Below are 72,089 nucleotides of genomic sequence, written 5' to 3'. Positions count from 1 at the left end.
GAAAAGTACATTTTTGCTATGACAAAATTCTTTTGTTGGTTTTCTTTAGTTTATAATTGCAATAAAAAATGAAATAAAAATTTTATGGTACGTTATTAAATTATAAAATAAATATTAAAAGAAAAATCAGTCTACTAACAAATAAAGATAGCAATTTTATGTTTATTAAAAAAATTAGCATATTTTTTATTTCATATATAAAATGAAAACATATCGTTTGTTGAATATCACACTTTTAAAATATTATAAAATATTGTTCTAGTCATATTTATAAAGCAAAGAGAAAATATTTTTCTTAGTCCTATTTATAAATTATCTTATTAAATTTTTAACAAATTTTGTGTTTCATTTATTATCGTCTAAATAATTATATATTAAAAATTGCATATATTAAATAAGAATAAAATTAAAAATTGTTATATTTTAAAGAGTTAATACCATTTAAATTTTTTTTAATTTTTGTAAAACATGTTGGAAATGTCGTACTTATAAATAAGATCATATGAGTAACAATAAGTATATAATATAGTTGGCAAAAAAAAAGTACATAATATAAATACTAATAAGTGACACACATGTGCGATGATAAAAAATAAATAAATAATAAGTTACACACATGTGAATGGTATTACTCATTTCGTATATTTCTTACAATAGTAGATTTTTTTAAAAAACAAAATTCCAAAGTGCAACTAGTTTTAGTGGCAACCATAGTGGCTACGTAAATAGAATTAAATTCATAAGAAATTATATTCTTATAATAATAATTTGGGAAAAGTAATGAATGGGTTAGGTTGGTGGGGTAGGTAATAATTTGTAGAAGCAATATAATAACATCGTTCTCTTGAAAAGGAGTTTGTGGACGGCATCCCATAGTCCCGTACACATTAAAATTTTAAACGTTTAATATAAATAATATATTATTATCAATCTCTCCCCATCACTCTCGTTTTGGCCAAAACTGACCTTTCCTTTAGTTTTTCCCCATTATTCAAATTCCATTAGTCTATTTGTTTTCTTGTGGACCCCTTTTTTTTTTTTTTAAAAAAAAACCTTTTTAGAAATTTTATCAAGAGAAAATTACAATCAGATCTTACAAAAAAGATTTAATTACTTTAAAATTTATTGACAATTGAAGAGCATATAACGAGAAGTTTCAATATAGAAAATGACTTATTTATTTGTTATTAAAACATTTTAGTAATTAAATTATTTTCTTAAACCTCATAATAATTCTTTTTTTATCAGTATTATCTTTATTAGTAGTATAAATTTACTGACGGCAACTCAATTTAATTTTAATATTTTATGAATTACAATGTATGATGTTGAATTCGTTTTTAAAGACAATATATTACAATTTATTTGAATTTTATCATAAATTTAATATTTTTTAAATATTTTTATTAATATATATTAATAATTTAAAAATGTGTTATATGTTCATGTTTAGTTTAATTTTAAATTACGTGCTCGTACTTCGAATTTTTTAAATCAAATTTTTACAGAGTTAATTGTTGAACGCATGGGTCCTTAATTAATAACACTTTTTAGATGATGTGGCTTGTAGGCGGCTGAATGACTTGTAAAAAATATATCATTAAATCCTTATATATATATATATATATATATATAGAGAGAGAGAGAGAGAGAGAGAGACCACGAAACAGCATAAAAACAATAAATTAATTTTCATTTTCGTAATCCAACAAGAGCTAAATAAGTGAAAAAAACTCTTGCATCAAATTAATGTTTGGAAGAAGATATCCTAAAAGTATATAATTTTCCCAAGTATATATTGTATTTAAGATTTTAATTTTTTTTTAAAAAACCTAAATTACTCAAAACTTCTCTAAACTTTGGCCCATACACAAATAACTCTCTTATCTTTAAAATCCAGTGATAAACTTTTCTAAAGTTTTAAGCCTCTGCAAATAACTTTCAATTATCAATTATACACACACCCCCCTTAAAAACTTTATCTTTGTATGCAGATAACTCCCTCACGATGACATATAAATAACATCTTAACCTTTAAATTTATTTGTGGATTTATAATCATATTAGAGTTATATATTACTTCCGGTTCTTAATATAAGATCCGTTTTGTAGTGTAAATAAAAAAACTCTATTTAGGTTGAATTTTTTTTGGTAAAAAAAAAAAGTCGGGTGAATTGGGTTCTGAAAACTTATTTGGATTAGGATACACTGAGATGCCTTATTCAAGTTGAAGTTGACCTGGTCTTCTTCATCAAAATATCAAAATCAAATGGAGCAAAATAGTCATCAATTTACAAATCCAATTTCAAAGAAAGAAATGGGGGAAGCATCTTTGAATCATTTTATAGGACCAAGTGGCATATTCCTTCTTCTGCCTTTTCGTGATGGCTGCATATCACACACATAACATATAAGCCACTCAATTCAACTTGCTTTTCCAAACAGATAAGCTGTGAAAGCCATCCTTTTTCAATCCCAATCAATTTCAATATTTTGATTTTTCATTGTATTTTTTTATAATTTTTAAGTCACATCCTAAAAGAATTTTATGATTGAAATTGTAAGTCATGTTGTAAAATTTTATAAGATATTAATTACTTTATTTTAAAAAGTCCCTCTTATCAATTTTTACCGAGAATATAAAAAGGTATGTATATATTTTTTAATTTATGATACAGTAATTATTGGGGGGAAAATATGAAAATCAAATAAATCTTGACCAACATTTTTTAATTGCATGTGAGGTAGTTGAAAAGAGTATTTATTAAAACTGAAAGGAGAAATTATAAAAGCCGATTAGTCCAGGAACGAAAGAACATAATTTTCCTGTAAATATGAAAGGCTTATTTTAGTTAACATTAAAAATAGCTTACTATTTAATCTCTACTTACATTAACCTCTAAGCAATGTTATGTTCATTTCTTCTATATTTATGCATATATTTCGATACAGCTTAAATTTTTTTTTTTAAAAAAGGTAAGTACAAGTGAACAAGTTTTGAGAAAATTTAATATTATGAGTTTTTGGAGAAAAACAATCCGTAAGTTCTTATTATTTTACTCATTTTTGAATCAAGTCTTTATAATTTATTTTATTTAGATTGGGTTTTTCTAATTTAATCCGTTAAATAAATCAATCAATGAAGATTAAAACTGTTATAATAGCATTAAGTGTGGATGCTACCCACAACTATGGTTTTGGAGAGAAGATCATGGTTTTATGTAATTTCATCCAAACACCAAAAAAAAAAAAAAATCAAAAAATGGTTATGCAACTAGAAACCACGATCTGGAGGAGTCAAACCATGATTTAAGGAAAAGCTAGATTGATACAATTCTGAGAAAAATCTATTCTCCAGAATCACACTTTGTGGGTACAAATTGATTAATTGAATTGGACAATGACTAAGCAGATGTGTAGGCAGATAAGCAAGTGATGTAAGCTGTGACCAGAGCGCTCTGTTTGTCTGGAGTATTTTTCAAGGCTAAGCGTAAATATCTTTCTGTTAGAGACAATTCTGTTTAAGACATCATTGAGTATTAAATATAAGACACCTTTCCTAACGAAAATTCAAATTATAATCCACCGTATTGTGAGGATATTTGTCTAGAGCTTTGAGTTAAAGGAAGAATTGGAAGTCCAAGTTGAAAAAGCAAATATATGGAGGAAATATACGGAAGAGTTTATTTCGATTTACGAAAAAAATACTTTTAAAAAGCTCTTCTCATGATATCCAAACACCCTCTAAAGCATTTGGAGAAAGCAACTCGTGCTCTATTATTTTTATTTTTTAAAAAAACATTTTCCCCTATTTTTTAGCACTAAAAATGTCAAAATAATTGTTTTTCCGATCAAGGACTTTAGCCCTTATTAAAAAAAATCTTAAAACTTACATTCCTTAATTATAACTAATATTCTTAAAAAGGGTATCCAAATGCCATTCCCCCAATTCTAAACTTGTAAGATATAAATATACATATATGGAGGGAGAATGATCTTTCTAAAAACTACATCGCTAATGTACTCCTTGATATTCTGTTTCATTTGCTTCTTCACTAGATTTTCTTTTCCACAAAATTATCAGTTTTTCATGAAATTTAGATTATCACAACCAAATACCACAATCACACTGTTGATCTTCGTCATATCAATCACTTTCACTTGTTTTAAATTCATCGGAAACAAAACTCTCCAACCCTCTCTATGATAACAAGTCTTCAAGTCAATTAAAAATGAGGCCAGAACAAAAACCAAAAGAAAAAAAACAAAAAACAAAGAACAAAAAGCAATCCTCTGAGTGGCATTTCCCACCACAAACATAATCACAGCGTATTCAATCAAAAGATGAATATGACCGTAGTAAGCTGGAAGGTCAAGAATGCCCTTCAGGCTTATTTTTTTAAGCTCTGGACTACTGAAATTCTCGAGCTTGAACATCTTTTAGGCCTTTTTTTCACAAGCACACATTCTCTAAAATAGATCAAGCGACATCTTCAGCTTGTTCTGTTTCCACTTGGGAAGCTTATAGAAGGCAGCTTTTGTCATCCCAAATTTCTCACGAAACTCTTCATCAGACAGATATGCCTATACCATTGAAAATAAGCAAATGCCTGTTAATATACTGTTTGATCCAAATGGTCAGAAGTCGAGTCATTCTTTGGGGAATATACCATCAGGTTAAAAAGGGGGGAGGTAAAAAAAAAGACAGTAACTGAAACCTCTTTATTGGGCCAGAAAGATTACAAAATCTTTATGTTCAGGGACTGAAAAGTGGAAATCCCCATTTACAAGTGGGTTTTCAGTAGCAGATTCGGCTAATCAGTAAAAAAAGAAACCAATTGTCATAATTAATAATTATTTAGTTGTTTTATTTATCAGAAATTTTGATACATTGGTCTTTGTTAATGACTCTTAACAGGAAGAAAAGTATGTTCCAGGGGTTAGTTAAGGATGTTGGATGTGAAGTCTTGGAAAAATGACTGACTAGGCCGAAACAGTTCAGGAAGTACCTCTCTTACAGTCACATTGATACCAACGACTGGGTTACTAGAAATCACTCTCAGCCGATCATATGGGTATACTGGTAAGTTTTCAATATCCTTGTTTCCGTTCTTCTGAAGAGATTCCGCAGTCCCAGATGATAAATTTGGTTCCGCTGGTGGAGAAGCTGAAAATGAAACTGATTCTTCAAGATGAGCAAGGAAAAAAAAAGGTTAAACTAAACAGAAACTCTGGTTAGATTAAATTGTGAGACTTGTCCTGCTTATATTAAAATTGTTGGGGAAAATACAGAAAATAATGCTCAATGCATGATGAAATCACGGTCTCGCCTATACAAGACATGTTCCTAGGATTCAGCGAGCCATTTTATCTTCTGCTAGGCCAATGAAATTAATAGATAAGAACCTGAAGATGGCCAGCACAAGAGGAGACAGCAGATAGTTGTTTTCATAGTATATACAGTCTAGTTGTTGTTTTGTCATGGCTAGCAATAGATAAACTATAGGAGCATGAAATTAATTAGATGGAGGGAAAACAGGAAAGGAAATATCTAGTGAAGAAAAAGTAGGAGACATTTTAGAATTTGACCAGGTCAAATATTTGGATTGGGTAGATGAATTACTTGGATTAATTTTAAATTCTAGAAACTAAATTAATCACAAAACAGAAGGCTGGTCTGAACTGAGCCTTTGAAATATTTCCTCATTTCTTACAACGAAAACAGAGATGCTATATCGAATTGCACGAACTTCTGGCTTGATAATTCCAAAGAAGTCGATACTACGTCAGCTGTTCTAAAAGGAAATTTCATTAAGATGTCTTGATGAAGACTTTTATTACCAGGGCTATTATAAGAAGGAGATCCGTGGAAGAGCTTTTTTGCAACTGAATCTGGTGTCAGCGACTTATAATCTGAGCGCATGCCAAGCGATGCAGGTGAACTACTTCTTCCTCGCCCATTGGAACTGACAGAAAGACTTCTCTGACCATTAGGGGTAGAGTTCCTGGAGCTTGCTTTCCGTGGGGTTCTATGGTGAGCCTGAATAATTGATTAAGATGATGATGCAAGGAAAAAAAAAAAGGAGCCAATAAATGAAATCATTCTACAATAACTTTTAATAAGTTAAACTAAACAAGACAATCCCCATCCCTCCATAGATTATAGCAATTGTTGATAATTAGAATAGATTTGTAGACCAGGTCTATTGGTTGGTTTTAAATTCAAAATAGTTTTATACGAGCCTTTCCCATTTCTTCTATGCTAATACCTAGGACCATGATAAACTAGAACACCTTGATGTTATTTTTCTGATGAACCCTAGCAGCATACAGTTAAGCATCATTTCCTTCGGTCCTAAATATAGGAGCTAGTTGAGGGGTTTGTCCTGGTCCTAAAGTGCTCTCCCAAACTAATTATTTTTTTCTACACTATCCCTATTGATTGCAATTATTAAGGGATGTTTCTATCATTAAGGGTAGTTTCCAATGCAAATGATTAAAAGATATATTTTAGGAAAACCAACACACATTTTTTTTTACAAATAACTAATTTTAAATAAGTTCCTTATTCTCTGTAAATTAATTATCTATCTCCTATATTTAGAACCAGAAGGAGTATGTATGCCAGGAGAAGCAGTGGAGTATAAATTTTACTGATACCGTGACTTGCGTATATTCAGAGATAAACTAAACAAGTTGGAAAAAGAGGAAGAAGTAAGTGCACGACAGAAAATGCATCTTCCTAGCAAATAATTAAGCAAATACAAATCTAGAGGAAGAAAATGAAAAGCATACCTAAGCTAAATCCTTAACAATTATTGAACTTCAAAATTACTTTTTAAGATTGATCATAGCTTCTAAGCCCAACAACTATATGAAGATACTTCATTCTCCATCAAGTGGTATATTGAGCAAACAACAAAAACTTGCTCCAAGAGCAGACGAAAATGAAAAGACTTCCATTCAATAATGTGATACTTATGCAAATCACTTACTTCTAGGGCGTGTTGCTTCCCTTTCAGAATTGCAAGCTTCCGCTCAAATGAATTACCATGCATCTGCAAATAAGCATTTTAGATTTTGTTTATAATCTTGCATAATATAACCCTTGCTAGAGTTTTGTATGCAATAAATTTGTAAGCACTCTACAATATGTGATACCAAAATGCGCAAAACTGATCCAAGCTACAAATAAATAAATATCCTACGCATGGAAGAAAGCATCACGCATATGTGACAAATAAGACAAGTAAAAGAAAATTAGTAAACATTTGCCTAAAACATCACAAAGCATTGCATGCCTAAACTAAGAAACTAAAACAAATTACATATTCAGAGATAAATCCGTATTATTTAAAAAAAAAAATTGCTAAATGAAGTTTTAGACACATGCACGTCCATGTCATATCTATGAACAACAAAACTGTAAGAACTAAATATGATATACTAATATGTCAAAGTCAGGATGCTAGGATGTATAATGCCGAGACACGGAATGTACTTACATTTGCCTTTGAGTAGTCCCACACAAAGAAACGAGTGAAAAGTGGCGGCTCATGGCCTTCAGTGACAACATAAATAGGGGTTTCTGGAGATAAATCCTCGACTAGAACGTCCATTTCAATAAATTTCTGCTCATTTCAGTGTCAATGTAAGAAGACAATTATACATATGTATACACGTGTGTGTGTTTGTGTGTGTAAGAATGAGTCACCTTTTGTCTTAGAATAGGGTTATTATTATCTATAGTATAGGTTATATATAGAGTACGCTAAAGGAAATAAATTTCTTCAAGGATAGGTCTTATAGGGTAGGCTATATTGATAGGCTCTCAATAAGCCATATTTACCTAGGCTCATCCTTTGCGTTTATCTATATCCTCTTAGATGAAAAATAGCATTCATTTGAGTCATTTCTTTCTAGATTAAGAAAGAGCACATTAAACCTTGATCACCTTTTAGGAATGAATTATGGATTTGCTCCTACAATGTGACCATCAAACAAGTTCTGAACATGCAAACACGAAAAAATCAAACTTATTCTCAATGATATGGTGAGAACTGTGAATAATAACTTTCATGTAAGGCTTGGCTTGCTGCTGTGTGTATGTATTGAAGTCAGGGGGTAGATGTCCAAAGGAAGAGATTCGAATGAAAGTATGGTCTGCCAATTAATGTTAGCATAATTGAATTAAAAAAAATAACGTTAGTATAAAGCCTTTCAATGCAGAAAAAGTAGGCAACTAAATAACAACAACGAACAAAAGCGGCCAATTTACCAAGCCAAGATTAAGAGCTTCTTGCTTTGATCTGACAACTGAATGTAAGCCCATCCAAACATAAATCTCCTTTTGGCAGTCAAGCAATAAAATGTCTTCAGTAACTAAGTCATCCTGTGTAAAATTGTAGATCTCCCTCACCTGAAATTTTATAAGGCCACTCTACCAGTGACTTTAGCAACAAAGAATGGAAATTTTGAAGTAAATGAAACCATAATACAAGAATTCACAGTATTATTGTAAAGGTGAGACTTAATGTTTTTAACCTTTGAAGCTCATTTTTTGCTTGACAAAATGGGCCACAGAAGACATAAACAAGATAGTAGGTTCAAAGAGCACAAAGGATTTCGGCCTCAAAAGAAGAGGGAAAAAAAACACTTGAGATATTTCCAACAACTTTGAATTTAGATTGCGAGCACATGATGGATCTTATATTGTTATTTTGGTAATGCTACTGTTATTGATCACAGAACACTTAATGGCCTAACAGAATCAACACGGATATTCAAATTTCACATACAAGTAAAAATAAAGAAAGAAAAATGGAAGTGTCAGCATAAATTATTGCATTCAAGATTTATGTAGTACACAAGCTTATATTTATACAAGCAACATACCTTGAAATCTCCTGAAATGACATTCCAATCAATTTGCGCAAGAAACAGAACCATCAATTAGACATGCTTTCCCTGTCATTTCAGCCGTGATAATTCTAAAACAGGCTAGAAAAAGATTATATTTATCATCAAGGGTGCTTTATTTACCTCCATTTATGTTTAATACAAACAAATGAGGATCCTCTGCATGTTTTTGAATTTCTTTCTCTCTTGGATACTCTGCCTTTCCTCCAAGAGTATCCCAGAAATCAGTAGGTTCATTCCCTTCCCTCACAGATATGGGTTGCAATGTTGGCTGCAAGTTACAACAAGCAAAAAAACTGAGGAAAGAAAAAGAGAGAAAACAGTAGAGTCCAGTCACATAATTAATACCAACATTTTTTTGGCAATAATTTAGCATCGATATTAATGCTAAACTTTTATAGTTACCATTTCATAATTCCACTGTAGTGAAATAACGAAGATAAATATTTCCAACACCAGGTTTATAATTACATACATTAAGCAGCTCCACCATTCGATCAAGAAGATTGTGGTCTTGAGCTGTAGATAGGCTCCCTATCCAAGTAAAGACAGATGCCCCAGTTTGCAAAATATAGCAATAGGATGAGTTGAGAGAGCCAGAAACCTATCAAATTTTAATACAGAGTCAATTAAAAGTGGCCTCAGTTATATGGCATCTGAAAAGCAGAAGCAAGCTTTTACAAGACAGCATCACCATAGTAACTGGAACAAACACTCCATACAAATCTCCCAAAAAATTACAAGCATCCAAGGACGGAGAACAGGACAATTCATGATATTATCTTTAATCCTAGATAGACTAAACAGTTGGATCATTGACATCAAAAAGTAAAATGGAGAAAAGAGACATGATGTGTCCACTATTATTAATAAAACTATTTATGGACCTCTCACTTTAAGGCTTACTGGGTTTGAACAATGACCTCATATTAACCTTATGCTTCAATCCCTTCGAGAACCACTTCAACTTAAGTTATTATCATAAAATCTAAGTCCAATAATTTTTAACAACTATTAACTAAGACTGGCAAGTAAAGAAGGCCATGAAGATATTAATTTGAGATTATCTAAATTGTGAGGTTATCACGATTCCAGCCAATAAATGAAAGGTTATTAAGAGATTTATCATATAGATGCTGTTACGGAAGATAGAGTTATAGCACAATATCCATACTCTTTAATTTTTCCATTCTACATGTTAGGTTGATCATTAATACTCGATCCGATTTTCATCAGAACATGGAATTAGCGGAAAAAGTTCTGCACCATAATCGCCTACTCCAGGAAGAGCGTTGGTACAAATCTTGTGCATCAATTTTCTAGTAATCAATGATAAAGTATGACACCACACAATACAATAGGATTCTGTTTGGGTTACAGCGTCAGAAGAACCACTGGAACATACATGATCAACTTGGATGGCCTGCATATTATCTGGACTTGTACCTTGGACTCGAATAAGAGCTACCTTCTTTTCACCATAAGTTTCATCCATCATACCACTTTCTTCTATAAAATTCTTATATCCCGAACTGATTCCCCCCTACCACGAGAAAATTTATTAGTTTAACGTTACGTGCTAAAATAACCTCAAATGTTGATTTGCTGTAGTAAGACAACATTATTGTGCACACCTACCTTAAATATAAACAGTCTCTGGAAAATTTCAAAAAACTGAGTTGGCTCCTTACCCTCATGAATCTGAGCCTAAACACATGTGATTTGATTTAGAGACTGCTAGAGTAAGTAAATTGGCAAAGTCAAGAATCGGATGAATCTGCAGCTGCTCAGAAAGCAGAATGCAGCAACAGGAAGACAGGATTTGTAGCAAAAATCATTATCATTTAAACATTTCCCAAAAATATTGGTTTTGGATTGTTTCACAAATTTATTCAACTCAAGCGTCAGCACATTTCAGAAGGGTCATGGAGAAAAAGCACAAACCACAACTGGATTAGTTCTGACCGAATCAACCATAGCATTGATGTGGGAAATGGCTGATGTTTTGTCCACCTGCAAGCCAATAATCATTGAACCAGAGGAAATCTTGAGTTATGAAAGTTTTCAGCTGCGAGTCTTTTACAAATTGAAGAACTGACTAAAACAATGAAGACAATAGTTATAATGATTCTAGTTAAAAAATATATAATTTCTTACTTTTATTTATTTATTTATTTTGTTTCAATCCCAACCGAGACGTCATAGGTAGCAACAATCTAGTGAAAGCAAAAGTTTTCCAATATAACCAGGTGAAAATTCCACCAGCCTGCGTACAGAAAACTTTGCCTACCTTGGTACATCTGTGACCAAGCCAAGCATAAATTAGAGTCTCATCTCTCTCATTTCCAGGGAATGTAAACTGTGCTATATAGCAATCCCCACTAAAAAGTTTTGTCTGTTCTTCATCTGAAAGAAGTGATAATTTATCACCATCCACCCTCCAAACCTGAAATTGCAGTATTGCATTAGTACAGGGAAAGAAATTACCATAAAAAGGCAACAATGTTTTAAGAAAGAAGCTACTTTTAGCATGCCCCTGCAATTTATAAGCGGTTCACTGTGCTCTTCAGGCAGCTCTTTTACATCATAACCCTGATACTTAAAAATTGCTGTGGCAAAGAAAGTAACAAATTAGAGGACGCATACTGGCTACAGTCTTTATAAGCACAAATACACTGTGTCAAGGTACTAAACCTGCCACTTTTTCTCGACCTTCCTCATAAAGGGTAGTCTCCACCATTTTGGGCCAATTACCAAAGTATGATCGAAATATGGCACTTTCTAATCCCTCAGATAAAAATGTCAAATGGGTACCATTTGATCTGCCTTCATTTCTGAGGAAATTCTGGTAAAATGGAGATGTGGTGAGAATAGGCAAAACATTAATTCAATGCTTATGGAAAAAATTATCGACTGCAAGTAATTAAAAAAAAAAAAAGGCCTTTCATTTGGACATGTTTGCTTAGATCCAAACTTCGTTATTGAATGAAGAATTATAATTATCAGTGCTATTATTTATTCAGCATCATTGTATTGATCACTCAGTTTCAGAAGTTGAAAAAATGTTATGTATGGACAACGTATAATTTTAAAAATGAGAAATTCAGTCTGACATAATATTCAAAACCTTAGCAAAGAAGAGTAAAAATGTCATGCAGTATTTTGGTTTCTCTTCTGCAGAAAGATTGGTGCTTCAGGTGGGGGCCTCTTCTGGAAGTTAAGATTTAGAATGTTTGGTAGGAAGCAAGATGGTGGCAAATTTATGAGAAGTGACAAGACTTATGTCAGAACTGTCAGTCTCTTACTTATTAGTAGACTGATGTGTGACTTGAGCTTACGAGTTTCATAAATGCAGGAGAATAGCCAGTAAATGGCAGAGATCACTGCAACTGGAAGGAGGCATGTGGGCGGAAGACAGTATGCCAAAAGAAGGGGCAAGTTTGCGCTACAAAATGGGATATGCCTTATTTTGAAATAGAATGGAGGTAAAAGGATTTCTTGCATGATTATACCAAAGATTGGGGGAAGCAAAGATCTTTCTGAAGGCCTACTTCCAAGGCCGAAGTATACTACTAGGTGATCAAACAATTATTAGCCATTAAATCATGAATTTTACCCCACTTTTAAGTGGCATTTTGACATCGTCATCTCATGTCTTTTCAATTATTTCACCATTTGCAGTTCATTCTTAAGTGTCTGAACATTAAGTGAGGAAAGAAGAGAAAGGCATCTGGAGAAAACAAGATATCCTTACTTCTACAGCTGAAATTGATGTTTTTCTTTCTGTCAATAGGGTTTGCCTTCCCATCCACACATAAATCTCAGTACCACAGTCCAACATATAACACTTGTCTGTCTCAAGCATTTCTTTGCTCAAAGCATCTTTTCCAGCTTGACAAAGCTTTCCCTGTAAATTTATCCTGTTTAAAAAAAAAAAAAAAAAGACAGTTCCTAAGTTTGCAGTCACAAAATTATTTCTTGAAGGAAGTTATTTTCACTTCTTATTTCTCTCAAGCACATTGCCTTAAGCAATGTACTTTAAATTTTGCTAAAAGTCCGTTTTGGCCTATAGAAGACGATGATAAGCTTACCTAGTAATAGGCTCATTTAAAGTTAAATTTGCCAACCAATTAGTTAGAGTTTCTTCTTAGGTCGAATGCAGATTTGTTGGGTGTTTACAGAAAGAAAAGGTCGGACCATGATTGACTCTCAACAAATCCACTAATGCATTTGCACAAGCATTAAACGTACATAGTCAGATGTTTAAATAATTTTTTTTGGGACAACTTGAATCGTTTTGAACCTAAGAAAAGCTCACCAGAACAGTTTTATAGATGAATCAACGGGTTGTTCCTGAGCAGAAGGCAATTCACGAGGAATGGGAGCATAACCACCAAATAAATTCCAGAATTCTCCCACATCAGAGTCACCAACAAATTTTCCATCCTCTGCAGCAGATTGATCAATTAAGATTTGCAACAACTTTCCATTAAGATAAAAGCGTATAAAAAAATTGTATATCCCAACCTATTGTTGCCACTTCACAGTTTCCATTATGCTTATTCTCTTTAATATACTGAATGACCTCCAAAGCTTTTGCTCTTTCTTGTATGGTAGAGTTGCACCCACTGAAGAGGAAAATTTTTGATGCAGTGTCAAGTATGAACACGTCATCATGATTCAATGATGACCGTAGGAAAGGCACCTGATGAATTCATAAGCTCATCAAGCAGACTAGACAAGCCAATTTCCGATAAAACCATAAAGAAAAACTGATCAAGGATAATTAGAAAATACATCTGAGAAATTAAATTTGAAAGAGAAGACTGAGAAAACAAAATTTTGAAATTTGTCAGGATAAGACCCAAAAAAACGCCAGGAATCTAACAAACTAATGCAATGGTAAGAGTTGAAAAATTAAAAAATTTTCATCAATACTCCCTTATGACAAAAAGAGCTGGAAAAGGAGAGAGGCAAAAACATACAAATCTTATCCTTTCTGATAAGTGAAATTGAATTCTTATCAGAGACAGAAAGATTTGGCAGGAACTAGAAAGCGAATCAGGGAGGGCTGACTGAGCAGAGAAATCTATCATTAATCTACTATTCTCTGTTTTTGAGGAGTAAATTAGAATATTCCTGGAATATGTAAATAATCGCTGCTAACCTTCTAACATAAATATGGGTCAAGGCTAAGTTATAATGCACTGAAGCCAACAACTATTCCTTTCTCTCCAATGTGCACTCTGTTCTCAACTTTTCCCTCTACCACGTCTATATATTTTTCAACAGTGATCATAAAAACTATAAGGTTTGCAATAATTCTTTCATACGTGAATTCCACATAATATGGAGATAAAAATTCATTACAAGCCTAAGAGAAAACTCACTTCTTTCACACGAACAACATGGTCTCCCTTGCATGAGTACAGACTGACTTGGTATTCACCACTTAAGTTCCCTTCCTTTGAAGTAAATACGCCTTCAATAGGTATAATACAAGGCTTGAAATAAGATAGAAATTTCTGTGATTCTTGGCCTTGAATTTCTCTGTATTGAACACTACAAGATCCTAAGGCTGCATCCAGCTCAAGTGCCTTGTCCGATGCCAAGGCTGAGTCAACCTGCAAATGCATATCACAACACAACAACAATGCAGATTATGGTATTTAATCAGAATCATTCGGTTCAATATTAATATATGTCAAAGAATAATGAATATTCTTGAATGAACCATTTGGCACAAGTGAGGTACATAATTATTAGTGACATTTTTTTTTTTTGAAAAAAAAAATGTAGCTTGAAATTTTTAATGGTCACAGTGCAGTTCTCATTGTTCGGGCAACACGGGTTTTGAGCCTGTCTTCTGGGCGGCCATTTCATGCCTAAACCCCCTCCCAAAAAAAGGTACATCTTTCATGGTCAATATGGCAGCCATCCCACATGAGCCTTACTCTATGGTAAATCAGTTTTAACTCTGTAATTATTAGGAAACTATTCTCTGTAAATAGACGCTGATTTCTCAAGGTTATACAGAGAGATAGTCACTTCATACCATCTACTTAAGCATAAAGGAGTTCATAAGACAATTCTGATCGCCTATGTATGTTATAGATAAAGAATCAGATAGTTGATATGATTTGATTGTAAATATTGTAATCCTAGTGATTAGGGAATTGATGTCTATTAATGAGCCATTAATACATATGCTCCTCTCTCTTGTATATATATTAACTCTCAAAGAATGAATCAAGCAACCATTTTTGAATTATTCTCTCCTTCATTTCTTCATGGAATCGAAGTAAGATGGTATTGTTCTTCCTGGAGATGATACAGAAGACATGGAAAGACAAAAAAAAATCTCCAGCAAAAGAATTTGAAGAGAAGAACCGAGGACTGATTTAGTATTTCTTAGGTATCAAGATTCCTACATCAAAGACAGGGATCTACATTTCTCAAAGGAAAAATATCCCTGACCTTCTAAGGGAAACTAGAATGCTTGGTCAAAACCCAAGTAATACTCCTATAGAAGGAAGAAGAGGCAAAGATGGGAAACTTGTTGAAACGAAAAGGTATGAAAAGTTGGTTGGGGGACTGATATATCTCTCCGAAATAGGACCAGATATCACATTTGTGGTAAGTGTTGTAAGCCAGCGTATGCATCCTCTGAAAGAGAGGCGCCTTGAAGCACTTTACAGAATCACAAGATACCTATGAGCACTTTGGGAAGAGGACTATTATTTTTAAGAGGGGTAGCCAGAGCAATATAGATATACAAGACGAAGACTAGGCTGGTTCTATAGAGGATGGAAAATCAACTTCAGGGTACTGCATGGGGTCAACCCTATTACATGGAGAAACAAGAAACAGAATGTTGTGGCTAGGGGCAGAGTAGAAGCTAAGTTTAAGGCTGCCGAAGGAATCAATGAAGTTCTATGGCTCAAGAGATTATCAAAGGAGATACAAGCACCTACGGTAACCTATAAAACTTTATTGCAAGAAGAAAGCTGTCATAAATATTGCTCATAATCTAGTTTAACACGATAGAACCAAGCCTGTTGAAGTGGATATTCATTTCATCAAAGAAAAGACAGAAGATAGGATTATCTTCACCAAAAGTTTCCAAGACAGTTGTTTGAAGATTGTATGAGTAAGCTGGATATGATAAGTATCTGTAATCCAACTTGAGGGGGAGGACGGTCAAAATCAGTTTTAGTACTGTAATTATTGGGAAATTAATAGGTGCTGATTTCTTGGCTCAAGAAAACAAAAACAAAAGGCATTGATTTCTTGAGGATATTAATGTATTTTTTTTATTTTTCCTGCCTCGCTTCCCTGAATTTGTGCCCCTAACCCCTTGAAATATAGTGTACGTATTGCAACCTTTATCAATAAAGTCAACTTTCTCCGCTCCTTAACACATAGTCCTTATCATTTCACTGTTCAATTAACTGAAATTCTGCATCAAACAGATCTTGGTGGAAATCTAACAGGTAAAAACTGCTATGGCTGAGTAAAATCATTGGCTGTATATCAAAAGGAGATACATTCGAACTCCACTAGTCCCTAACTCCCTACCAGTTCATACTGTTTACAATAAAATTCCTATCATAAGACACCGCTCCCACATTCCCGCTCTCATCTCATTAGAGAAGGATTGATTGCAGTAAAATTCGAAGAAAAAAAACAAACCAAATTGAAAAACGATAATTACTAAAAAAGTATGTAAAGCAAAAAATTACCTTATCTGCAGAAAATTAACAATGTAGTCAAGGGAAAGCCAGTCAGAAGATAGAATGAAAAAGGATAATACCTTGTTTGCATCATTTCCCAGCCAATAATGTAGGTCATGCTGAGGTGGACCACTTTTAGGGAACACTGTCTGTCATCATAAACATTCAGACAGAGACAAAGATCAATTGAAGGTCAAGAGAACTTTATCAAGATAAGGTTCAAACTGATAGGGAACCACTGAAAATCCATCATGTTGTATATGAACTTCAAAGTAATATATCAGCTTCCAAAAAGACAAAGTGAGAGATATTATTAGGGTGAAAATTTTTAAATCTTGGGATATGAATTGAAATATAGATTGCTAATATGCTCACTTGTTTGTTAACTTGAAAGCATATACAAGAAAACGAAGTGATGGGGATCTTACATTTAAAACTATGTATGCACTTCCAGTATAGAATTTCCCATGGCAGGAGTGTGGCACCGAAACCAAATGCTGGTTCTCAATACACCAAACTTCTATGCCTCTAAGAATAGATAGCTAAGTGCAAAGCTAGCTTGCATGGAAAATGATAACGACGGTTGATGCCATATTGTCTGTTTTAACCAAGAGATATTTTGAAATAAAATTTAGTGAAATAATAAATCTCCAGGCCAAGACTTTTTAAATTATGTCCGCTCACAGATATTTTATAAATCACCACTATCAGAATGCAAGAAATCATATTCTCATCAGGCTTAGACTTTATCTCTACTGTCAAGAAGGCAGAGTTTAAATGGCTGCAGATGCCCTTTTTAATCGAGACAGGCTCATGCAAATACTAGTACTTTGGTTTTATGTAATTTTGTCATTAGATGGAAACACAATTTCGCTTTGTTTAGGCAAAAAACAGAGTCTGACAATACCTAGTGAAGAGAATAAACAGAAGCTACAAGGCAATTTAAAATAAAAACAACTATCAGGATACGGCTTTGCTCCTGCAGTCTGGAATGCTGAATCCAAGTCCTTAGTATATACAGGCATTGTCTCTCATGACTTGGACACTCCACCAAAATAGTTGGACCCTAAATTATCCTGCAGTGTGGTGTTTTAGTTATATTAGTGTGAGTAAGATATAATTAATGTGCTTGCACTTATCAGAGCGAATTATCTAAATGTTTATCATCAATAGAAAATAAAAGTAGAAAGAAATCTAGGAATCTATGTCAATGTTCAGCCCACTAATAAACCAGCAGATATGCTGTAGTAATGTGGCAAGGCGAGCAAAGACATGCAATGTTTATGCAATTAATCTCATGCATCAAGGATGGCAGCTGAAGAACCACAGTGAAGTCTAGTACATCCAATAATTTACAGAACTTCCTAGTCACTAAAGTGCAAAACGTCAAAACGGAGATTGCCTGTTTGTCAAATGTGAATAATTCAACCATGATGCAAACAATAGTTAAACATTTGAATATAATCCTAACACAGTGATAAAAAGACACATGGAAGCCATATTATCTCTGTTTGCACTCTTGTCAATCACCCAACTAATGCTAGTGAACTCCTTAGTTCTATAGAGTCCATAGCTTAGTTGTTGTGCCTTTGTAAGCCGTTGTACATTTTGTTAATATATTCATTTCCACTAAAAAAAAGAAAAGAGTCTTTTCGTATCACTTGTTCTTCTTTTTGTATATATAACAGCAGAGTTCCTCGCTAATTACATAAACCTTCACCATTATACCGCCCCTACTCTACAATGGACATCAATCTGGCCCGGTGAGTTATATAAATTCCATTAAGCTTAAATTGACTTTTGAGCTGCTGAAGATATGTCACACCATATGAACTTATTTCATTAAAATAATATGTATGAGAGTGTATATTCAGCAATATGAGAACAATCTGCCCCTCTCCATCCCGCGATCATCTCTCGGCGGGTATAGGGAACAACCAGAAGAAGTTCTCGCATTCTTCTTTCATTCTTTACTTATTCACCGGGGCGTAACAACTTTCTGAATCAAATGCAAGCGAGTCGCTGATCGAATAACATTGCCTCAACTTTTCATAAATGCGTTTGAGAAAACACCAGATGTCCCCCGAAAAGAAATCAACCCAAGTTGACAAAAACAATCAAGACGCACTATCCGATACAACAGAACCCAATTCAGCCTATTACATACTCTGCAATTATTAAGCCTCTGAAATTACTATCTGAAGCTCAAAAGTGGTTCTTTTAAGGGGGTAAAAGTAATGCAAATGAAAGGCAAAGCTATAGATGATCTGAACTTAGAAAGAAAGACAGATTATGCAATTATGGATGAGTGGCAAGATCATACCTTCTGTAGGAGATTCAAGTAGAATCAACAGCTAAAAGGTGAAACTTATTTGGATGCTTGTACACAGTGAGAGGGATGGAAGAAGACGGAGGATATTCTCCCTTTCTGAAAAAGCAAATGACGAAAGACTGTTGAAATACAAAGCACATTTATACTGGTCGTTGATTTTGAATATATAGATAAAGAATTTTGGAGGCAGTGTTTGGTGCCGAAAGAGAAAGGCAGAGAGAGAGAAAGAAAAGCAATATAAAAATTAAAAAGCACGATGCTTGAGTACTTGACTGACTTCATCGTCCAGCTAATGGGGGACCCACTAACGTAAATTTCTAGTTGTCTCCGCCTCTTTACTGGAGAAAAGCACAGGATGAGAGAGACGGAGCTACATGGGTATGTCGCTCGCAGGCCAGTGAAGACCAAAGGGAGAATCTTTGAGCGGGAATTTCCTTTTCCCTTTTTTTTTTTTTTTTTGTCATTTCCTTCTCACACTGCCTCGTATTTTCGGTTGATGTTAATGATGTTCAGTAAGCGAATTTCGGATTCGATCTCTTTTGTATAATTATTTTCCTTTGGCTTTTGCGAACTGTCTGGTTGTTTGGCATTTTGGAAGGTATAGATTAATATTAGAAGTTGAGCTTGTTATTACCATCAATTAACGCTTTCAATGCTGGTCAAAAAACAATTAACGCTTTCAATGAATCCATCCGCCTCTCTGGTTTACACGTAAAATTTGGATGTTCATGAATTATTATGCCATGGAACTTCTTTCTTATCTACACTATTTGAATAATGTATTTTTGTGGGGGTAGCTCCTTATTGCTTATGTGAATATTTTTCAATTTTTTATAATTAAACAATACATTCTGTTATTATTTTTTGTAAAAAAAATTCAAAATCTATTTTTTCAACTAATATTAATTAAAAATTGTACTCGTACTTCTTTTATACTTAAAGATCATCTTTAACTAAAGGGAAAAATAACCATAAAATATATGTTGAACTTCAAAATGATAAATATAGATGTTAACTATTTTCATAAAGGTATTGATTATTCCTGTAAAGTTTTTTACGTGCTAAAATCAATTATTTATTGTTTTGAAATTCAACAGTTTTTTTTTTGTCATTTTTCTGTAACTAAAAGCTGTAATATAAACTTTTAGCTGTTTTTAGGTAAAAATTTTTAATTGAAAAATATCCATTCATGTCATAAGTATAAAAACTAGTTGAAGGGTTTGTTTTGGTATTAAATATAAGGATTTAATTCATTTTATCTTTCAAATTTATATTTTTTAAAATTGTCTTTATTTATTACATATGTTAAAAGGGTTTGTATCAACAAGAATAGCTTTAAAGTAAAATGATTAAAAATTGTATTTTTTTTAAACCTAACACTCGTTTTAATAAATACTCAGATTAACTAATTTTCTCAATATTTATAAATTAATTAAAGTTAATATCATTGCTGGTCCTTATAGTTTGATCTAATTTTAATTTTGATCCCTATAGTTTTAAATTATTGGTTTTGATCATTATTTTTTTATAAGAACTTAGTCCGAGTTTAAATATCAGGACCAAAATAAAAAAATCATGAGGAATATAGAAATCATTCATCAAACTTAAAACAAAAAATTATGAAACTATAAAAATCAAAATCACCTATTTAAAATTGCATAGATCAAAATAAAAATTGCATATGGCAAATAGTATGTAATGTTAACTAACAACCACCACCTCGGATCTACAAGGTGTTGTGCCATTAAAGGACCAACTAAACATAAATGCCAGCTCCTACAAGTCTCCTTTCTCCTCTAGCGTTGAAATGAGTCACCCGGGTTTCCCATCAAACAGCCAAAGATGGCATTTCAAGGAACTTCCTTCAATGTTAGCACTATGTTGGTCAAAAGGCTATGGGAACATCCTTTTGGTTTTAGATTTCATAAAAGTTATTAATTTGATGATTAGGTTTAGAGATATCATTGATTGATGATATTTGTAGGTTTTTTGTTTGGTAAAATGATATTTGTAGGTTTTGATTAATCACGCACACAAGAAACACCTTTTTTTTTTTTTAGCTAACTTACTAATTCCTCTCATAACACAGGTAAATTTTTGTATCATTGATTAATTTTTGCCTGTTAGGCAAGAAATGAAGGTTGATGGAGGAGATTAGTCTTTCTTGTTTTGTTTATAAGCACCATCATGGGATTAATTAGTTTTTTACAATAATCTCAATGACATATCTATATATTTTACAGGAAAAGCATATGGAAATGTGTTTGCAATAAAATTAAATGATTTTGCACCCATTTTATGGTATTTCATAGCTAATCCATATTATTTACTATTTGGATAAAAGATCAAATATTAACAAAACCACCAATAAAATCTTGTCTCATTAGAGGGTGTTGGCAATATGAAATGTACAGTGTCATTGTACTCTATTTCAAACTAAATATTTTAGTAAATTATTAATTAAAAAAAAGCTCTTTTAATAACTTTTTTGAGTGTTCTTTTTAGTCTTTTTTTTTTTAAAGAGAACTTTATGTTGCATCATCAACCTTTTTTACTAGCATATTTAACAGCTTTCCTTGAATATGTTCGAACCATGTCAAATGGTTTTTCACTATTTTCTCTTCAATAGATATCACTTCAACTCTTCGACATGTGTGTATATCATAATTTTTTTTTCTAATAACCACACATTCATCTCAACATTATAAATTTTGTGCTCATGTTATTCTTTAAAGCTCAACATTTACCGCCATAAAATATTGCTGAGATTATATTAGTGTGATAAAACTTTCATTATATATATATATATATATCTTATTATATGCTTTCTAATCATAAATAATTTCAGTAACTTTTTCAACCAACATTAAAGTAAAAAGATACAAGTAAAACTCCATCGCGCTTAGATCATACTGGGTATCGTACAAACGCTAATGGACTATAGACACAAGACTGGAGACCCAACAAACAATTTGATGGGCTTCACTCCGAAAGGCTCAAGTGGCAAACAAAGCGCTTGCTCATGAAGCCGAAGAATGGGTTATATTTTCAAAAGTAATTTATATTGTTACCAAAAAAAAAAAAGTAATTTATATTATTTAGAATTTGTATTGGGTTATTATTATTTTTGTTCTTTGCCATGTTAGTTCAATAATTTTAAACACTGCTATAACTCCACAACTAATTTATATTGGAAAAGGAAGGGAGGGGAAGGGAAGTCATGGTTTTCTTTGGTTGGAGAGGAGGAGAGGGGAGAGAAGAGGAGATTTTTAATTTGGTTCATAAGAGGACGGGAGGGGAGATAATTATAAATTGACAAATATGCTCTTATTTCTATATTTAGACTGATTTATTTTTTATTACAATATTTATGTCAAAATTATTATTTCTTAATTTATCAATTTCAAAAAAAACCAATTACCTCATTTACATGTGATAAAAAAATGATAAAACTAAAAAACTTGGAAAATATTATAAAAAATTTAATGTTCTATCTCATTAATTTTATAAATATATGTATTAATATATATGATATGTATATATTATATAATTATGACACGAATGCTATGATATATAATTATAATATACACATATTATGATATGTATATATTAATATATATGATATGTATATATTATAATATTATAATTATCAAATATTATTAGTGGTTAAAAAGAGAAAGAAGTGAAAAAAAGATTTTTAATAAGATGGACAAATTAAAAATATTGAAAAATTAGTATGGGTAGTTTAATCAATATTAGACATAATATTTCTCTCCTTTTTAAAAAACTCCAAATTTAAAAGGAAGTATGAGGAGGAGAAGGGAGTATTGAAAGACAAATTTTTTTCCTTCCTTCCTTTCTATCTTTCCTAACCAAACACACTTATCTTCTTCCCTTCCCTTTACCCCCCTCCAACCAAACAGAGCCGAAAAGTGTCCTGGATTCGAGCCCGTCGCAAAACTCATTGCGGCCACTCTACGCCTCGAAACAATCGCAGCTATCCGGGAGGCCTGGTTTTTGGGGGAGGGAATAAAAAAGACAATCTCACTGCCACAACTATCATTCGAGGAACGCTGAAACCATTTTTGGGAGAACCAAAACTCCTCTGTAACGAGCCACGGCCGGAGACCAGAGTGACATGAGGCTTATCAGCGACAAGATAAAGGGCTGCTTGGAGGGTGTTGTTGCGCCGGTGAAGGAGATGAGTGTCTGAATCGAGCAGGGGCTTGTTTCTCTGCATTTGACGGCACTGTACCGGTGACAACAGTCAATCTCTGCCGGCGGACGCATCTGGTGGTAAGCTTTCGAAATAAAAAATCAAAAGAATAACAACACAAAAACCATTGTCACCGAGAGCCAAAAACTTGTTGATGTTGTGAAGAGAGTAAGCGTATGCAGCAATGACCAGTAATGAATTCATTGACGAGTTTATGGCCTCTTTGGTTCTCGCTGTTGTGCCATTGAATTACCGCATTTTCTCTCCGACCCGAGAAGACTGTCAAATTAAACTCTACTAATTGTATTTTCGCCCTTTCTTTCTTTTTCAAATGATTGATGCCCATTGCTTGTCAACGTGCCAATGGAAAATGTAGAATTGCAGGATCTCTAATTCCTTTGCGTTCATTCCTCTAGTACAAGTATGCATCTCCTGTATGATATCCTGGATTTATAGCTTTATTCTTGTGTTCTCCTGGGTTTCTCTCTTAAAAATAATAGAATTTTAAAAACTGTGAGAAGTAAGAAACGCATGATACAATTCGGGTATGTGCCGTATTACTATTACATACTCATTCATCTAAGATATGTATATAGCACTGGTACTTCTCCCCGAATGGATTATCAATGCTTCAATCATGCCTGCTTTCATTTTTTTCCCCCCTTTTGTTAAAACGTCTGTTTTCATTTGTTCTGTTAATTAGTTTGTAGTTGTTCAGATCAATAATTGAATTCTTTTGATCAATTTTCTGCCCTTTCTGACAAATTTTGCATGGAAATGCTCTCTAAGAAGAAAAACTTATATTTATTATGTGATATCAAACTTTGTCTTTACATCTGAAGCCCCTCTTATTTTTTCAGTGATTCAGGTGAACTGTGACTCTTGGTTTTGGTTAAGCAATGATTAAACTTTGTGACCCCAGAAGAAAGTTATACTCTAACTCGAGAGTTTTTGCCAAAATGTATGGTGCAAATGAACGACTGCAGGACATTTCAGATATAACTAGAAAATTATGCAAGGTTATAATGTCCTCTCCCACATTAGCACTTGATACTGCTCTAAATCAAACTGGGATTAGAGTTTCACCGGATATAGTTGAGAATGTTCTTAAGAGATTTGAGAATGCCGGTATGGTGGCATATAGGTTCTTTGAATGGGCTGGGAAGCAGCAAAATTACTCACACAGCATTAGGGCATACCACACAATGATTGGATCTTTGGCAAAGATAAGGCAGTATCAAATCATGTGGGACCTGGTAAATGCTATGAAGAAAAAGGAGATGCTAAATGTTGAGACCTTTTGTATTATTATGAGAAAGTATGCTAGGGCTCAGAAGGTAGAGGAGGCTATTTACACATTTAATGTCATGGAAAAATATAACATATCTCTGAATCTCGCTGCCTTCAATGGTTTGCTGAGCGCTTTATGCAAGTCCAAGAATGTAAGGAAGGCTCAAGAGATCTTTGACCGTACAAAGGATAGATTTATTCCAGACTCAAAAACTTACAGCATATTGCTTGAAGGATGGGGAAAGGCTCCGAATCTTCCAAAAGCAAGAGAGATTTTCAGAGAAATGGTTGACGTGGGATGCAACCCTGATATAGTCACCTATGGCATAATGGTTGACATTCTTTGTAAAGCAGGAAGAGTTGATGAAGCTGTTGAGGTTGTTAAGGATATGGATGCCAACAATTGCAGGCCAACATCTTTCATTTATAGTGTCCTGGTTCATACATATGGGGTTGAACTTCGGATTGAAGATGCTATTGGTACATTCCTAGACATGGAAAGGAATGGAGTTAAGGCAGATATTGTGGTTTATAATGCCTTGATCAGTGGTTTTTGTAAAGTAAACAAATTTAAGAACGTTTATAGAGTCTTAAATGAAATGGAATCCAAGGGTATCACTCCTAATTCAAGGACCTATAACATAATCATAAGTAGCTTGATAGGTAATGATCAGAGTGATGAGGCTTATAGTGTCTTTCGCAGGATGATTAAGTCTTGTGAACCAGATGCTGATACTTATACAATGATGATAAAAATGTTTTGTGAGGGAAATGATTTGGAGAGGGCTCTTAAAATATGGAGATATATGAAACGAAAACGGTTTGTCCCAAGCATGCACACTTTTTCAGTCCTTATAAATGGGTTGTGTGAGAAGGGCAATGTTACAAAGGCTTGCGTTTTGTTGGAAGATATGATAGAGAAGGGAATTCGGCCCTCAGGTGTCACATTTGGGAAGCTAAGACAGTTGCTTATTAAGGAAGGGAGAGAGGATGTGCTCCAATTTCTTCAAGAGAAGATGAATCTTCTTGTCAAGGAGCCACTTTTTGATTAAAAAGCATTACAAGAAATCAGAAACTGGCAAATCAATTTTGCAGTCAAGACCGTTGGATTTCAATGCCCTCCCAATTAGTTTGGATGTTAGCTGCCAACAGGTCAAATTTTCCCCTCGCATTGGCAACAGTTTTTTGAATATATGTGCTAAACTTTTTTCACTCAAGTTTTTAATTATAATCCACATTGAATTGCTGCATACTGCTACATCATTAGCTACAAAAGAACAGAAAGATGGACATTTGGTTAAGTAGTCAAAAGTCAAAACAAGCAAGGAATCTAGGAGGGGAAGAAGAGGGAAAGAGGAATTACAAAGTTGTCTGAACAGCATGCAGAGCTTGCCCAGGTCCAGGTTTACGCTTGATCTTTTATTTCAGTATAATGCATGCCCTTTGATTAGCCCTCCTCTTGTCTATCAAGGTGCAAATGGAATCTGATGGAGGAGCAAGGTGTGATCAAGAGCACGGGCAAGGAGCCCAAACAAAGAAGTCCAACATTCCAAAAGATCCATTATAAGGCATTGGAGGCCCAATGACAAGAGCAAGGACCAAAGCTATGAAGGAGGCCCTAACTTGTCTAATAAGAGAGTTAAAAGAGCTGGAGCCTATTTATTTGGAAAAAGCACATTTTAATGAGCCTAAAAGGAGTCCAAAAATGGTGATTACATTGCTAGAAGCCCAACAAGATGATGTACAAGGCCCATGTAGGGTTCAGATTGAAGAATTCACTTAAAATACCATGTGACAAGCATGTACCTTAGACAAGGATCATAAGTGACATCCAAGAAGGATCAAGAAGGTATCATTATGAATTGATTATGATTTAAATTTGTTTTTTAGGTCAAGGAGTATTCTAGAAAATCATGTTTTGATCTATTTTCCTATTTTTAAATAGCAAACTTGTTCTTGAAATTTAAGTTATTTTCTTTTATTTCTATGTAATAAATGGTACCTTCCATAGTCAAATAATCATTAATGAGGCATCATTCCTAGCATTTATGTCTTAGGATGCTGATTCTAGAGTGTTCTATTGTTGCCCATATATAGGCTACGTTTTTGTAATTGAAGGCAGACTTAGATGAATGAGAATTGAGTTTATTTCTCTCCGTGTGAGCTTTGCTTGCATCCTTGTATTCTCGTGAGAATACTCGACAGTATCAAGGGATTGATCAACCTTGTGGTATCTTCATGGCTAGGGTTGTAAGAGACAGGTTCTCTTAAGATCCTACTTAGATCAACCGTCCGTTCGTTACTTGATTCTAACCGGTCCGTACGTGCCCTCATATCAGAATCCTTTTACATATTCATATTTCATTGTTTAGCTTAAATTATATCCTTGTTTTTTTTTTTTTCATTTCGGGGATTAGCTGTATCCTTGTAATTATTACTAGATATCAACTTTTGGAGTAGGAATAAGAAGCTATCTGTACTCTTTAACTTTCTTTTGTTAAAATTCGTTTCACTTTCTGAAGTAGCTGTTTGGCTGCTGTTTTGGGCTTTACACTCTTTGCAAACTTGTCTTTCTAACGTATATTTTTTTAAGCAGCAATAAAGGACCAACATTTTCATCAGTAAAGATCAAAGCTGATACACGGCGCAACACAAAGAGATTAAAGCTTTAAAGGTTAGGAGACCGTAAATTATTATGCGTGTTGACGGTGAAAAGAATTCCCTTGCCAATCATGTGGACTGTAAACCACGAGCTTCAAGAACACTGTGATCTGAGTCAGATATTCGTTTTTCGATTATTATTCACCGTACAGGAGAAGTCAACTTGCTGCACTTTCAAGGTGTTGAAAGTTGAAACGTGATTTTGGCTTTGGTTTTGCCAAAATGTAGGTTTGAAACCATCCAAACATGTTTCCAAACACTCTTTTGGGGGATAGGTTCCATAGCACATGTATAACCTTCACAATAGTTTAGTTTCAAACTGGACGGATGCACTAAGCCCTATCAGCAACGTAATCTGTCATGCTTAGATGAGGTCGATACTCAAACCCAACGCATATGTTTTAGGAAACTAGTTTGACGAGAGTGATTAGATCAATGGAGCTAGTGATCCATGTGTGCGCTTCTTTGCAATTTTTTTAAATTAACATTAAATCAATAAGAAACTATTTTGATGGGATTGATATATTCCAACCATGCTGGAATTATCTTAGTAGCTAAATGAAACATGTTCGAATTGGTTAAGATTATGAGAGCAGCAAAACTCTTCCAACGAATTTTTAATACAATTGTGCACTTAGGGTTTAATCCCAAGACCATTAGTTAAAATAGCATAATATTCTCTTTTAAGACTTTCAATTTCTTTTTCTTTTTTTTTAATGTCAGCATGTCACTTCTAATGAAAAATTTTGTTCCTATTTATGTGTCAATTTATAATTTTAAAACCATATTAATTACTATTTTTCCAAATATATTCTCATATTAGTATACTTAATTATTCTCAAAACACATTAGTTACCACTATAGAGAGCAGAGACGTATTTAGGATGTCCATTAGATTAATTAAGATTTAATTATGTTTTATCATTATTATCTTTCTTTGAACCAAGCTGCCCTATTTCCCAACCTCCTTTTTCTATTTTCTCCCTTTCTCCTTTCGTTTCTCCCTCTCCCTTCCCTTTTTTTCTTTCGTGTTGCACATCACCATTATTAAAATACTCCTCCGATTCAAAATATAAGTTAAACTTTATTAGAATGGTTTGATTTTTTTTTTATAAGATAATATTCATTTTTGTCTAAACATTTAATGAGTTTTTTTAATTTATCCTCAAATATTGTCTTTCCTTTTTTATTCATTTATTATTACATCTTCTATTTATTTTCTTTATTAATAAAATCATATTTGGAGAAAAAAATACATGACTTACATATTTATTATTTTAAATTGATTTTAACTAATTTCTTGATGAACGTGAATAGATATAATTTAGCTTATATTTTAAACCCCAGGGAGTATTTTATAATTTTTTAGTCAATTTTAAACGGTTCAAAATTAAATTTAATAGTTTAAATATATATTGTTATTTAGTACTATCTTCTATAATTAATATAAGAGTAAATTAAAGATTCAGTTTAGTTTAAAATATAAAACTCTAATATGCTTTGTTTTCAATAATTATCAATTTTGACTCTAAGTAATCTCTGTACATGATAAGGAGTTTTCATAAAAAGTATTTCAATGCACATGATTATTAAGAATCTTTTAAAAAAGATAACATTTATTTTGAAAAAATGACACAAAAAAGACATTTAAACATGAAAATCTCAAAATAGTTAGATGAATAAGCAAAATACCAATTTAGGTATGGGTGACCAATTTAAAATTTACAAATTTGCTGAAATGACCATATTGCCCTTTATTTTTTAATTCTTTTTTAAAAATTAAATGCCTTCATTAGCTGGCTAGTTGCCAGACCTCTGGTGTTGGCGGCAGCTGCTAGAGTTTAAGTGACCGTGGTCACCGGAGCTCCAATAGCCGGGAACTATTTTTCTGGAAAATTTTTTTAACTTTAGTAACACGGTTAACAATTTCCGTAACACTATTAACAAGTTCAGTATAAAACTTAATAACAGGTTTTTCAGAAAATTCAAAAAAATGACATTTTTACAACTTTAGTAACGCTATTAACAAGTTTTGTAATTTTATTAACAAATTTGATATAGCATTTAATAACAGGTTTTCTAGAAAATTCAAAAAATGGTATTTTTACAACTTTAGTAACATGGTTAACAAGTTATGTAATGACATTAACAATTCTCATAACCATAATGGCTACCTAATAAGTGAGAAAATTTTATTGTACAATTTTCATAGGGAGCTAATATTAAAAACATAAACCTTTATGAGAGTTACTAATATCGTTACATGACTTGTTAACTGTATTACTAAAGTTGTAAAAATATCACCTTTAAATTTTTCAAAAAACCTATTGTTAAATATCATACCAAACTTATTAATAGAGTTATAGAACTTTTAACGACACTAATGAAGTTGTAAAACTGCAACATTTTAAATTTCTTGAAAAACTTGTCGTTAATTGCTATATTGAACTTGTTAATAATATTACAAAACTTATTAATTGTGTTATTGAGGTTGTTAAATTTTTCAAAAAAAAAATAGTTACTAACTGCTGGACCTCTTGAGTCCTGATGATAGTAGCCACCTGAACTCTGGCGGCCACTACCGGTACTGAAATTCCAGTGACCGGCCGACCAGTGAGAGTATTTGGTTTTTTAAAGATAATTAAAAAAAAATAAAAGGGCAACATAGTCATTTCAGCAAATTTGTAAATTCCAATTTGATCACTTATACTTAAGTTGGGATTTTGTTTATTCAAGTGATTATTTTGAGATTTTTAAGTTTAAGTATCATTTTTGTTTCATATTTCCATCTATTTATTATAAATAATTAATTTAATTAATTTTTTTAATATTCATAAATTAGTTAGTTAGTTCTTACATTAAGAATGCAAGCTCTAGTTCTTAATATAAGATTCAGCAGTTGACTATTCTGAGAAAACTAAGTAAGTTAAAAAATTATTTAATTATAGCATATGTTACATGATCTTTATAAAATAATCATTATATTACTAGATTATATATCAATTTATAAGTTGGGTAAATTAATTTTAAAAAATTGATAAATATAATATTTTAAAATAATTTAGGGAGAATGACAGAAAAAGAAGCTGGGAATTACAAATCACAAATCAGATTTAGAAATATAACTTTATTTAGTATTGACAAGTCTAAATTTATAAAGGACAACAAATTTTTATTGACATTCTTTATTTGGTATTTATAAAATTTCAGCCTCTTTTTTTTGTCATCCTCCCAATAATTTATTTCACTTTCTTAACTTTTTCTTTTAATATATCATTTTGTCTGGTGCAAAAAAAAAAAAAACTCTCATCGCCTCCGAAAGAGTGGTGAACTGGTGATTGACCTGAATCAATCAGCGGAGATAACTAGAATCTGCCGAAGCGTAAAACTCAAACGTTTAAACCCTCGTTCATTGTCAAAAGGTGGTGAACTGGTGATTGACCTGAATCAATCAGCGAACTTTGCATTTGAGAGATGAATCCGTTAACCCTAGTGAAGCGCATTCAGAATATCAATTCCAAAGAAGCTTCTTTGGGCATCAGCGAGGAGGCTTCCTGGCACGCCAAATACAAAGATTCCGCTTATGTATTCGTGGGTGGGATTCCCTTCGATCTCACCGAGGGTGATCTCCTCGCAGTTTTTGCTCAGTAAGTCTCATCCTTTCGATTCGGTTATCGTACATTTGAAAATTATGTTACTATCCTCTCCCTTTTAAAGTTTCTTTTAAAGTTTCTTCCTTTTGTGTTTGTCATCCGATTTATTAGCTATTACCTGTGGTAGAGTGGGCGAGTTTTTCAGTAGCAATATGCCGTGGGAGTGCCGTAGGATTACTATAAGCAAGAAAAATTGCTGCTTTGGTTAGCATTATATGCTAGGTGCAAGACCTAACCCCTTTCCCCTAGGCATAAGAACGTGCCTCTTGCTCTGCTGCAAAGAACAAATATGTACTTCTTATGCAGTATCTTAGCTCCTTAAGCATGTGTATGATGAGAATTTTCAGAAATACAGAGGCCACTTATTTGAATACTTACAGGAACTTATAAACATAGAATTACTGTACATTATTGCATACTGATGCATGTAGATGTGACAAAGATGTGACAAGTGTTGTATGAAATCTGTATCGTATCGGTTCCTTTTGGCTAATTTTGTTCTTTATGAAATCTGATTTTGATTTTTCTCTAATATCTGCTAATGACTTGTGTAAATCCAGATACGGGGAGGTTGTTGATGTAAATCTTGTTAGGGACAAAGGTACTGGGAAGTCAAAAGGTTTTGCATTTCTTGCATATGAAGATCAAAGAAGCACAAATCTTGCCGTAGGTTGGGCTCTCTTTCTTGTCATAATATATTTTTCAGTGATGGGTTTTTGGCCCTTTTTTTCCTGCAGAATGATAACCTAAATGACTTGCTAATGCTTTTTCTTCAGATAATTTGAATGGAGCACAGATTCTGGGTAGAATAATTAGGGTTGATCATGTTACAAAATATAAAAAGAAAGAAGAGGAAGATGAAGAGACAGAGAGGAAGAAAAGGGAGGAACGAGGTGTCTGTCGAGCTTTCCAAAGAGGTGAATGTACACGTGGAGCTAGCTGCAAATTTTCTCATGATGAGCAAGTAAGTAGATTTCCTCATGATCAAGCAAATTTTGTTGCGTTCCATCGCTATTAGCTTTTGTGATCTTATCATGACCTTTATGCTTTAGATCTAAAATTTTCTATGCCTGCAGTTTGATTTTGCAAAATAATGATAGTGTTCGTAAGCATTGTGTCCCCCCCCCCCCCGGCGCGGGGGGGTGCTTCTTCAAATGACATGCTTTTCTTCAATTCTTCATTTGGCATCACCTCAACAATTGACTTTAATGTTTTGGGCAGCTTTGTTAACTTGCTAACATATAGTTTAATGTTTTAGCCAGTAAATCAACCATCGCAAAATTTTGACGTCATTGCCTCGACAAGACATAAGAATTTAGATTTCAAGTTTTGGTTATCATTTCACTGTTAGAACAACCACATGTCTAGTTCTTTGTCTATGAGACAACTTTAAAGAGATAGAAACCAAAATGTGTCATGCCTCTTGCTTTCTCAACTTTGTTTATTTGAGCAACTGAAACTTCAAAGCTCACTGATTACTACACATGGTTAGACCGGCCTCCAGTTTCTGTAGACATCTTTCACATTAATCATCTTCTTTCACCTTGGAGCCTCATGTTATGTTTCTAAGGTTTTGATGATAAGGAGGTCAAATGCAGCTTTACATGTCTTTGGTCTATTTTGTTTGAGTGCAGTGCATGAATCTTCAAGAATGTCTTTGTATCCTTGTATATATGATTGTGTTCTTGACATGGTTGTTTGAAGGGAATTTCCATTTCTGATATGCAAGGAGATTGGACAGCTTTAGCCTCTTTGGCTCTATGTTTAGTTTTTCTCCTCGTCTTGTGTTGCTCATGATTTAAGCTGTTTTAAGTTGTAAATTTGCTGAATTTTGTGAACCAAATCTTTCGCATAGTTTCAAATATAAGCTTGGTTGGAAATTCTTGCTGATTTGAATTCCTTTGATGTCCTTGTTGTGTCTATCCAGAGAGCTGCAAACACAGGTTGGGGGGCCCCTGAGGATGCTGGTTCAAAGTGGGGTCATGAAAAATTTGACGGTCCCAAAAAAGAGAAAAAATATGGAAACAATCAATCAAGTCATATTCCAGAAGCCAGAGAACATGATCATAGAAGAGAGAAGAGATCTAGAAGGCATGAAGATGATGAACTTGTGTCTAGGGCAGGAGAAGATCGTAATAGAAGGGAAGATAGACAATCAAGAAGGAGAAATGATGATGATGATATGGAACTTGAGCGAAGAGATCATCATATGAGGGAAGACACCAAGTCAAGGAAGCCAGATGATGATGAGCTTGAACCCAGGACTAGAGATTCTGATAGAAGGGAAGAAAAGAGGTACAGGAGACAAGATGATGATGATGATTTTGGTACTAGGTCAAGGGAAGAGAGGAGGTCAAGGCAGCATAGAGAATATGATTCTGCATCAAGGTCGAGAGAAGATTATGATGTGAAGCAAGGGGACAGATCGAACAGACATGATACGAATAGATCAGACGTAAAAGTAAAATATGATTCCAACAAGAGAGATGAAAAGAGATCAAGAAGGTAATTATTGGGATCAGGAGCTTGGAAATTGGGCATCTTGCCCCTCCTTTAAACTGGAGAGGATTGTATTTCTATGCTCTCATTCTCTCTGTCTGGTCATCGTACTTGTGCTCCTCCGTATGATATCTTCCACTTTGTTATGAGAGCAATGAAAATCTTCTTTTCGACGTGAGAAGTTAAAAACTTCTGGTTTTGATCAATTCATGTTTCCGGATGGTAGAAATCATGCATCCAACTACTGATGCTTAAAAAGCATTGACACAAGATTTGAATCTCTGATATATATATATATATATATATTGTTGTGATTTATGTCTTTAGCTTGCTGTTATCAAGGGGAAAAAAAAGGTTCCGGCTGAAGGTAAACACGGCTCCAAATTTATAGAATTGTCTGCTAGATACAAAATTGAGATAGTTTGGTAGAATATACTGAATGGAGGATTTATAGTTGGTATGTTTTCTTCTTATTTCAAATGAACCAAAGCCTTGTACATTAGGACTTGCAAGAGACATGGGGAGGACATCGTCTGAAAGAAGATTTCTGTGGGCAGTGGACATTGAAATGAACCACCAAAAAAGCCAGAAAATCGTTATTAGTTGTCGTAAACTTCAATTGATACCCAATAGCACTGTCTGCATGAAATTCTATATAAAATGAAATCTTGATAGCAGGTAATTCATTCCGTCAATTTAGATCCTTCTTTGTTCCTGTTTGTAAGTTATATTCCTTCCTATCTTTTTTTCTATTTTTTATAAGAGATAATTAACGAAATCACATTAACTAAAAAGTTAGAAGTAATTAATATGAAAAAAATGCAATTTTTTTAAAGACTGGAAAATGTGGGTGAAGGAGAGAATAAGTGAAAAAAGAACTGAGAGAGAATAAGGGAGAAAAAAAGGTAAGAGAGACATGTAATTAGTTGAGGATAAATATAGGGAAAAAAATAGATTAAATGTATAAACATTTTCAAAGTGTGTTGCTCTTTCAAATAAAATTCTTTTATAAATAGGAACGAAGGGGGTATTTAGTTAAAAAAGTTAGTTAAAACTGGTTTATTGTAATTATATCAATTTTTTTTACATGTATCTCTAAATGTAAATTTATTATTATCTCTCTTTATACTCTTTGATGCCATAATTACTTAACAATATTCAACAACAACAACAAAATCTTATCCTACTAGGTGGGGTTGGCTACATGGATCGCACGACGCCATTGAACCCTATACAAAGTCAAATCTTTGGATAGATTGTTAATTAAGAGATCTCTCTCAATCACTTCATTAAGCATTGTTTTCGGCCTTCTTCCACTTTTTTTTAGAAGACTCTATACTATTTCTCAACTCTTCTTATCTGCATGTCCCAAGACTTTTTTACACGTGACCAAACCATTTTAATGAGTTTTCTACCATTTTCTCATCAATAGCAGCCACTCTAACTTTTCCTTCTTATATGTTCATTACGGATCTTGTCTTTTCTTTTATGACTACACATTATCTCAACATTCTCATCTCAACAACTACTACTTTATGTCCATGTTGCCCCTTTAAAGCCCAACACTCGCTGCCATATAGCATTATCGGTCTTATAGCAGTACTATAAAACTTTCATTTGACCTTATTTGATACTTTCTGATCACAGAGCACTCCTGTCACTTTTCTCCATTTAAACCATCTACCTTGAATTCTATGATTAATATCTTCATCAATTTTCCCATCTTTTGTATAATGATCCCAAATATTTAAACTTTTCCACTTATTGAATGACCTGGTCTCCCAATCTGACCTTTAACTCTGTACTAAGTTGTCTCTTATCAAAACTGCAATGCATATATTTCGTCTTGCTTCTACTCAAACAGAAACCCTTCGATTTCAAGGTTCTTCTCCATGTCTCAAGTTTAGCGATAATCTCTTCTTTTGACTCAGCCAATAGAACTATATTATCAGCAAAAAGCATGCACTTTGGGATTTTTTTTCTTTGATATGCTCAGTTAGAACATCAGGGACTAGATTAAACAGATAAGGGCTTAGAGATGATCCCTGATGTAGGCCAATCCTTATAGGGAAGTTCTTTGTCTCATTGCTTGGTGTTCTAACGCTAGTTGTGATCCCCTCATACATGTCTTGTATGATTTTAATATAAGCAACACGCATCCTTTTCTTTTCCAAGGCTCTCCAGAGTACTTCCTAGGCACACGTTTCATAAGCTTTTTCCAAATCAATAAAAATCATATGCAAGTCTCTTTTATGGTTTTGGTACTTTTCCATTGAGCCTCTTAAGTAAATAGATCACTTTTGTTGTCGATCTTCCTGGCATGAATTCGAATTGGTTTTCAGAAATACCAGTCTCCAATCTCAACTTGTGTTCCATCACCTTTAATTTCATGGTATGACTCATGAGTTTAATCCCTCTGTAACTAGCATAGTTCTGAATATCCCTTTTATTGTTGTAAATAGGTACTAAAGTACTTTTCCTCCAATTATCAGGCATTTTCCTGGAGTGCAAAATCTCATTGAATAACTTAGTAAGCCACAGCACCCCACCTTCACCCAAGCATTTTCAAACTTCAATAGGAATACCATCAGGTTCAACTACTTTATTATTTTCCATTTTCTTGAAAGCTTCCTTAACTTCACCAACTCGAATTCTTCGATAAAAAGCAAAATTATGTTCTTCTTCTACAGTTGTCAAATCTTCAAGCTCATAAGTCGATCCTTCACTCCCATAATTAAATAGCTTATAAAAGTAGGCTTCCTAACGATCCTTAATATCACCTTCAGTAACCAAAACTTTACCTTCTTCGTTCTTTATACATCTTACTTGGTCCAAATCTTTTGTTTTTCTTTCTTTATTCTTTGCGATCTTGTAGATCTTGCGTTCCCCAGCTTTAGTCCCTAGATCCTTATAGAACTCCTCAAAAGCTTTAGTATGAGCTTCTCCCACTGCTCTCCTAGTCTCTTTCTTAGTTACACAGTACCTTTCCTAATTTTAAGCATTATTACACAAATGTAACGCTTTAAAACACTATCGTTTATGCCTAATTTTCTCTTGCATGTTCTTGTTCCACCATCACGTCTCTTTATCTCGCCAACCTCGACCTTTCGATTCACCCAAGATTGCTTTGGCAACCTTTTGGACCTTTTTAGTCATTTCTATCTACATAAGATTAGCATTTCCTTGGAACTCCCAAACCCCTTCATTTAAAAACGTCCTTTTGAAAATCTCTCACTTCTCTCCCTTTAACTGCGACCATTTGACTCTTAGGGTTAACACTTGTTGCCGCTTTTGTTTTATAAATTTGATACGCACATCAAGGACCAGTACTCTATGTTGTGCTGTCACTCCATCTCCAGGAATCACTTTACAATTTGTGTAGAGTTTTCTATCAGGATTCCTTACCAGGAAGAAATCAATCTGCGACCTATGGGTTCTACTCTTATAAGTGATTAAATGCTCATTCCGCTTCTTAAAACAAGTGTTAACAATCTTGAGGTTGTACGTGAGAGAGAAATCAATAATAGCTTGCCCTTCATTATTACGCACTCTAAAATCCATACCACTGCGAGCCCCAGCATATTGTCCCACATCTTTACCAACATGTTCATTAAGATCACTGCCAATAAAAATCTTTTCTATGATTGGTGTACTTTGAATCAAATCCTCCATATCCGTCCAAAATTTCTTCTTAAAATGATCTTCCGCTCTTACTTGAGGTGCATAAACACTAATCACATTGATAGTATCCCTCCCCACAATTATTCTTAAAGAAATGATTCTGTCTTCTATCCTTTTGACTTCTACCACATTCTGTTTCCATTCATTATCAATGATAATAACAGCTCCATTCCTTGTGCCTACCTTTCCCGTATACCAAAGTTTAAATCTATTAGTAAATTCGAAGGCCTTCTTTCCAACGTATTTAGTTTCTTGTAGGCACAAAATATTAATCTTTCTTTTGCCCATTACTTCCACCACCTCCCTTGATTTACCATACAGTGTCCTAACATTCCAAGTGCTAAACCTGATCTTGCTTTCATAAACTAACTTTTTTAGCTTCCTACGTCCATAAGAGTACGGTAGCCCTTGCTCATTTAATACTACATTCGGGCAACAATGTAGTAGCTCTTGCTCACTTCTCACTGTACTCGAGCCATACAACACGTCACTTCCTAGCAACAACCAAACAGTAACACAATTTCTTTGTTGATCCATGTCATAAAAGATTCGACAGAGTTTTACATTGGCTGTTGAGGGCCTAACACAACCCTCCTCCTTTACCCGGGCTTGAGACCGGCTATGTAGGTGGAGTTACTTAACAATATTCACACCAATAAATTTAGAAAAAGATAATTGTTTCATAGATTTTATAAAATGACTTATAAATAGGGATGAAGGTAATACTTAACAATGACAAATAAATAATATGGCATTTAACATATGTATAAAAAATGGGAAAATGATATTAATGATTGAACATGGGTTCTGCATCCGAAGTCCAAGGATTAGAACCACTCTCAAATATTTTTGCTTCCAATGCCCCATTCAATGGCCATTTACAAAGAAGCTGCGGGCAGGAATACTAAAGGAACAAAGCATCATATCAGAAAATTGTTCAATCTAATAACAAACAAGGATTATATTTCATTACTTCACAATGATATACAAAAATTAACATGCTGCCGCAACTCTTGAACACGTGATACTTAAGAAGACTACCAAAACCAAGACAGACAAAATCCAAAGTACAAATTGCATAGTCATATAATGCCGCTTTCCAATTTGAAAGGCAACTCATTTACGGATTCTTAATGATATGAGCAAGCTGTTCTTTAGCTGGATCTATATCATGGAGGAACCAGAAACTGCTAAAATCTTGAAACTTGACCTCTGTCTCTGATATATGATTCTGCTGGTTTCATGCCTGGTGTGTCTTTTATATCAAGAAAGCTTGTGTCTCTTGTATCAAGAAAGCAGCAATTTCATCTGTGAAATACAACCAAGAGCGTCCATCAGCTGCTATTTCTACAAATGAAATCCTCAATAAGCCTCCCTGTAGAAATGAATGATGATCCACCACTTGAGACAGCTTTCCTGGCCTTCTCTTTCATCTCTTGGACCTTCTTATGCACCTCGCTATCTCTATCCATCAACTGTGTTATTCCTCTCTCTATCTCATCTGCCAGAACAAGATCACCATCACTCCTGTAATCCAGTCTCATCTCGACCGCTAATCCGAATTCCTTCACCATTCTGAATGCATTTAGCTGTTGTTCTGCATATATAGGCCATGTCAAAATTGGTACTCCAAACCACAAGCTCTCCATTATTGAGTTCCACCCGCAATGAGATACAAACCCAACAATGGATTTGTGTGCTAGAACCTCAACCTGTGGTGCCCACCCACATATCATTCCATTGTCATGCGTTGATTCTAAGAAACCTTCTGTTAAGGTTCTGTCTGCATTGTCTTTAGTTGGTGGCGAACGCATAGCCCACAAGAATCTAACCCCACTATTCTTAAGTCCTTTTGCCAACTCTCTTGTTTGAGATGGACTTAAGCTTCCCATGCTACCAAAACAAAGAAACACAACGGAGGAAGGTGGTTGATCATCAAGCCATTTCATTATCTTTTCATGCTGAGCCTGATCCAAATTGGGGTTAGGTTGACCCTTGAGCTCAATCACAGGACCAACAGTATAAACTGGAGGGACTTTCTCGTCTTTAAGTATATCATCAATGGCATACTGCTCCAATTCTGAGAAGCTATTTACAACAATCCCCTTTGTCTCTGTGAAATTCTGAGCTAGCTTATAATAAGCAAAGTATCCCCCATCTTTACTAAAAAGAGCATTAGGGAAAACCTTAGGAGGAACTGGATTGGAGAAACCTGGAATCAACAAGTCAGGACCAGAATCGCTGAACTCACCATCTATTTGGCGTTTCTGAAGGGAAAGCACAGTACCCAAAAATCCTGCATTTGTAGTCAGAAACAAATAAGAAGGAAGACCCAATTCCTTTCCCACATCAACCATGGACATACAGAAGAAATCAAGGACCAATCCAACAACTAGGTTTGAATCAGCCGTACGTAAGATGTTCTGTATAGTGGATTTGACGTGGGGTATAAGGCTTTCCATGAAGACATAGATGAAGTATTCTGGAGACTTCAGAAGCTCTGGTGAAGGTGGGTCTACTTCAGGAAGATCAACGAGCCGGATTCGAGGTTGGGAGGCCAACACTGATTTGATATATGAATCTGAAAAGGGAGTGAATGGGAACTTAATGCAGAGGACTGTGAAGGAAATGCGAGAATCATGATCGATTATGCGCTTTGCGAACTCAAGAGCCGAAACCAAGTGACCAATTCCTGGCGAGGGAATGAAGATGAGCTCTGAGTTCTTCATGTCAGCCATTTTTCTTTAGGCTTACTGGGTTTGTGAACCGTGAAAGAAGAAGGATTCCCACATCGCGCCAAGGCCCGCTTTTTTACCCCCTTCTACGTATGGCTAGTAATGTGATTTAGCATTGTTTTGACGCAGGCGGTCCATAATACTTTCTATTATCTTTTAATAATAATTTTTAGATAAAGATTTATAATTGGCTAGCTGGAAAATCATGTTTATATTTTATTGTTCATATGTAATTATTTATATTATATATAATTAATTTATTATTTATTTTATTAATTTAACATCGATTTAAAGATTTTTTTTACATTCGAAAAAGTATTTTATTCTATTTTAAAATTAATGCACTAATTGTAATTTAAAATGCGATATCGCATAGGTATTTTCAATATTCGTATATAAATACAAAATCTTATCTCAATAAAAATTTTGGAAGTAATTTATAAGGACAAGAAATGCGAACAAGTCCAAAGTCAAGGCCAATTTTTTTAATAAAAAATTATTTTAAAAAATAAAAGAAGAAAGAAAGATTCCCAAGGACAAGTGGATTTCAATGTCAATATAATGCCATCAAGTTAGGTCAAGTGTCTCTTGATGCTTGGCTGTAAAGGAACGCAGGACTACATTATTTTCAATTTATTTATTTATTTTTCAAAAAAATTATGGTGCCAGACAATAGCATATATTAATTAATTGATTCTATTATACTTTAAGCCTTCCAGAAGAGAAGCAAACTCACCGATTAAATAAGTGAGCATATAGTGTTATATATATATATATATATATATATGACTTGTGATGTGTTAGAGAAACTTTCTGCAAATGCCTAATGAGAACATATAATATGCAAAAGTCTCTCTACTTGAATATCCCGGAGACTCTATTTATTGGCTACATTAATTTAGAGATTGAGGTTATGTTCAATATGGCGCTAGAAATAACTTATAAACACATTTTATGTAAATTGAAATAAAATTTTTTTAACATACTTATTTTGTATTCTATAAATCATGATTGAAAAGTTATTTATAAGTTATTTTAAATAGTTTCGAAATTTGGAGGAAGTTTTAAATGATTCTAGAGTTGAAGTCTTTGTAGGTTATTGCAAAGGCAGAAGTCTAGAGGAATTCTTACTCTATGCATGCTTGGTTATTTGGGAATGATTGCATCTTGGCTTTTAGGTTGATTTTCTTGAAACAAGAGTACTTTATAGCAGCTTATGGTAATACCGTTTTCGCAATAAAAGGATTGAGTTCGATCTGTTTGGATGTCCCTCCAAACCATGGTTTGGGGAAGAAACCAGCCAAACAGGGGCAGAAAATGTGAAACCATGGTTTTGAACCCCAAAACCATGGTTTCGGTAGAAGTGGTTTGAAGTTGCTTCTGACTCAAATTTTCCAGACATTGGTGTGGGCCTAACAGCATATGACAAAGCAGCCCACATAATTGATGTCTCACTCTTCATTTCATACTCGTTTCTTCGCTATTTAATCTTATAATTTATAAATATATATATACATATTAATTATTTATTAGTTATATTATCTTATATATTATTAATTATGTTAGTAAAAATTATTTTATTAACAATTTTATTTCTTCAAATCAAAATATATTATAAAATCTATCCCTTATATAATTATCATATTAATTTATGTCCTTTTTAATAATTTGTACATGTAAAAAGTGCTTCTGGTAACAACTATCCAAACACTCTCACTTCTCAGAATCATTTTTTCATAAAATTTATTCTTTCCAGAATCTATTTTCTCTAGAATCTATTCTCCAGAAACTATTCTTCAAACCATGGTTTGGTTTCATCCAAACACGCCCTAAGCATGTCTATGAACAATCAACTCCTCTTCCTACTATCTTATTCTTTGGTCTAAAGATAATTGACCATTACAATAATGTCAATCTTTGGAGCATAGGATTAAATTTACCTCGTTTTGTGGATTTTGTTGTTTATTTGGTTTGGTTTTTGATGCATTGCTTTATGGTTTTTTTAATACAATATTTGGTCTTTATAGTTTATTTTTATTTTCGTTTTATTTTCAATAATTTCAAACAATATATTTTAATCTCTTAAGAAACAAAATAGTTCAAATTTTTATTAAAGTGTAGAGATTAACGTTTTGAGGGATTAAAACTTGTTGTTTGAAACTATAGGGACTGAAATTAGAATAAAGACAAATTATAAGGACCTGTATTAATATTTTTTTATTAAACTTTTGTGGCTGTGTTTCATGGACTCGTGTGGGTCTTTTTAATGGTAATCTAATATAATGTCATTGTGGCCCAAAAAAAAAAAGGCAAATAAATTGAATCAGCTCATGAATGTGTTAGGCTATAATTTTTTCAATAAAAAGAAATTGAGAATAATGTCGTCATGACAGCAAGCATCAAGACAGTCAACCTAATTTGATACCATTGACATCGGAGATCCAGTTGTTTTCGAGGAATATTTTTTTAAAACAATTTTTTTATTGGAAAAGAATAATTTGGGGTTTGATTTTAGTTGACATTATCTTGTCCTTATTATAAATTATTTCAAAATTTATATTAAGATAAGATTTTATAATTATACACAAATATTGAAAATATTTTAAATTACGCTCATACATTATGTTAAAGTATACTTTTAGTCATTTAATTTTATATAAGGTTTTATTTTTATTTTTTAACTTTAAAAAAATATGTTTTTAATCCTTTAATCCTAAAACTGTTAGCAAAAAAAATCTTGAGCGTTGATAAAACATTTTTTAAATGCTAACCTAGTAAGTTTAATTTTTAAAACAACTATAATTGTTAAAACAAGCATTACTTAAAACTTGCAATTTTAGAATTAAATAATTAAAGATATTTTTTTTTAAAATTAAGAGGCCAAATTAAAATCTTATCTAAAGTAAAAAAAAAAAACTAAATGTATATATTAATGTTATGATATTTGAACTCTCACCACTTGGTTAAGAGACCAAGTGAGATAACTATTAAGTCACACTGCGTGGTTATTGAATCCCACCCTTAGGTGTGAAAAGCATTTCATGGCCAGCCATTTACCTTTAAAATGCAAATATATATATATATATATTGAAAAGGATGAAAAGATAATAAAATAAACACTATATGAATCACATGTATGAATCACATGTATAATTGTATTTTCTTACAGCTATGAGAGTTAATATCATTATTAGTTCTTATAGTTTAATCAAATTTTGATTTTGATTCTTATAATTTCAAATCTTTTGGTTTTGCTCCCTATAATTTCATAATTTTTTGGTTTGAGTTAAACAAACGGTTCCCATACTTTTAATGAGTTTTTGTTTTAATTTTTATACTTAGTTAATTTTGTTTTAATTTTGAAAATTTTATCTCAAAAAATAATAAACATGATTTTCCAAATTTTAAATTTTATTTAAAATTTATGATTGAATATATAAAGTAGAAAAATATTCCCCTGGCTATTTAAAAGGGATTTTTTTGTCCTAAATAATATATAAGTATTAACCAACTCATTAGTTACTATTAACTTCACCCTTGTTAATAATCAAGGTTTAGTGTTACGTGAGAATTAGTTAAAAAGGGAGTAAACCAATAGAGTACCTGCATCAAAACCAATGTTTTAAAAGCCGGACCGGAAGTCGAACCGGAAAGATCAACGGGTCATGGTTCAATCGGTCGGATCGGTCGGACCGTTCAGTCAGACCGGTGACGCAATAATTAATTTAAAAAAATATTATATACATATAATTAGTATATATGAAAAATATCAAATTATTAAATAATTTAGAAATGCATTTAAATAATATAAAATTATAATAAAATCATTGAAAATGGACTAAAACCTTATATATTTAATTTTATGTATGTTTAAAATATTTAATGATATTACAAATTATCAATTCATTCAAATCAAAATATTTTTTTAAAAGATAGATCAAATATCGAAACAAAAAGACTAGCAACTCACGATTTTAACACCACAATATATGAAATTTTCAATGAAATAATATTATATGGTTATAACTAGTCTAAAAATATATTAGGATATTTAAGGGGATCAATTTTTTTTATTTTTCTTCTATTTTTTTAAAATTTTTTAGTATTTTTCAGTCAGACTAAAAAACCGTCCGGTTTTCTGAAAACCGTTCCGGTTCCCGGTCCAACTCCGATTTCCGGCTTAATAACGGCTCAACTCCGGTCCAATCCGGCTCAACTATGTGAACGGTTTTTTGGTCCAAACCGAGCCGTTAACGAGTCCGGGTGACGGTTCAACCGGTCCGACCGTCCGGTCCGGTCCGGTTCTTTAATCATTGATCAAAACAATCAAAAATTAATTTATTACCAAACATACGTGCAAGAAAACGGTCATTTGAGAATCATTCTTTCATGCATAGTCGACAAAGAAAATGGCTGACATGAAGAACTCAGAGCTCATCTTCATCCCCTCGCCGGGGATTGGCCACTTGGTTTCGGCTCTTGAGTTCGCAAAGCGCGTAATCGATTACGATTCTCGCATTTCCTTCACAATCCTCTGCATTAAGTTCCCATTCACTGCTTTTTCTAATTCATACATCAAATCAGTGTTGGCCTCCCAACCTCGAATCCGACTAATTGATCTTCCTGAAGTAGACCCTCCTCCACCAGAGCCTCTGAAACCTCCAGTGTATTTAATTTATGTCTTCACGGAAAGACTTATACCCCACGTCAAATCCACCATAGAGAACATCTTACGTACGGCTGATTCAAACCCAGTTGTTGGATTGGTCCTTGATTTGTTCTGTATGTCCATGGTTGACGTGGGAAAGGAATTGGGTCTTCTTATTTGTTTCTGACCACAAATGCAGGATTTTTGGGTACTATGCTTTCCCTTCAGAAACGCCAAATTGATGATGAATTCAAGGATTCTGGTCCTGAGTTGTTGATCCCAGGTTTCTCCAATCTAGTTCCTCCTAAGGTTTTGCCTAATTCTCTTTTTAGTAAAGAAAGGGGATATTTTGCTTATTATAAGCTAGCTCAGAATTTCACAGAGACAAATTAAAGGGGATTGTCTGATGGTTTTTTTATGGGGGAATGAACACTGGAAAAAAAAAGACACAGAGAGATGCAAGGCCTACGAGAGTGAAACTGTAGAGAAGCAAAACTGATTATATTCTCCAAATTCTGATGCGTACAATACTGAATTTATAACATATTCAGTTACAGCAAATTGAAATAAATGATAATTAAAAAACAGAGGAAAATAACCACTAACATCATGGATTCCTATTTTATCGGTGCCCACTTCTTACTCCTCAAGCTTCGGCAGATATTTCTGTAACTAACTTTTGAATCAGTCTTCCAATACTCCCCCTTGATTCAAAGTCGCACACACCAAGCAGATTTCTGAGATACATGTGTCTTTTACCAGATAGTGCCTTAGTGAAGATATCTGACACTTGACTTTCAGTGTTGCAAAACTTCAGGACAATTTCTCCCTTGGCCACTAATTCCCTAATAAAATGATGCCTTAGCTCTATATGCTTTGTTCTTCCGTGAAATGCTGGATTTTTTGCCATGATAATAGTTGATTTATTATCACAATAGAGCTTAGTTCCTTCAAGTTGCTTCTGTTGTGCATCTTCTAGTACTCTTCTAAGCCAAATACATTGACAAGCTGCTGCAGTAGCTGCAATGTACTCAGCCTCTGCCGTTGACAGTGCAACAGTGGCTTGTTTCTTGGACATCCATGTGATTGCTCCTGTCCCCAAGCCAAATACATTACCAGAAGTACTTTTTCGGTCATCTAGAGAGCTTGCCCAGTCACTATCAGTGAACCCAACCAGTTTGAATTGATCTGAATGAGTGTACCAGATTCCATAATTCAATGTACCAGCAATGTACCTTAGAATTCTCTTAGCTGCACCATAATGCTTCATTGAAGGATTACTCATATACCTTGACACTGCACCTACCGAAAATGAGATATCTGGCCTTGTGTGTGTCAGGTATATCAAACCCCCAACCAGACTTCTATATTGGTTTGGATTTGCTTTTGGAGCTCCATCATCTTCTTGTAACTTCTGCTTAACATTCATGGGAGTAACCTTTTTCTTGCAATCTGACATGCTAAACCGTTTCAACAAATCAGCAGCATATTTCTTTTGGCACACAAAAATTCCAGCTTCATCTTGCACAATTTCTAACCCCAAATAGTAATGCAGCAAGCCTAGATCAGTCATCTCAAACTTGCTCATCATATTGGCTTTAAATTCTTCTAACAGTGAAGTACTTGAGCTCATATATATTATATCATCAACATACAAACAGACTATAATGAAATCTGATGTACCTTGCCTTTTGACATACAGCGTAGGCTCATTTTCACTTCTGAAAAATTTGTTCTGCTGGAAATAAGCATCAACTTTGCTGTACCATGCTCGGGGGGCTTGTTTTAAGCCATAGAGAGCCTTCTTCAGCTTGTAGACTTTCTCTTCTTCTCCCTGAATCACAAAACCTTCTGGTTGCTCTACATAAACATCTTCTTCTAGTTCTCCATTCAGAAACGCTGACTTGACATCAAGTTGATATACTTTCCATTTGAGCTGAGCTGCCACTGCTAGAAGTAATCTAACAGTTTCGAATCGTGCCACCGGTGAAAATGTCTCCTCATAGTCTATCCCTTGTTGTTGAGAGTAACCTTTTGCCACTAGCCGTGCTTTATGCTTCTGAATACTTCCATCAGCATTAAGCTTTGTCTTGAAGATCCATTTTAAGCCTACAACATTTTTTTCTTCTGGCAAATCAATCAACTCCCATGTTGCATTTTTTTCTATGGCATTGAGCTCTTCTCTCATAGCTTTCTGCCATAATTCTCTTTCAGCAGCTTCATCATATGTTGTAGGGTCTGGTGCCATTAATGCAAACTGATCATTTTCATATATCTCCCTCAATGATCTGAATTTTCTGGGTGGCGTCTCATCAGAAGACTCACTGGCAGAACTTGAGCTCCTTCTTGATGGTGTTGTTGCTGGACTACTGACTGGAGTAGGTGCATTGACTGAAGTAGAAATTGTTTCCTCCATTAATGGCATTTGCATTTGATTTTTGTTGCTATCTGAGCTATTCTCACTCCAATTCCAGCCTGCATCTTCATTAAACAACACATTTCTACTAATAACAATCTTCTCAGCTATAGGGTCATACAACTTATATGCCTTAGACTCAGTACAGTAGCCAATAAAAATACATTTTCGTGATTTCCCATCAAGTTTATGACGACTTTGGGAATTTACAAAGACATATGCAATACACCCAAATATTCTTAAATGGCTTACAGTAGGTTTTCTCCCTTTCCATGCTTCATAGGGAGTGCTATCTTGTACTGCTTTTGTTGGGGAGAGATTCAGCAAGTACACGGCTGTAGCTACAGCTTCTGCCCAAAAGGTGTTTGGCAACCCTTTCTCTTTTAGCAAGCACCTCGCCATTTCCACCACTGTTCTATTTTTACGTTCTGCTACACCGTTTTGTTCTGGTGTGTAAGGTGCTGTGAGCTCATGCTTTATGCCATTTTCTTCACAAAATCGGTTGAAATCTGATGAGGTAAACTCTCCTCCTCTGTCTGTACGAAGTACTTTGATATTTGCATCACTCTGCTTTTCAACCATTGCCTTAAATTTCCTAAACATCCCAAATGTTTCTGATTTGGATTTTAGGAAATATACCCAATTCATCCTGCTGAAATCATCAATAAAGAGCAAAAAATAATAACTCCCACCTAAGGATTTAGTATCCATAGGGCCACACAGATCTGAATGAACAAGCTCTAGACATTTTGTTGCTCTCCATGCCTTTGCTACAGGAAATGACTTCCTTGATTGCTTACCATAAGCACAATTCTCACATATATTAATTGCAGAAATTTTTGGCAAGCCATAAACCATACCTCTTTTCTCGAGAAGTTGCAGCCCATTGATGTTTAGGTGGCCATAGCGTGAATGCCACACCTCAGAAACGTGTTTCTCACCAGCCACTAGAGCATAACCTTGCATAGCTTTAACATCAAATGGGAACATTCTGTTTTTGGTCATTGGTATCCTTGCAATTACTTGATTAGTTGCCTTGTGTGTTATAACACATTCTCTATTGTCAAATAAAACTGAATATCCACTCTCCATTATCTGCCCTACGCTCAGCAGATTGTGTGCTAAATTATTAACAAGCTGAACATTCTCCAAGAGCTTAGTTTTACCTGGAGTAGTGTTGATTGCTACTGTTCCTTTTCCTTCAACTCTCATCTCCTTGTCATCACCCAGCTTCACTGTCTTCTTTTGGGTTTCATCTAGATCAGTGAAGAAAGACTTCTTCCCTGTCATGTGATTTGAGCAGCCACTGTCCACAAACCAAACTTCACCTTCTGCATTTGGTTGATCAGCATATGCCATGAACAGCTTGTCTTCACTATCAGCTGCTTCTGCAAAATTTGCCTGTTTGTCTTTGAACCAGCACTCAGCTTTCATGTGCCCATATTTCTTGCAATTATGGCACTGAATATTCCTTTTATCTTTGTAATCAGATCTGCCTCCACCTCTGCCACGGTTGGAATTCTTCCCTCTAAATCCTCCTCTGCCTCTTCCTCTACCAGCACGATTTTCAGTTTCTCCCTTTGCTTGAAAAGCTTTCTCTTCTGTCATCTCTCCTTTTCTGTTAATTCTTGCTTCATGAGACTGCAAAGAACCCATCAGCTCATCAAATGTATAAGCTGATAAATCCTTTGATTCTTCAATGGCTGCAACTACATGATCAAATTTAGGAGGTAAACTTCTCAATACATGTGTTACCACTGTTTTTTCTGACACCTCTTCTCCAAATGATCGCATCTGGTTCACAACTGCTGCTATCTTTGTCATAAAGTCCTGCACAACCTCTTCACTCTTCATGCGCAGGTTCTGAAATTCACGATGGAGAGTTTGCAACTTTACTCTTACCACCGTAGAAGAGCCATGGAATGCAACCCGCAAGGTTGACCATGCTTCCTTTGCTGTTTTAGTAGCTGCAATCTTGGAGAAGATGGAATCATCCATTGCCTGCTGAATAAAAAACAGTGCCTTTGAGTCCTTCTTCTTGTTTTCTCTGACTCTGGCCTCCTCTTCATTCTCATCATATCCATTTTCCACCAAATCCCACAGCTCTTGGGATTTAAACAGAGTTCTCATTTTAATGCTCCAGAACTCATAATTTTCTCCTTTGAAAATGGGCATGGAAGGTTGAGAAATACTCACTGCACCATTGTTACTGACTGCCATCACGCCCTACTCAGACCGACTCAGCTCTGATACCAAACTGATGGTTCTTTTATGGGGGAATGAACACTGGAAAAAAAAAGACACAGAGAGATGCAAGGCCTACGAGAGTGAAACTGTAGAGAAGCAAAACTGATTATTTCTCCAAATTCTGATGCGTACAATACTGAATTTATAACATATTCAGTTACAGCAAATTGAAATAAATGATAATTAAAAAACAGAGGAAAATAACCACTAACATCATGGATTCCTATTTTATCGGTGCCCACTTCTTACTCCTCAAGCTTCGGCAGATATTTCTGTAACTAACTTTTGAATCAGTCTTCCAATAGTAAATAGCTTCTCAGAATTGGAGCAGTATGCCATTGATGATATACTTAAAGACGAGAAAGTCCCTCCAATTTATACTGTTGGACCTTTGATTGAGCTAAAGGGTCAGCCTAACTCAAATTTGGATCAGGCTCAGCATGAAAAGACAATGAAATGGCTTGATGATCAACCACCTTCCTCCGTTGTGTTTCTTTGTTTCGGTAGCATGGGAATCTTAAGTCCATCTCAAACAAGAGAATTAGCAGAAGGACTTAAGAATAGTGGGGTTAGATTCTTGTGGGCTATGCGCTCACCTCCAACAAAAGACCATGCAGACAGAACCTTAACAGAAGGTTTCTTAGAATCAACGCATGACAATGGAATGATATGCGGGTGGGCACCACAGGTTGGGGTTCTGGCACACAAATCCATTGTTGGGTTTGTATCTCACTGTGGGTGGAACTCAATATTGGAGAGCTTGTGGTTTGGAGTACCAATTTTGAGATGGCCTATATATGCAGAACAACAGCTAAATGCATTCAGAATGGTGAGGGAATTTGGATTAGCGGTGGAATTGATACTGGATTACAGGAGTGATGGTGATCTTGTTCTGGCAGATGAGATAGAGAGAGGAATAACACAGTTGACGGATAGAGATAGCGAGGTGCGTAAGAAGGTACAAGAGATGAAAGAGAAGGCCAGGAAAGCTGTCTCAAGTGGTGGATCATCATTCATTTCTACAGGGAGACTTATTGAGGATATCATTGATAGAAATATATAGCAGCTGATGGAGGCTCTTGGTTGTATTTCACAGATGAAATTGCTGCTTCAATTTAGCAGTTTGTGGTTCCTCTATTATATATGTGCAGCTCCGGAGCAGCATAATTATTACTCATATCATAAGAATTTATAAACGAATTGCCTTTCAAATAGGAAAGTCTGCACTATACTCCTCTGATCTTAAAAATAAAACCTATTTTATAATATAAATTACACTATAAAATGAGTCTAATATTTAGAACCGGAAGAGTAACTGTGCAAGTTAATGTTTGTGTATCCTTGTGAAAAAAATTTAATGAAATATAATCCTTGATGGGAATGACCAACTTTCTGATATGATGCTTTGTTTAAATTGAATTACTGCCTGTGGCTTCTCATTTAATGGGTACCGAAGAGGGACATGGTTTCTTTCCATGCTTCAGACATGAACTCGCAACCTGTGTTTCATTCAGTAAAGGCATCTTTAGTTTGATGCAAGTTATCTAAGTCAAGGGGTTCATTAACAGCAAGGGATTCTTGGGAAATCCTAGGAAATCTCGAACATTGTGCAATGAAAATGCTCCAAGTCGAATAATTTTAAGGGAAAATTTTAATTCAGCATCACTGTAGCCTGTAGGTAATTTATATCAGTTAACTTCTAAAACATTTCAAAACTTCAGTCAATCTCCTAGAATCAAAATGAAACTAAAATTTAAGCATAAAATTACAATAACACACCTTTTTAAACAATTTTTTTTTCTAACTTATTATAAGTTTTGCAATATTTATATTTCTTGTGAATAGTTGAATTTAGGTTGTGAATGGCTAAATTTTTGTTGTAAATCAATGAATTGCATTTGTTCATTTATATTCAAACACTTACATTTGGGGCTATAAATTCCTTTATGTTTCTTGTGAATTTCTAAATTTGGGTTGTAAATCTATGAATTTTTGTTATAAATCCTTGAAATCTCATTTACTCATTCACATCTAAATACTTTGCATTTGGGGTTATAAATTTCATTACGTTACTCGTATATCATCAATTTTTGTTGTAAATTGTTGAATTTCACATGTTCATTTACATTTAGACATTTGCATTTATTTTGTTTATATATTTTTCTTTGCATCATATGACTAAATAGTTTGATTTACTTTTGATGTGCTAATGAATAATGAATTCAAAATCCACCTGAGCACCTTATTTTTAAAAAAATTCTCTGACTACTGGAGCTCTAACCATTAGCTATAGCCACCTAAGTGTCAGTGGTCGAAGCTTAGGTAACAATTAATTTTTTTAAAAAAAGAGGAGAATTATTGTAACTTTATCCTTAAATTTGAATTTCATTTTGGTCCTAGGGTTTACCTGAAGTTTTGAAATGTTTTGAAGGTTGACTAATATTAATTATACATAGTGGCCCTAAATTGAAATTTTTCCTAATTTTAATCTACCTATCAACTTACTCACTTCTATTAATTTGCTGTTTTAAAAAAATAAAAATGCTGAGGGCTTTGTGATTCCTTTATTGTCCCTCGTCCCTGTGTTGCCAACTCTTCTCCCATCTCAAACTCTATCCCTTCTTCCCTTCATCTCTTCATTCTCTTATCATACATCTGAAAACACTACTAAAAAAAAGATCATTTTTGTCTATTCTGGAGGCTCTTTTTCATCTGTTTAAAAGGGGACATGGACAAAGGAGACGTAGATAGAAGTTTGATATGCGTCTATTATTAATAGATGAATATAGGACATCATATTCGTCTGTTCTTCTTAAATAGACGAATATGTGTCCCTATATTCTTCTGTTGTAGAACAGACAAATATGACGGACACATATTCGTTTGGTCAAGCAAAATAGATGAATATGTTAAGAAAAAAAATTTTCTACCTGTGAAATTGCTCGTTTTCTTTACAAAAAACCAACCCTGAAAGATGGAAGAACCAAAAACAGAGCACAAGTTGACACTATAAAAAAAAACAGGAAATTAGCGACGGAATTTAGCAATATAATTTTATTCCATCACTAATCCGTCACTAAAATTAGCGATGGGATTTAGTGAGGAAAATTTCTGTCACTAAATTAGCCAAGGATTAGTGACAAAATTCTATTCCGTCACTAAATTAGAGACGGATTAGTGACAGAATTTTATTTCGTCACTAAATCCTGTCAAAAGTCTGCCACTAATTTTGTTTTAAATGATTAGCGACGGAAATTAGTGACAAAATTTTTTCATCACTAATTTCTGTTATTAATTTGTCGCTAACTCCAATCACAAAATATTGTGATGGAATTTTTTCGTCACTAATTTTCATCACTAATCTGTCACTAATTCCCATCACAAAATATTTTGTGACGGAAATCAGTGATGGAATTTTTCTGTCACTAATTTCTGTAACTAATCTGTTGCAAAAAATATAATATAAATATATAATAATAATTTTTTAAAATTATTATTAAAAAATATAAAATATCATATTTTTAAATAATATATTATAGAAAAATTTAAAAAATATTATAAAAAATAAAAATATACAGTATACAATGTACTTATTATTTCATTAAATATATGAATAAAAATATATATTATTAATTTTTTACTAATATATAAAAATTAAATTTAAATAAATAATAATATATTAAATTATATAATATATATTAAATTATGTATAGATATTTATTATATATATTTGTATTTGTTATTAGAAATATTATATATATTATTTTTGTATAAAAATTTCGCAGGTGCTTCTTAGCTCAACTGGCAAATGCTTTAGCACGCGTACAGGAGGTCCTAGTGAGTGGGTAGACAAGGTGGCGGCTGGTGATGACATGGGAGCTCACAATGAGGGACACATGGCGATGACGTGGCAACATGAGAGAGAGGGTAGATGAGGTGACGACCAGTAATGACGTGGAAGCTCACAGTGATGAACATGTGGTGATGACGTGGCAACATGGGAGAGAGGGTTGATGAGGTGGCAGCCAGTGATGATGTGGAAGCTCACAGTGATGGACACGTGGCGATGACGTGGATGAGGGGGATGATATGGCTACATGGAAGAGAGAGGAGAATGTAAGGTAGTAGCCGATGATGAGGTGGTGGTCACAAACACGACACGTGGTGTAATTAATTATTGCCACATGGTATTTTAAATTTACAAAATAAAAAAATTTGTGACGAATTTGTGACGAAAAATTCCATCACCAATTTGTGATGGAAATTTCCGTCACAAATCCGTTGCTATTTTGGGATAGAATTTTTGTAGAATATCTGTCATTAATTAGCGATAAAAATTAGTGACAAAAAATTTTCACCACTAATTTCTATTGCTAATTTATCAGTAATTCGTCGCTAATTAGTGATGGTGGAATTAGTGACAGGAAAAATTTTCGTCGCTAACTAAATTCTGTCACTAATCCCTCGCTAATTTTAATTAGTGATGGAAATTTTGTCACTAAATTCCATCACTAATTTGATGTTTTTTAGTAGTGTGAATTCAATCAAAATAACAGTAATCCAGTAGAATCAAATCCATTCCATACAAAAAGAATCCACAATACTAACATTCTAACCATATGTTTTAACTATCAAAATAACCCTACACATCATGATACAAGAAACTTCGGTATCATCTAACCCTTTTAGCCTCATGTATCATTTTGAGAATAAAACTCTTGAAGAAATTGTCTTGCCAAACAATCTCAAATAGCATCAATTTCTTCATCAGTGTAGCAATTGTCATCATAAAAAATATGTAAGTAATAAGAAGATTGAATTCATCAAGATTTTGAATTAAAGAAAAACAATTCAATAGAAGAAAAAATCATAATTAAACTAATTATCACCATCTCAAAATTTTTAATACATTCAGACTCAATAATTTTGTACATGAAATGGATAATATAATATCTGCACTCTGTACTTCTTGGTTGTAGATGACATTGTAAAATCAAAGTGAGTAGGAAAGATGAATATGTATATATGTAGTTGATGACATTAAAGAATTGAAAAAGGAAGAAATACTTACTTTTGGTTTGTGCCAAACAGTCTTGCCATTTTTTTCCTTACGCTTCCGACCCCGTATATAATATGTCTTCAAAGACCTATGATGAAATAGAAATGACCAAACATTAGAATAACTTAATAAAGTAGGAAAACTAAATATATGACGACAGAACATACGTGGTGAAGACACATTTCATTTCGCTACTTGGGGGACGCCCCAATGAATCAAACCAGTAAAAGACATTATCTCTAGGGCAAGGAATGCACAATGACCAATGTCCACTAAAATATAAAATGAAAGGAAGCTAGTAAATATTCATTGAAAATTAAATATATAAATACACAAATGTAGATATAAGCTACTTACTTTTCAATGATTGGAATAAAATAACAAGGTAAGTCAGTGTTTGCAATGGTATTATCCACATATCTTATTTACCTATCAATGATATTCTTCAAAGGTTGCAAAGCAGCTAGACACATGAATCCATACAAATGTCCCTCTCCCGTAGAAACACACAAGTTGTGAAAGTAGCTATCATAATCAATTTAGTATGAAACAAAAATTAGTTCATATATATAAGTTAAAATGAGCAATTAGAGAATATAAATCATAAAATAGAATTAAATTATTGCCAGTTGAATCCACGCAATGTCCAGCTGATCTATGGATTGAAAGTCCTTGAGATCCTTTTGGTCCAATCCAAAATGATATGTCCTTTGCTCCTGCACAATCCCAATAGGCATTTGTATATTGACTTTGTTAATTGATTTGTAAATGTCATATAGTTGTGCCAAACAGGAAAATTTAGTAGCATCTTCAACATCCTAATAGAAAGATAGAATAAAGGTAAGTAACATAAGTAGTATATGAAAGAGAAATTAGAACATGCTAGTGTGTTTTGTACCATGGGAGATATGATGTCAATGAGTATTTTAAGCCATAAAATGACAAATTCTTTTTCTTGTCCTAGCTTGCCAACCTCGTCACTGGGGAATGGCACATCTGCATCTATCTCCTCCTCTCGAACAGCCGTAACCGTTACCTTGACCAAGTTCGCTGGAATTTTTTGATAATGAATTTTAGACCCTTGTGTGTATTTAATGGCATTGGCAATATCACACATATTTGAGTCATCTAAATAGAGAACACAATGTTCTTCATCATTTAGTGTGGGACTAGGTTCAAACAGAGCTGACGGCACTTGTGGATTGAAGCTCCCTTTTGTGCTTCCACAGGTTGGGGAATTCTAAGTACATGGTACAAATAAAAGAATGGAATTAAATGGAAACAATATTGGCAAAATTCAAAACAAATTAATTAAGTTGTGATTAATTTTATACCTGTAGTGTACGTTCTTCTTGTTGAAATTGCCCAATTCGCACGTTTAAGGCCAAAGATCACATCTCCTCCCGAATCTCAAACATAAACTTGTTTTTGAAGAATTGAAGAACCTCATCACTTGTCATAATCTTTGGGGGAAGCATTACAAGGTGGGGGGATTGTGAGACCGTGGGGGTGGGTTTGGGGAAGTTACAGTGATGGGGGAACGTCGAGGGGGGCCGAATGGGGGTGTGTGAATAGGGGAAACGGTGTGGGGGGTTTTGGGGGGTAGGGGGCTGATGAGAGGTGGGAGTTGTAGGGTAGGGGCCGAGTTAGGGGGTTTAGAGGAGTGGGCAAGAGTTACAAGTTAGGGGGAATGGAGTTGAAGGTTTTAGGAGCTGAAATTGAAGGAATAGAATTGAAGGAGAGGGCGAAAATGGGCATGGTGTGCTAAAGGAGGGAGTAGAGTGTTTTTTGGGGAGAGTGGGGGGTAGGAATAAGTTAAAAGAGGGCTGGGGTAGACGAATAGGTCCTCAAACAAGGCCCATATTCGTCTGGTTAACTGACCAACAAATATGATGGGCTTATACTTGTCTGGTCCAATGGACGAGATGAGTATATGGCCCATACGCGTCTGTTTTGGCTGAACAAACAAGTATGGGGACCTATACTCGTCTGTTTCAGTTAACCAAATGAAGATATCATTCTTTTTTCATCTGTTTTCAATTTCAGACAAAAATAGGGGAAGAAAATGAACCTTTTTGTAGTAGAAGTTTGATATATTAAGAATGTAGACTGTACATTCAGATGTGTTGTCTCTTGATCTTATGGCTTGGGAATGGAACAAGGTAATAGGTTGGAGTTTTCATATCTTTATATACCATTTTTATTCTAAACTCTATACCCATTAAAATAACTACTTAAAAAATTAAAAAAACTGGACCTTTCATGTTAAATTTGGACAATCCAAATTAGATGATGAATAATGAAACTCAATTTATGGGCTAGAGACATACCAAATTTGTCTTGTAACAAGTTGGCCTATGCCTAACCTGCAACCTATCATGTTTTTTTTTTTTAAGTTAAGCCTCAGCATGTACAAAACCTGGCTTGATTTGTTGATGCCTTTTTAAAAAGCCTATATCTTTTTAAAAAAATATTCACTAGTGCAAGAAAGTCTTCTTACCCGAGATAAAAAAAGGACTAAAAATATCTTTGTTAAAATTAAAGTACCAAACTAAAGCTTTGTATAAAGTTAAATGATCAATATTCAAGATTTCAATATATATTACTCCTCTGGTCCTAAATATAAGACCCCTTTTGTAGTTTAATTTAGACTACAAAAAGGAGTCTTATATTTAGGACCAGAGGAGTAACATTTTTTGTTAACAGTTTTAAAGCTAAAAAACTAAAAATATGCTTTTAAAATTAAGAAACCAAACCAAAACATTGTGTAAAATTAAAAGATTAAAAATATAATATAGCCAAAGAAAAATGAAGAGAAAATTATTAATATTCACCAAATTGTTGGCATATAATTTTTTTTTAATGTATTTTTGTGTTTTTTACTTTATAGAATTAGACAAACTTAGAAAAGTAATAGATGCAATTGGAAGAGATTATTTTAGTGGAGAAAAGAGAAGTAATGGAGATATTACTATTACATAATTACAAATATTTGACGCATCATATTTGACTGTTATAACAAAAACTGTGAAATAAGATGAGGTGGCATTTACCAGAGAAAAACTTGACGGTTTTAAAAGGAACAATCAAATATTTTTTTAAGAATACTTGATAGTTATACTGAAAAGCTGTTAAGTATTTGATTTTAAAACCCCCAAATCTATTTATTTCTCTTGACCTCGTTTTGGAATTTCAGGGACCCTTCTTCTTTCCAAGCTCTACCTAGATCTCGCAGACTTATAATCCATCATCCCTACCTCATTTTCAGCCTTTCCTTTTGGCTCTTGTGGTTCTTGCAACATCATCATTGCACAGTGTGGTCGTCCTCCATTATCGTCATTGTCGAAGCTTGTTCTCTAAAGTTTACAGCTTCAGGTTGGCCGTGTTCTTCCGTTAAATCCCTAATCTGTTGTTGTTGTTCCTTCCAAATGGTTTTAGTTGATAGGATGAGCAATTATTTTTGCTCCGTTATCGCTTCTGTGTATTGTTCGGCTGAGGAATATGGTTTTTTTTTTTTGCATTTGAATCAAACAGCACTAGGATTGTGTTTTTGGTAATGGAGGAAGCTTATGTCTGGGTAATGGAGGAAATGACATCATTGTAATAAGAAGCCTCTTCTTTTTTTATTTTGAATGTTTGATTGAGTTTTTTTGCCTTTATTTGACATAAAATCAGAACCCTATAAAACCTAGTTGCTACTTTAAGTGTTAGGGGGAGATAGAATAAGCTGGTTAGTGGAATGGAGGGAAGTAGAGAGACTTGCTCAATAAGGAGGTTCCTGGTTGATGTATTTGAAGTATGTTTATCAATTTAAGCATCTTGATTGAGTTTTGTGATATTGACTTATTAAGTATGTTTAAGTGTTTGATAATTATGTTGGTAAATTTGATTTAAGATGCAAGTTGATAGCTTTTTTCATGCTCTTTTAGCATAAATTCTTTTTTTGTTATTGAAATTGATTTGAGTGTCCCATGTTTTATATAATTATAAATTATTGAATGTTAATTAATTTGTATGTTGTTAGTGAAATTGCCTTATGGTTTGCTGCTAAATACTTTATTTGAAGTAAAATGGAGGGCATAAAGCCCGGGAAATACTAAGTTATAAGCCATTATACTGCCAAATTTTTTTCCAAATGGAATAGCATATTATTAGTAGAATATTTTTCAAAGAAGATGAAGTTTTTTGGTTTGGGTTAGAATATATTCTCACAATATCTTTGAGTTGCTGATCACTTTTTTTTTCCCTAAATGATTCATCTTAGTTGGGGATCATGGGTAAGGAATTGATGTCTGCCTATCGTCTATCAAAGGAATATTGGGATGGGGTAGAAGATTTTATTAAGTTTGTGATTGAGCATGCCAATTATCGCAATAGGATTATTTGCCCTTGTCTTAAGTGTTGCCTTCTGAAGTGGGTTTCACCATCCGATTGTGAGAGCCACTTAATTATCAATGGAATTGATCAAAGTTATAAGTACTGGACAAAGCATGGAGAGACAAGAGATGCGAATAATAGTACTCGAAGGCATAGTGAAACCTGTAGATAATCTAATTTTGACATAAGTACATATGAAGCTGACCGTTTTGAGGATATGACCAATGCGATTGAGCTGGAACTTTAGGATCGTCCTGAAATGTTTGACAACTCGAAATGTGATGCTAAGATACCTCTATATGAAGGTTATACCGATTTCACAAAATTTTCTATAATGTTAAAAATATGTAATTTGAAGGCAAGAAATGGGTGGACTGACACCAGCTTCACAGAACTCTTTTTGCTTGTTAAACAAATGCTACTGAAAGAAAACGAGCTTCCAAGCAAAACGTATGACGCAAAGCAAGTATTGTGCTCTGTCGACCTTAGCTATGAGAAGATACATGCTTGCCCCAACGATTACATTTTGTTTAGGAAGGAGTATAAGTCACTAAGTGTCCTTAGTGTAATGTGTCAGACTACCAAGAGAATAGGAAGAGCCTGAAGAAGGCTGTAACATCCAAAATATTTATTCTTAGTTTTAAGTTTTATTAAAAGAAGATTAATTTATAGTATTTAAATTTAATCTTACTACTTAAATTATAAATCATAATTTTGGAAAAAAATTATATATAAATATAATTTTAAAAAAATATTAGACAAAAAAATTTAAAAAAAACAATAAAATAAGGCAAGTGGGTGGCACGTGGCCACCCACTGCCGTGTTGAAGGAGGGGGGAATCCCCCTTCATGGGCCTTGGCCTTTCATTTAAAAAAATAAATAAATGAAAGGCATTTGAATAGTAGGGGTCACATGTACCTAGGGGTGGAGATAGGCCAGGCCAAGCCAGGCTTCACCCTTAATAGGTTAGGCTTGTGGTAAACCTTGTTGGCCTGAGCCTGGCCTGAGACTTGTGAAAGGTCTTTTATTCAACCTAAACCTAGCCTAGCCTATGGCTTGTTAAGATAAGAATCCAAGTCAATTAATGTTATTGGTAAAGGGGAAAAGAGATCAAAATAGCAATGCTCATTCACTAGACTCCCATTACACCCTCCAAGACTCTATATATTAAGCTAATTAACCAAACCACCTTTTTACCCCTAATTCCCTATCACTTGCAGTGAGAACAGAGAGATTTTAAAGTGAACAATATTAAAAGAATAGCGTCCAAAGAAAAGAAGCTAATTTGCAGCTACAATTACGGATGTTCAAGATTAACATCAACGAAAGCATGCTAGACTAGTAGACTAGCATTAATGGAAAATTTATATAGTCTCTAATTTATTAAAGCATAGACTTAATAAATTATTTAGCAACAAGAAATAAACAGAAATCGCTATAGCATTTTCCATTCTTTACCGAAAGAAAATTCTGTCAAGTAGCCGCAAAGAGAGAGTAAAGCATACAACAAGTAGACAACAGAAGGGAACCTATGTACAACTTTTGCACGTACATAAGCCATACATACCCCACTTAAAATGGCAGATCATAATCACTGTAACTAGCATTAAGAAATCAATCACGAGATGACAGACAAGCAGAATAAAGAATCATTACTCATGATTCTTTTCTAGAGTATCATTAACCTGAGTCTTTTCATCCAATTGAGCTCCATGACCCAAACTTTATGCTACCTAAAGAAAAACTAAGATAGAGAGTTAGAGTACAAGTAATAAAGATAGATGAGGTAAAGCCCAATAGAAAACATTCTGAGAATCTAAAAATTACCTTTGATGTTGTTAGTAGATCTGTTTTAGCATCCTTCGATTTAGAATCAGAAGAGTATGTGTTAGACATTGGCACTAGCAACCACACAAAAGCTTCATTATTAAATGTTAAATATGAAACTATAAACAATTCACCGTGTCCTTAAAGTAAAATATCATAACCCTATCCTTCACAAATTTTGGTTGAGTCAAACAACAAGCTCATCATCTTCTCAGAACAAAATTCATTACTTTTGTAAGAATTCAACATGAAGCTAGTAGATAGTCATACAGGATTTGGTCAATTCCTAGTAAAAAAGAGGTAGCAATAAGTTGAAAACCCATATGGATTATAATAGGATTGTTGTTCCACATCAATTCCCAGATGCATATACTATAATATCCCTACATTCTAGATCAATGAAAGAAGCAATAGGAAGTAATGCAAGATTGTTTAAAGTCAAATGAGATATAGAAGTGTCCAAAACTCACATACCACTGGAGCTTCCTATACTTGAACAATTATTAATTCTGTAAGTGGTGACTAGCGAAGAATAATGGAAGAAGCGAATCAATCAATTCAAGCGAACATGAAGGTGGCGACTAGCGACTTGCTATGTGCATATGCGACTAGCTGAATGCATCGCTGTGAGTCTCTAAATGCGGTCTGCTGTGACTGTGAGCCTCTAATGGCTGGTGCACAGTTTGATAGCTAGGAAGATTCAAAGAAGAATTGAAGAGGCAAATATGACCTAGGTTAAACTTCACTTAGCAAATTTATAATTTTGACCTTAAAAAAATAATAGCAGGCCCAGGCCACCTAATAGACCTAATAAGCTTGTTATCAAGCCTGAGCTTGGCTTGATAAGATAAACAGGCCTTTTTATAGGCCTGAGCCTGCTCTTATATTTAAATAGTCAAGGCCCTAGGCCCCTGATAGGCCACCTGACCTATTCCTACCCCTACATGTACCCCTACTTTCAAAGCTTTTCCCCTTTCTGCTCCAGCTTTCATTCTTTTCTCTGGTCCGTCGTCCTGTCATGTGAGAGAGTGAGTGTGGGAGGGAGGTTGAGGGTATGAGCAAGAAGAGGTTCTTTGATCTCATCTAAATTATTTAGGTAAGCTATTTTCTTCTATTTGGTTTTTTCTTTTTATTTTTGTGAGTTTATCGCAGAAAATGCAATTTGTTAGGGCTTGATAGGTTTTTAATCTTTGAGGTTTCTAACTTATTATTAGGATATTAATGGAGCTTATGAGGTTAGAATAAGAGTCTTGTGACCTGGACTTTTGTTTAGATGGTTGATTTAAGGCAATGTAAGTTAGAGTTTGGTTGGAAAATTGTGATTTGTGTTAACAATGACATGAATTTCGAAATTGATCTCTTAGTTTAGTTTATTAGAGGTTATATTGAGGATTCAATGCTTGAACTTTGAGGATTTTTGTTGAAATAAGAATGTTGATGATTTTCTAAGAGAATTTAACTGTGGAAGTTGAGTGTTTGGAATAAATTGGGGAAAATGTCAAAATTTAATGATCCTAGTGAGTGAGAGGTGATTAATGGAAGAAGGAAATAGGATTGTAATGGTAAAATGAGGAATGGTTAATGTATGGCTATTTTCTTAGAATTAAAGTAAGCACCTTTGGAAAATTTTTGGATTATTTGGAAGGAATTACTTTATTAATAATTTTGATAAGTGGAATGGAGTTAAGAAGTTTTAGGATTTGTTATTTAGAAGAATGTTTGGAAGAATAGATGAATTTTATCTTATTCTTAAGGAATATTTTTTTAAGTAAGCTAATTAAGGAGATTTAGTTAATAAACTATTTTAATGTTGTATTAATTAGTTTTTTTTAATACATGTCTATAAATTTATTATTGTAGAGTGAGTTTGGCTTAGGCTCTTGAGTCTTGAATCCTCTCATTTTATTTCTTGTGTCAAGAACCTGAGGTAACCACTTTCTAATTTGCCTTGTGCACTTGTTGACGTGATTATAAGCATATGTTGATATTATAAATGTTATCATTACATGTTATGGTGATTTACATATAAAAAGTGAAATATATATATATATATGAACATTTATGTTTTGACAAATTTATTAGTTAAGTGGGTATGAGTTATTTTATCTTGTGGATATCTTGTTGATGTTGAACAAAATTTGGTTATTGAATCTGAGAATACTTTATGAATATTGGATTGTGTGGAATTGGGTGGTTGGAATACTTATAGAGCTGTATTGGGTTGTACTGAAATGTAATTATGGGAGGTTTGATTATTTATACCATGTGGTATAGCCGTCACTTGGCACCCAGTAGCTGGCTTTAACATTCTTAGAGCCCTCAGTATCACCCTTCCTTTGGCCAAGTTAAGGGTCAGCTCAAGGGACTTGACACCTTTCGATATTCCAAGGAAAAGGAACCTATGGTCTGATATGAGCTCTGTAACTTTTGGCTGAGTTATATCTTATTATTGGAGAGCTTGATGCAGTCTTGTTAAAGAGACGAACCATGTTATGTGTGAATAGCCTATGGTTTTGTCAGAGATTACAAGGAAGTTATAAGGATAGTTGAAGAAGTTTTGTGTATGCAAGTTACTTTTTGAATTATTATAAATTGTTTTTTTGTAAAGATGTTTACCTTATATGCTATAAAATTGTACTTTGCTTGCTAACTATCTTGTAATCACTCCATGTATACTTGTTGAATTGGAATTGTGGTTACTGAGTCAATTTGACTCACCCCGTGGTTATTTAATATTTTTTAGGTAAGGGTTCAAGTGTTGGTTTCAAAGGAAAGTTGTCTGAGAGTTGAGTTTTCCTTTCCACTCTATATAGCCTCTATTTTTTTATATATGATTTGATTGATGTATATTGCCAAACTTTAGAGCTTTTTTGTTATAATTAGCATATTTTTAAAGTTTCTGCTGCATTCTGGACTCTGCACTTTTGATATATATGAATTTTATTTTGGGATTGCAATTGTTGTAGGCAATAGTGGTAGTCATTTTGAGTGACTTCAAATGCCCTAGTCTATTCATGATTGATTTTAGTTGTATTTGTGGGATCTTAGAGTTTTATGATGGATTTGATACATACTTGAAAAACCAAGTGTTGATTATTTTCTTGTTACTTTAACTATGTTTGCTATTATGGAATAATGGCTACTGCTCGATTATAGATATAAATTATTAATAACTACGGTAGATTTCTATTTGATTAGTCTTGTTCTTTTTACCATGGGTGACTTTTCCAAGTAATTAGTGAAGTCTTTTATAACTATGGTAATGTTTCTTCATTGTATGATTTATTCTTTCTACCATAGTTACTACCTAAATTTTTTTGGTTAGCTCTTTTCTATTTGTTGATCTTCAAAGAATTAATTATAGTTTTGGAAATGATTAATTACCACTTGTTACGAGGGCTGTTACAAAGGCATTATGGTATTTTCCCATTGTGCCAAGATTATAGTAATGTAAAAGATGTGAGAAATTCAAGGTGACATACGGATGAAAGGATTAAAGATGGCATGCTTCGGCATCCTGCCGATTCTCTAGAATAGAAGAAGTTTGATATTGAGTATTCTGAATTTTGGGAAGAAGATAGAAATTTACGCCTTGTTTTAGCCACCGACAGGATGAACTTGTATGGGATGAAAAGCAGCACTCATAGCACATGGCCTGTGATTTTGTTTATATATAACCTTCCTCCATGGCTATGCATGAAGCGTAAGCATTCGATGATGTCTATGATATTCTCTAGGCCAAAGCAACCGAGAAATGATATAGATATATATATATATATATATATCTAGTTCCATTAGTTGAAGACTTGAAACTATTGTGGGAGAATAGAGTTGATATATATGATACATATAAGGAAAAAACATTCAAGTTGAGAGCCATCTTGTTTAGCATAATTAACGACTTCCCTACGTATGGTAATCTCTCAAGTTATAGCATTAAAGGGCAACTTAGTTGTCCTATTTGTGAATAAAGCACAGATTCCATAAAGTTGAAGCATAGAATGAAAAATTCATATATGGGATATCATAGATGGTTGCATCATGGTCATTCTTACCGGCGATTTAAAAAATATTTCAATAAAAATTCAGAAGAAAGTAAGGCACTTACATTGTTGACTGGAAAGGACGTATTTCAAAAGGTGAAAGATATAGATTATGAATTTGAAAAACCTTTTGTGAGGCACATTGGGACAAGTGGGTGGAAGAAGATATCTATTTTCTTTGTGTTGCCGTATTAGATGACCCTGAATGTGATGCATTTTCTTGATGTTGTGTATATTGAGAAAAACTTATGTGAAACTTTGTTTGGCACATTACTCCATATTTCAGGAAAGACTAAAGATAGTATAAATGCGATGCTAGATATGGTTGAGATGGGGATAAGGGAGGATTTGGCACTAGAGGATAAGGGAACTCGTATATTTCTTCGTCTGACAGCTTACATGCTTTCTAAAAAAGGAAAAAGTAGCTTTTGTGAGTTTCTTCCTGCAATAAAAGTGTCGAAAGGTTACTCTTCGTAACCTTGTTTTAATGAAGGATTTGAAGCTAAAAGATTCAAAATCTCATAACTACCATGTCTTGATAGAAAACTTTATTCCAATGACAATACATGCTATTTTACCTGATAAGATGTGAGTTACAAGCATGAAGTTATGTTTTTTTCTCTAAGTCTCTTTGTAGTAAAGTGATTAATCCCAGTAAATTGTCAAGATTGCAAACCTGAATTATAGTTACGTTATGCAAACTTGAAATGTATTTTTCTTTAGCCTTTTTTGACATCATGGTCTACCTAACCATCCACTTAGTTAGAGAGGTCCAACTGTGTGGCCGAGTGTATTTAAGATGGATGTATCCAGTTGAGCGTTACATGAAAATATTGAAAGGGTACGTGAAAAATCAGAATCGGCCAGAGGGTTGTATTGTAGAATAATATATTTGTGAAGAGGCTATTGAATTTTGTACCCGGTACTTAAAAAATACAAGTGATATTGGGATTCTATTATGTCGTCATGGGGGAAGGATGGATGGAGAAGGGATTACAAGAAGAAAGTTGTTACTATTTCAAACCAGCAGTGAGAGCAAGCACATCTATATGTATTGTACAACTCTAAAGAGATTGAGGACTATGTGGACAAGCATATTGATGAGCTTAAGAGGGATAATCCCAATAAACTTGAAAGTTGGCACACCAAAACACAATAAACAATTTATAGCTTTGTTGAGAGAGCACGTGCATGGCAAGTATAATGTTGATCCTAATTCAGTTTCGAAGAAATTAAAGTTGTTGGTAGATGGACCAAGCAAACATATGATTTCTTTCACAAGCTACCTCATCAATGGGTTTACTTTTTATACTAAAGAGCAAGATGATTGGAGTAAACAGCAAAATAATGGCATAACTTTTGTAGCTAATACCATGCATATATCGAGTGCCAAAGATAAAAATCCTATGTATGCACTTATGTCATACTTTAGGGTGATTGAGGATATTTGGGAGTTAGATTACATTGAATTTAGCGTTTCGGTATTCAATTGCAAGTGGGTGGACAATAATAATACATTGAGAATTGATGACTTAGGGTTCATAGAATTGAATTGGAATAAAGAAGGATACAAAGAAGAGCCTTTCATTTTGGCTTCTTAGGCTACGCAAGTTCTCTATGGCCTAGACCCGGTTACTAAAGGATGGTCTATTAATTTATTGACCAATAAAATGAATGAGGAGATGGGATATGAAGACAATCCAGTTGAAAATGGTCCATTTTAAGGGACATCACTTGAATTTCTTTTAAATGAAGATGAATCCATATACATCAAGCATGATTACAATGACGGAATATGGATTTCAAAGAGGAAAAAAGTGTTTCGCAAGAACATCAGAACAATTCAAACCAGGAAGAATATACAAAATGCTAAGAGTAGAAAAAGGAAAAGATCTAGTTAAACATGCATGTAAATTCTCTTATTTTTGTTTTAGTTAATTTTTATTTGTTTTAAATTTGTTTAAGTCAATTTTGTCATTAATGACTTTATTTTCATTTAATGGGTTCTGATTCATTTTGTTTGAATTGAATTTCATTGCAGATGACAGACAATAATAGATCTAGTACTGACAATCCATCTCAACCCGGGAATGCCTCCGACCAAGAGAGACAGTTGTAGGAAGAAGCATCATGCATACAGAGGGAGCTTTGTGTCATGCAAGAGGTGGTGAAAGCAAGGACGAAAGGAAAGAAATTTCAAGTACAGTGGAATAAGTAAGGACAAGTTATATGATCAAACAAGTTTATTAGCTATATTGGGGCAGTAGCACGAACCACTGTGCCCATCACTGTGCAGCACTAGAGGAGGGTTGTTCATTCAATGCAGGATGCTATTTGGATAGATGTATCGATAAGATATTATAAAAACTCAAATTTCATTTTCTTACAAACTGCTGCATACTAATGTGTTGTTTTATGTGTTTTGTAGTTTGGATTTAATATAGATGAGAGTAGGAAGGAGTTTGTTTTGAGAAAAGTTGGAAGGGCATTGTGCTCTTTCTGATATTTTGTGACACACAAGTACTTGAAGGATCCTTCCACAGCCGATAAGTTTAAGGTTCCCAGCTTGATACGGGAATTGGTCAAACTAGATGATTGTGCTGCTTTTGTGACGTCATGTCGTGATAGTCAATTTCAATTAATATTTATGCCTAATTCTAAATTAAATAGTCTATTTTGTTTAATCTATATACTGTTTAACTAGAATCTACTTTGCTTTTGTAGCAATTAAGTACCCAAAATAAGGAAAGGGTAAAGAAAAATGAATATCCTTATCAAAAAGCGCACTTGGGTTATGTGGGTCTCAAGGAAGAGGTGACTCAGAATGAGGGATTAGACGCCATTGTATCCCGTCAGATGCTGTGGGCATTGGCCAGGCAAAATAAAGATGGCCAAATTGATAATCCCTGCGTCAAGGAGGTTATAGACAAGATAGTGAGTTTTGTTCTAAATCAAATAATCCTCACATTCTTATCAAATATCTTAAAGTATCAGTACTAAGAATGTTTGTAGCACAGGAGAGTTTGTCCCAGGAAGTTTCACAAGAGGCATATTTTGCAGATAACCAGGATATATTGAGGAGGGCATTGGGAACTCCTGACCATCCTAGTCTTCTTAGAGGCGTCGATTATGGAGTTACCAAGAGGGATTACTTCAGGTACTAACAAAAGCCCTCTTCATCATGTACGCCTTTCTCTGTTGAGTTTATGGAGCTAAAGGATGGAACATGCTAGTTAAAGGAGCAAGTTAAAGCATAAGTGCTCCTAATCGATCAATTGATCAAGAATCAAGCACCACAGCTGGCTTTGAATCTCAGCCCAAGTGGCAAAAACAGCTACACATTCCCCTTGCTACCTGAGGTATAATACTTCTTGTGTTTGTACAATTACATTCAATTATTTTCATATCACACTAACTTTTCTCCTATGTTTCTTCAGGGTAAAGCGGACGTTCAGTGTGTGGTAGATAGTCCTAAATATCACATGGTTGCAATAGGCTGCATGTTCAATTTACTAGGGGAGAGCATGATTCATAATGTGCCTTTCCCTGCTGATTATGTGAGGGCACAGTTGAACACTGTTATTGATCCTAATTATGACCTTTCGATGCCCACCCCAGATACAGAGACAGTGGCTCTTGCAGTGGGTAGTTTGTTGCTTGGCTTGGCCGTCTTCTTACATTAAGACATCCTTCAAAGGTATATATGTATAGGTTGAAGCCTTCAATTGATTTAAAATAAACTCTGTTTTAGTTACTAACAGTTTGTTTGTCAGTCTAAGGGGAAGAAGAGCCTATTGGGCGATCACTCATTATCATCGCCACAGAAGCAGCCCTCTGAGCCCGTTCAAGCGATATCATCAAGATTCCAAATTTGTCTTGAGGAATATATAGTTGAGGCTAGATTACAATATGATGATCCCTTAATGATTCCCCTAGAGTCTGGGCCAAAGATCTATGATCAACCCTTGTCAGACTACGTCACAAATGACGTATTCAAGGAAATTCTAATGTATGGAATGACCAGCACAAATGCCTGTAACTTTTATATAAGGTATTTCTTATTAAATACTTAACTACTTGAACATTTATTTTATTGATCTGTTTGTTTCTTGATCTTTACAAGAATTTTATAATCCCTAGTAGCCTTGGTTACAAGTTCAAGATTATTAGCCCCCACACTTTTGCTGGCCACAGCCCTGATATGAAAGGAGAGACTTATCCAGAGATTTGGCGATATCTTCATTTTTAGGGTAGCAAAGACAAGGGAGATTTTGTTTTTGGCACATTACTGTCAAGAGTAGTATACTGAACTTTCATAAATTCTTTTATTTTTAATTATTTTGTAATTGTTTTAATTGTCTTTCTTATACTTAGGGGACACTAGATGTTGATTGTGGTCAATCCCACAAAGTGATGGATTTGGTATCTTGATTCTCTTCATAGGGATCTGACCAATCGATCATTTATGTTTTCATTGTTTAATAAATAAAATTTATATCTATTTTTCGTATTTAATTTAATTTCTTGCTTCAATATAATTTTTTAGAGTCATTAATATAAAATTTTATTGTCTGCTTAGGGCTCTGTGGCTATACCACGCAGATCAAGCCTTACCCTGCCCCCAGTCAAAAACGACCAATTCGACAAAGTCTTCCATAGAAGAAAGTGAAGGTATTCATTACGATTATTTACTATTCTACCAGATATGGTTTATTTATATTATTCACTAATATAATTTCATTTCCCAATTCTTTGTAGTGCCCACGTCAGCCAAACAAAAGCTCTGAATGTGGGTATTGCATGATGAAATTCATGAAGGAAATAATTATGCACAATTCCGACACAATCCTTGCAAAAGTAATATGTATTTGTTAAAGTTCAATTTATATATGCTTTAGAATCATGTGTAGCTTTACATTTATATCTAACTTCAATTTGCTTTTGCATACAGTACTTTGCCTACACATATTGCACAGTGTATTCATCCACTTAGATGGAAGAAATCACTAAAGAGCTAGCAATGGCTTTGTACCCTCAGTGGGCACAAAATAGATAGGAAAGTAGAAGACTGCTTTAGTAAATTCAATTTTGTTGTGGTTATTAGCAATTGGCAAATTTTGGTTTTGGAATTGTTGTTTTGCTTTAGCTTTTTATGCTTGTCTAAATTAAACACTATTACAAAAAAGACATTTAACGATGGTTAAAATAAGCTTTTTACGATGGTTTTGAGACCAACGTCTATGCTATTGACGTAAAATATAGAGGATTTCATGGCAGTTTAAGAACCGTCGTGGTATGTGACTTTTCACGGCGGTTATTTAAATAACCGCATGAAAAGCTTTTTTTTTTTAGTTTACCTTTCATCCTATTGATCAAGATGGAACGGGAAAACAAAGCCCCAAAGGAAGGGGTTTGAGAATCAATCAACCAATATTCTGTCACAAGTTCAAATAATTCTGATGGAGCAAATGTAGATTCTTTCCCGTCGTAATAGTACCACTTAGGTTTGTATTCAACCACTAGATTGAAGCCACTAAGATTTAATAAAGGTAAAATTAAAGACTCAAATATGATAAAATTCATGAATTTCAAGCTACTAAACTTTGATATACAAAATGAGGGAGAGAGAAATTAGATCTATTCAAGCTTTCAAGTATTAAAGTATATTTAAACAAGGAAGATGAACAAAAATCAGATCTATTTAAACTCAGAATAAACATGATATCTTTAATCAAAGAAAACAACCAAACCATAAAAACTATGAAACCCATGGAAAGAATGGAGAGAAAGGGTGAAAAACTCACAAATAAGAATGAAGAGGATGAGGCGATGGTAACAGCAACTGCAAGAGCGACGGTGATGGAAGAACATGGAGGAGATGATAGAAGGAAAGGATAAATACCAGCAAAGATAGGAGGATGGAAAAAATTAAGTGCGAACGATAATGGGGAACTATGAGCTCCAATTTTGAAAAGTGAAAACTTTCGCACGATAAATGGGGTTTTAAAATTCTGATAGACTTTTTATGGCAGTTTTTTTTACGGTGGGTTTTAAGAAAACCACCGCAAAAAGAACTTTCATGTCGGTTTTTTGGATAACCACCATGAAAAGTAAAATTTACTTCCCTATAATTACAAAAATGGCACCCTCATGTTTTTTACAATGTTTTTTCTTATAACCACGGTCAATTGGTGTTGTGAGAGCTCTTTTTTGTAGTAGTGAAAATTTTGATTTGACTTGACACAATTGTATGACATTTGGTTTGTTATGTTATTAAGATGTATATAATGTAAATTTTTTGTGTGGTACATAACCATTCATATGACTGAGTTATTGCTTGCTGTATATTGGTTTGGATGCTGGCCTGGTATTGTCTTTCAAAAAATACTGCTTTGTATGAAATTTTATATTGCAGGGGGGCTACTAGAAAAGCAGTACTTGTGTTAAAAAAAAAATACTTGATAGTTATTGTCTAAAATCACCAAGTATTAGGAGAACACTTGATGGTTCTAGTAGTAACCGTCAAGTATTCTCCTAATACTTGACGGTTTTAAGAGTAATCGAGAATAGTTGATGGTTGTTTGAGTAACCATCAAGTATTTGTAACAAATACTTGATGATTTTAACTTTAGAATCATTAAACATTACCAAATATATTTGACAATTATTAACCATCAAATATTTCCCAAACAAATATATGATGCTGGCATACTTGACGGTTTTTAACTGCCAAATATGACCAAAAAAACCGTTAATTATTATCTTTTTTGTAGTAGTGTATATCATGCCAATCTCCATCAAAACAGTCGACTTTATATAAAAAACAGGAGTCAAATGGAGAAATTAACTATTAATTAAAATTATAGTATGTACAAAAAAAATTATAACAGACCTAAGCCGGTTTAACAGTCTTAATAGATTTATTATAGATCAATGCCTGATTTACTAAGAGAAATATGCTTTTAAAAAGGCCTACATCACATTCTACTTTTAAATATGCCAAGCCACATGTGGCGTGACTTATATCCAACCTTACCAATCCTACGTTGGAGACTCTTGCAGGGGGAAGAGTCTTTCCGGGCAATCCATGTATACAAATACAGAGAAAATACTTACCAATCATAGAAATCATTCATCTGTATAAAAATATTCACATAATGAACTAAAGTACTTTTATTTAATATAGAGAAAATAAGACATAATTAAGGATATACTTATAACTGAAAAAACACATACCAAACATTGAAATTCTGAAATATATAAGGACTCTGTTATCATGTGTGTTTTATAATAGGGAGAATTACAATCAAGTCCCGTGCAAGAGAAATAACTACTAGAATGTCCAATAACAACCTGAGCAGTCTGTAATGACAAGTTCTAAAATGAAGAATAATAACCTTTAGGACTTGTTTTGTAATTTTTTTTCTTATATAGGACCTCATTGTAATTCTTCCTTTCTAATATAACGTGTCTTATATCTAAAATATTAATTTTTTTCACCTCATAAGCCTAATAGTTACTCCTTCTTATTCCTAATATAAAAACTAATTTGAGGTTAAATTTTATATAAAATCTCATTCCACTTTATTTTTTATAGTTATCATTTTTCACAAACTAATTTATTAATTTTTACATTGATATATAATCTAATACTCCTTTAGTCCTTAATATAACACATATTTAACTAATTTAATTAGATTAATGAAATTATGTAAGGTAGTTAATTATAAAAAATATGGTATTTTCCCCCTA

At 33.7% G+C, this 72,089-nt stretch overlaps 4 protein-coding genes and 1 pseudogene across 8 annotated transcripts; 3 read left to right on the top strand and 2 right to left on the bottom strand.

The window, feature by feature from the left end:
• Positions 1–4,116: 4,116 nt before the first annotated feature.
• Positions 4,117–19,087, bottom strand: LOC114736314 (villin-1). Of its 3 annotated transcripts, none has more exons than XM_028924101.1 (23): positions 18,976–19,087; positions 17,622–17,728; positions 17,081–17,180; positions 16,733–16,801; positions 14,310–14,543; positions 13,447–13,624; positions 13,238–13,367; positions 12,674–12,839; positions 11,614–11,764; positions 11,443–11,528; positions 11,210–11,365; positions 10,864–10,932; positions 10,558–10,626; positions 10,325–10,462; positions 9,395–9,523; positions 9,043–9,190; positions 8,896–8,906; positions 8,279–8,419; positions 7,506–7,631; positions 6,996–7,058; positions 5,842–6,040; positions 5,010–5,179; positions 4,117–4,584 (listed from the first exon to the last, which is right to left on the bottom strand). In XM_028924101.1, exons 2-23 carry the CDS (start codon positions 17,675–17,677, stop codon positions 4,471–4,473), a joined length of 2,703 nt encoding a protein of 900 aa, XP_028779934.1. In that variant the 5' UTR covers positions 17,678–17,728; positions 18,976–19,087; the 3' UTR covers positions 4,117–4,470. The 3 variants fall into 3 exon arrangements, with proteins under 3 accessions (XP_028779934.1, XP_028779936.1, XP_028779935.1); XM_028924103.1 differs by having other exon boundaries at positions 5,010–5,167; XM_028924102.1 differs by having other exon boundaries at positions 19,021–19,048.
• A 3,829-nt stretch (positions 19,088–22,916) lies between these two features.
• LOC114736317 (pentatricopeptide repeat-containing protein At1g77360, mitochondrial) lies at positions 22,917–27,495 on the top strand. Of its 3 annotated transcripts, none has more exons than XM_028924107.1 (3): positions 22,917–23,280; positions 24,069–25,642; positions 25,758–25,837. In XM_028924107.1, exon 2 carries the CDS (start codon positions 24,100–24,102, stop codon positions 25,540–25,542), a length of 1,443 nt encoding a protein of 480 aa, XP_028779940.1. In that variant the 5' UTR covers positions 22,917–23,280; positions 24,069–24,099; the 3' UTR covers positions 25,543–25,642; positions 25,758–25,837. The 3 variants fall into 3 exon arrangements, with proteins under 3 accessions (XP_028779940.1, XP_028779941.1, XP_028779938.1); XM_028924108.1 differs by lacking the exon at positions 25,758–25,837 and adding an exon at positions 27,087–27,495 and having other exon boundaries at positions 22,918–23,280; positions 24,061–25,642; XM_028924105.1 differs by having other exon boundaries at positions 22,918–23,280; positions 24,061–25,642.
• Positions 27,496–30,548: 3,053 nt separating this feature from the next.
• LOC114736338 (zinc finger CCCH domain-containing protein 25-like) lies at positions 30,549–33,802 on the top strand. The gene is made up of 4 exons (XM_028924124.1): positions 30,549–30,798; positions 31,365–31,474; positions 31,581–31,768; positions 32,732–33,802. The coding sequence occupies exons 1-4, from the start codon at positions 30,626–30,628 to the stop codon at positions 33,311–33,313; spliced, it is 1,053 nt and encodes a 350-aa protein (XP_028779957.1). The 5' UTR covers positions 30,549–30,625; the 3' UTR covers positions 33,314–33,802.
• Positions 33,803–37,907: 4,105 nt separating this feature from the next.
• Positions 37,908–39,794, bottom strand: LOC114736343 (UDP-glycosyltransferase 71K2-like). Its single transcript, XM_028924133.1, has one exon. It carries the CDS (start codon positions 39,720–39,722, stop codon positions 38,319–38,321), a length of 1,404 nt encoding a protein of 467 aa, XP_028779966.1. The 5' UTR covers positions 39,723–39,794; the 3' UTR covers positions 37,908–38,318.
• A 4,334-nt stretch (positions 39,795–44,128) lies between these two features.
• On the top strand, positions 44,129–50,093 carry LOC114736329 (UDP-glycosyltransferase 71K1-like; annotated as a pseudogene).
• Positions 50,094–72,089: the final 21,996 nt, after the last annotated feature.

The sequence above is a fragment of the Neltuma alba genome, unplaced genomic scaffold (assembly GCF_004799145.2).
Source record: "Neltuma alba isolate B1F8T4 unplaced genomic scaffold, ASM479914v2 tig00013328_pilon, whole genome shotgun sequence".
NCBI lineage: Eukaryota > Viridiplantae > Streptophyta > Magnoliopsida > Fabales > Fabaceae > Neltuma > Neltuma alba.
This window is presented reverse-complemented; position numbering and strand designations above follow the sequence as displayed.

Coding starts and splice junctions, on each gene's coding strand:
- LOC114736338 (XM_028924124.1), top strand. CDS start 30,626: ATGAATCCGTTAACCCTAGTGAAGCGCATTCAGAATATCAATTCCAAA. Junction 31,475..31,580: donor AAGCACAAATCTTGCCGTAG/GTTGGGCTCTCT, acceptor CTTTTTCTTCAG/ATAATTTGAATGGAGCACAG. Junction 31,769..32,731: donor AATTTTCTCATGATGAGCAA/GTAAGTAGATTT, acceptor GTGTCTATCCAG/AGAGCTGCAAACACAGGTTG.
- LOC114736314 (XM_028924101.1), bottom strand. CDS start 17,677: ATGCCTGTATATACTAAGGACTTGGATTCAGCATTCCAGACTGCAGGA. Junction 13,625..14,309: donor ATGTTGTTCGTGTGAAAGAA/GTGAGTTTTCTC, acceptor TGAATTCATCAG/GTGCCTTTCCTACGGTCATC. Junction 5,180..5,841: donor TCCTTCTTATAATAGCCCTG/GTAATAAAAGTC, acceptor TTGAAGAATCAG/TTTCATTTTCAGCTTCTCCA.
- LOC114736317 (XM_028924108.1), top strand. CDS start 24,100: ATGATTAAACTTTGTGACCCCAGAAGAAAGTTATACTCTAACTCGAGA.
- LOC114736343 (XM_028924133.1), bottom strand. CDS start 39,722: ATGGCTGACATGAAGAACTCAGAGCTCATCTTCATTCCCTCGCCAGGA.